This window comes from Malus domestica, chromosome 15 (assembly GCF_042453785.1).
Source record: "Malus domestica chromosome 15, GDT2T_hap1".
Classification (NCBI taxonomy): domain Eukaryota; kingdom Viridiplantae; phylum Streptophyta; class Magnoliopsida; order Rosales; family Rosaceae; genus Malus; species Malus domestica.
The window spans coordinates 54559943-54630020 of record NC_091675.1 but is presented as its reverse complement, the minus strand read 5'-3'; the positions used below and the strand labels follow the sequence as shown (position 1 = coordinate 54630020).

Below are 70078 nucleotides of genomic sequence, written 5' to 3'. Positions count from 1 at the left end.
CGTTATATCAGAACCAAAATGGTGGATGAATATGTTTGAAAATTTGAGTCGTTTCAACGAGTTATGGCTGTATTTGGTAATTATGATCTCTTTCATGTCTGCTGGTGTAAAATTGTGGTTTTGGAGCCTCCAATTAAGCTATGAAGTAGGCAGTGAAGTTTTTGTTGTCAAGATGACTCTTTGGGAGACGAGTTCATTGTACCTAGATTCTTATTTCAGTAATTGCATGTATAAAAATAAGTAAAACTTTCAATTGAGATAATATGAATGGAAGTTAATAGAAAAAAAGAATGGATTCACAAAGCACTATGAGTAGTGTTGCAACCTGCTTTTATACATTAGTATATATTTGTGATTCTTTTATATGGTTTTTTTTAATCTCTTATTCTGGTTGTTTGTGACAGTTGTTTTGCGGATGATAAGCTTTGGCTATGATTACCATTGGGCACATCGAGAATCTCGTTTTGACCATAAGGTATTTGTGTTCCTTTGAGCTGTGATGTGTATGCTATCTTCTCTGTTCTGTCCCTCCGCCTTTTTTTTTCTGGTATGTATTTTATTGGATTACTTTGTCACGGAGTCTACATGGAAACGATGTTACTAACCGTCCAACGCTTCTGGTTATGGTGGTGATGCGGGCCACTAGTAAGAGAAAGGAAGAAAAGAGTGATCTGGGATCACTCTCTGGCCTTTGGCAAAAACCATTGGTGTATTGGATTCATTTTTCATAGAAATTAGAAAAAAAATCTAGCCTCACAGCTAATACACTTTGAAATCCTAAAAGAAAATTCACAACACCTAATCATGTGACAATAAGAGACTTAAAGACATTGAATATGAGAGTCCAAAACAATGAACCTAAAATACACCATGTAATTAATACATCAAAACCTTTTCAGGAGATTAATTTTTTCCTCTGAAAGCCTATTAGGCCACTTTGTATAAGCCAAACTGGTTTGACTTAGAGGTTAGTCTCCAGCCCACCTATGATTGTGGCCTGAAATAATAACAAGCTTGTGTTACTTTTTGTTCTAGAACTTTATGGTATTTTTCTTTCCAGCTTGTTCTATGGATGAGAGTCAAGAGTGGTTATTACTTTCACATCAATCAACCCTGCATGGTTTCAATGTTCTTGCTCTGCAGCTTGCTTTTGAAGTTGATATCTAGTTAGTTTTCTGTGGTTGCACTCAATGGTACTTTAACATTGTCCTTCACATGCTTGCCAATTGCTATGTTAACAGAATTTATTATAGTATTAACTACAAATTCTTACACCAATTCATGTGCCAGTATCCATTAACATATTTTCAGCAACCCTCTTTTGTTTAATGTAAAGCTATTACCGTGAATCTTAGTGATTCCTAGTTCATTCTGATGGATTTTCTCTGCTTATTCATGCATGCAGATTATTGTCAAGGATTTAATACTTTGCACTTTAGCTATTTACAAAGTGCTAATGTTTCTTGGTCTTGTATGCAGAAACACATTCAGCGTTGCAATATTTGTAAATCAGGGAAAACTTGTTACCATGTTTTACAGGTTAGCTTATGCTTTCTACTTAAGTGCAAGCCTAGTATTATTGCAGTTGGTGGATCCTTAAATCAACTTTCATCCAAATGGATTTTCCATGTGTTCATAATTGTGTTTGTTATACTCAGGAGACAGGTGTCCAGAATGACATGTATGCCTTTACGACTTACCTTGCGTATTTGGTGTATGCACCTCTTTATCTTACTGGGCCAATTGTAAGCTTCAATGCATTTGCCTCACAGGTCTGTCACTTTCAATATTGGTACTGTTTTTTTTAAATAATTTGAAATATTTGGTCATTTATGGATTGCCAAGTGCACTGGATGTGCTTTCCATATTGTTGGAGATGATAGTCCATGCTTGTATGTTCTGCAGAGTCTCAGTATTTACCTTTATTGCAATATTCTTTCAGTTGGATGTTCCTCAAAATAACTTTTCAGCTAAGGACATTGCTTGGTATGGTTTGCGCTGGGTGTTCAGTCTTCTTCTGATGGAACTAATGACACATCTTTTCTATTACAATGCGTTTGCAATCAGGTGAGTGTCTAGTTAAAGATACACCCTGTATTGTGTATGTGTGTCTGTGCGCACACCCACGCATGTGTGTATTCTATCTTTTGGATATTAACTAGGTTCTCTTTTTCTGTACCTATTAGTGGCATGTGGAAAGAGTTATACCCTATGGATGTGTTTATTATTGGATATGGGGTAAGAGATGATCCTTACAGTATCAAGGTCTTTGATGATTAGAATTTTAGTATCTCAAGCTTTTTATATGATTGAAATACATTGTGAAGCCGCATAATGTTCTTTTAATTTGAGGTGGTAATGTAGTAATTAATTCCAGAAAATACAAAACACACCTACCTTAGACTCTTTGTGCATGGACTAAATGTTTAATAATGTGATAGTTCCTACTTATGAGAATATAAAAAATAATGAACAAGTATATCTTAAAATACGTGGTATCCATAACCTTCTTTGAGCAAAGAAAAATGCATGAGAGAGTTAGCTATTAAAAGTTAAATCAATCCCCAAAGTGTTATTTGTAATAAGTTCATTTGTAATAGTATCAATCATTAAATTGTAATCTTTACATTCCTCATAGATATGATGTAAGAATTCTTATGCAAGTATTTTCAAGTTCCTCACCATATTCATACACTCTGCTGTCTGCTGCAAAGTAAAGTTACTTGGTTACTTTACCTGGATATAATAATTTATTTGGTGAACTTTTATCAGACCCTTTTTTTAATTGGGTCTTTTAGTATTTTCCTTTCACCTTGTCTGGATTTCCATTCTAGTTGTTAGGTGACTTCATCTATTTGTTTTAGCTTAGGTAAAGGTGATTTACTTTCTTATGATGGTGCAGGTTTTAATCTTCATGTGGCTAAAGTTTTTTCTGATATGGCGCTATTTCCGGTTCTGGTCACTGGTGTGTATATGTCAATAAATTTTTATTTCCATTTCTTCCGAACTTTGGCGTTTACTGCTGGGTTGTCCGTCTACTATAAATTAGTTGTATCTTTTAGTATTGATATTGCTTTGCAGTGGGACAATGATTTTTTTTCTAATTACTGCAGATATGTGGCATTGAGGTCCCTGAGAATATGCCGAGGTGTATAAATAATTGCTACAACTTGGAAACTTTTTGGAAGAACTGGCATGCTTCCTACAACAAATGGCTTGTGAGGTGAAACTTTCAACCTGTTGTGCTTCAAATTTCTCTTGTAATCCTGTTTCTAACTCTGACATGTTTGTTTGGGAAATGAAAACAATAGGTATTTGTACATTCCTCTTGGGGGCACTCGGAGGAAGCTTCTCAATGTATGGGTTGTATTCACATTTGTTGCCATTTGGCATGATCTAGAATGGTACTTGTTGCTGTTGAATTTTTCTTATTGAATACATCTTAGCTTTCTGTCAAATGGGAGTAGAGCCTTATTGAAATTTGTTCCTTATTCTAACTTAATTTCTATCTTTGGCATTAGGAAGCTTCTTTCGTGGGCATGGCTGACATGCTTATTCTTTATTCCGGAAATGATATTGAAATCAGCAACCAATGCATTTCAGGTGACCTCTTTGTTCCTATTACCATTGCTGTTTTTCTATTGTTTGGTTTAACTTATGGGAGGATGATCATCCCAATTCTCGTCCCTCCCATAAAGCCAATCAGTTAGCTGTTGTTGGCTTGCGGATTAGGGGTTTCTGATTTGTTGGATGGTAATCAATTTGAAGCCTGGACCCTGACTTTCAACCTTTAGGCGAAAAAAAATCGTGGACTTAATCTTGTACTTTGAGGGTGCGTTTGTTTCACCTCCTTAAGAGGGACTAGCTTAAGTAGGACTATAATACTGTGTTTGGTATGTCCTCGAACTAAAATAAGTGGGACTCGCCTCGACTATGAGGCCCTCCGGGGTTCGCTAAGTCTAATCCCAAGCTTTCGCTTGGTATTAAGGGGGACTAGAAAGGAAGGCCGACATCCAATCCCCAAGTTTTGCTCACTAACATCCAGTCCCCGCTTCTTTTGCGGCATCGTCACCAGGGCATCGCAGTGCTTGCTCTTTCGTTGCCTAAGTCAGGGGGGGAGCTCACAGCTGAAGAGGCGCCGCTGTCGGTGGATGTTACAGCCAAAATTGGGGTGTTGATGGAGAAACTGCCAACTCTGCGAGCCAAGAAGCAGATCGAGAGTTTGGCCATGGCAGACGCCCACTTCCAAGTTGAATTTTGAGTCCCGAGTTGAAAAATCACATTGAATTTGAAGAACTCAAATGACCGACAAGTCTTGGAGCTCTGTGGAAATTTCAGTGCTTTCTCTCTTTTATAGAAAGTGGATGTTTGGCTTCCTGAAAAGGGGTTAAGTTTTTGTCGCATATTTGATAGTTTGAGGGGGGATGGGGAGAGAAAGGAGTGGAGGGGTAATTTGGAAAATGAGGAAAGATTGAAAATCAATGGAAATATGACTTTGAAAGTTCGAAAAATCAATGTGATTTTTATCTGGGTTCTTCTAATTCATATGAGTAAGTTGAGTTCCCAATTGAAAAATTCGAAGGGTTTTCAGCTGGGCTTTTGGGTTCCATTGATTTATTGGAAAGTTTTGTTTTTGGGTTGAGAGAATGTAAAATTTGGTTGCTAGGTGTAGTTGGATTCTACAAAAATTTTTGATGTTGGGTTCAATTTCTTTGCATTAGAAAATTCTGGAGAAAGTTTTGTTAACAAAGACTTTTTTCCTTTTTGTCCTTAATTATGCTTCTTAGTCCGACTCTGCACCAAGCACTTCACTAAGTCAATCCAACTTAGTCTAGTCTAAGTCAGTCCAGCTTAGTCTATAAAGCTAGTCCAGTCCGAGATAGTCTGATGCAACAAACGCACCTGAAGGTTTTGTAAGAAAAATCACAAACTTGCTCTAGAACTCAACCATGTTGGCAACCCTTTTGCTTTGTGATTTCTCTCGTTGTAGTTCATTATTTTATACTTACACACATACGAAGCTTAGGGAGGGAGAGGAAGAGAAGAGGAGTATGTTAACCTTTATTTTTATCTGTCGAGCTTAACAATTTTGATTTTGTCATGTATTTGTTGTCAGGTTAAGAGTACTCATGGGGAATTTGTTGTTCGTGAACTTAGTGCGGTTGCTGGTGCAATTACTATCACTTGTCTCATGGTCTGTATCCTGCATTTGATTAAAGCATATATCAATCATAACTATTTTTATATTCTTGTTGATGCTGGTATTGACTTTTGATATTTGCACTTTTGCTTGAGTGAAAAGGAAGTAATAATAAGGTCATTTTGCTCTTTATTTTTTAGACTAATTTGATGATGCTTATATATCTGAAATTCTCTGCTTGTCAAATATAAACATTTAGTAGTCTTTTCCTTCCCTTTGCGAAATTCGTTTGCCTTTTTCTCTTTTGAAAGGCTAAATGATTCAAACCACTTAAGGCCTTTTTACAGTGACAGTTTATTGAAACATATGTGTTTAAAGAGTGAAGGGTAGCCTAAGAGTTTCATTTTTGCAATGGTTCTCTAGCACATCCCACTGGTTTCAGTGTACTTAGCACTTAAAAATGTATCGTGTTATACGCATTTGCCAAACTAGTGGGTATTGCAAACTGGGAATCACCTTATGTGTTTACAAGAATTCGTAAATGCTAACAATACAAGCATTCAATGTTTCTGCAGGTAGCAAACCTTGTTGGTTTTGTTATTGGACCATCTGGGATTAGTTGGTTGATTTCTCAATTCCTTAAACGAGAAGGTAACTTGAATTTTCATGTCCTGAGGTTTCTTGTTATCCTTACACAATTCTGCTTCTGGGAGGACTGATGATATTCTTTGTACAGGACTTCCGGTTTTGGCAGGCATGCTTTTGACATTTTATGTAGGGACAAAGGTAATGTCACAATTATCTGCTTATTTCTTTAACGGTGAAGTTTAAATATGTCGCCTTTTAGAATTAGTTTCGCAATGTGGATATGTTTTGAGATGGAAAATGCGTAAAAAATTTATTTTATAGTAATTTCACTATTTCTTCTCATGCCTAAATATAATGGAACCCAGTCATTAGGAGTTCAGATATTTTCTTATGTATTTTGGGCTTATATTTATCTTGTATCAAAATGACGTTTCAGGATTTCGTTCAATTTTCTTTCTGATATAAACCCTAAACCCGAACATTTCCATAAGCAGACAATTGTATACATATCATAGTGCGTGTGTCTGCTCTATTTCTATGATTGGTCTGAAGTTGCATATCTTGCAGCTTATGTTCCACATCCGCGATGCAAAGCAAAGTAGCAGCTAAATCGGCTCGCTGTAAGGTTTGATTAATTGGCTCCAGTAGCTAATTGCTGGTGTGGAAACCGAGGTCCAGAAGTTTCAAACAGGAGACAGGTTTGCCAACATTGTAACCTAATGTATGCTGGCTCATGCCAAGGACCTCGATGGCGGATAAAAGTAATCATTCATCACTCTACGTTCTTTTCTGGTATACACTTAGGACAAGGAAGGTACTATATAAATGTAGAGAAAGCTAATTCCAAATTCAAATGTGATTTAACTTTTGGAAATACTTGCATTGTAACACGATTGTTGCTTATTAAGAAACAATCGGTTATACTTCTGTTTAAATTTTCTTCCCCTCATCCCGAGCTTAGGCATATCGAATTCAGTAGGGTTTATTTCCCAGAAAGCATTGCCAGGATCTTTACCCTCTTTCATGTCCTTCCTAGTTTTCTGTACTTTGCCAAGCACTCCCTTAACTGCTATTTCGAATGCATCTTCAACTGTCTCCAATCAGGATGCCCTTGGATCTGCATATATCACTCTCGGAATCAATCTTATGACTTCCTCTCTCATTTCTGCCACTTGATGCTTCGGAATTTGAAGCAATGTCTCGTTAACGATCGCCTACATCAACTTTGGTTTCTTGGTGTAAGCCACATCCAAATCCAGTTTGTTGAGAATTAGTAGTATTGATTACCAATTAGTTTGTTTTAATTAGCCAACAACCAATCTGATCGAGGATCCGGATTGGTGATGTCCTCATGAGTCGGGGTGGGGTCGATAAAACTACGAGGATGAGGACGACGCGCACAAATCGAACCTGTTACAAATAGAAAGAAAAAGCTTGTAGGAGCAGAGATGATGAGGTTGCTGTATACACAAATGCAATTTGATGAACATTAATAATTTACCTGAAGAAATGTACAACCATACGTCCTCTACTGAACAATCTTTTTAAACGGGATCGCATTACGTTGAAACTTGACATGAACATAATACATCGTAAATTGATTGCTCGTCAGACTTGAAATATTTGTCATCTGCTGTCTGAAATCATCACGAAAATTCTATACATTGTTTGAGATATATCATGTCAGCAGGTGAGGCTGTACGATCGAGTAAATACCAGCCACTTCCCTCCAAGCTCCCCCAGCTCAGCCGGTTCTGCGCCCGATAATCTGCACGCACAATCACAGCCATACAGTACTGATTTCTGTTTTCTGATGAGTATATGAATGGCGACCACCGACCTTGCATTCTTGCATTTGGTTTGCTAATATAGTTGGCATATGCATGGGGCAACCAAACACTGTTAACCCCTTTTACCGCACGAGATCTTCATTGCAATACCGGACCAGCATCCTAGCAACCCGATAAGTCACACTAACTAGATAAGTGGTTCCACTGGAAGAAAATGAAAGGCGACGTGTTTCCATTGTCAATGCAAGAAAACAAATTAACAAAGAATTCAAACACACATGTTTTTGAATCTTTTTCTGAGGAGGAAGGGCATTACTAATTTACTCACTTGTGCAAATGAATAGATGGAATGAAGAGTGAACAACATCGAACATCAGCGCCAAAGCTGAGCTCATCCTGCCAGCACAAAATAAGCAATCAATTACCTCCCAAAACAAATCCTTGCCAAGCATAGTGAAGTCAAAACAGAAGCAGCAAAGGATTTGTACTTGCACCACCACTTTTATACATCAAACACCTTTCAATATCCCCTTATTAATTTTGGCCTAACAGGGAGTAGGATGATCAAATGTGAGATAATTTTGGAGAAACTAAGATGGCGCTGTTAAGAGGAATGCGAAGCAAAAACTTTAACCTTAATTTAGGGTTTGGGGTTTGAGACTCTCCCCAGTACAATGACACCATAAGGCTAGTGATAACAAAACTTTCGACTTGAACAAAGTGAAGGCAGACATGCTTATGGTTTAAAAGACAAAAAAAAGGTACAAATCCACTTGTCCAGAAAAAAGAAATACACTAACCTCTGCACTTCTGATTTCTTCATACATCTATTGATTGAATGATACAGCTCTGACTTGGCGTCATCAATAGCTAGCTCTGATATTTCAAGTCCATCTTCCCGTGGTACTTTTAGATATCTACACAAAATTTAACGTGTTCATGATGCAATAGCACAAAAAGGATAAACAAAGAAATCATTTACGTGAAATTGTGTCTAGTATGTACAAAATACAAAAATTGGTTTTGGCCTCATCGCCTGTACTAGTTTTTCTTTCCAAAGTTCTTTTTCTTCAGTAGAAGATCCGAAAATCACCTAGTGATATGATATTTAAATGCATTTTTTGGGGGAAAAAATAATGCCTTCATTTCCAAGAATGTGAGATTTTTTATTTTTACTTTTTATGGGAAGGGCAAACAATATGAGATATTACTACATGGTATGCATTTGAGTGGAGTTTTTTTTTTTTTTTTTTTTTTTGTGGGAAATTTATCATGCCTTAATGTACATTCACATTTGTCTATGTGTCAAATATAAAGCCAGTGCCCAATTTTCTTTTATATAAAGCGTTGACTGAATGGCTTTGAAACGGTAATTTGACATTCCACCATTTTAGGTCTTAACTTCTTGTGCACCCACATCAAACAAAAGCATAAAATTCTAATATTTCCAATTCCCAATTTGCAGTTAGTACCTAGTGGCTACTGGCCGGTGAGCAGGAAATAAGCATGCATAAATCTGTGGGTATTTCATGCATCAGTTATCTAAAACATCAAATCAGCCAAAACAGTGAAATATAACAGCACTTACCACATGGATGCTAAGAACGTTTTACCGGATTGTACTGGTTATACTGACCATTTTGAGTCAAAATCCTCAATGCCAAGGTCCTCGTCCCAGAGAAACATATATGCACTCACTGAAGAGACGGTACATTCACAGCGCAAATAAAGACTGCAAATCCAGTATCATATTCTCCTGAGACATAAATAATGATCTTTGTAGCATCTTATAGTGTGAACACTCTGTATTCACAATTCATAGTGCTTACCAGATATCTGGGAATATAAGTTTTAAAATCACTTTGCTTGTAGTAGTGCTCACAGATAAAGAATTAAATCCCAGAAGAAAAAAAACCCAGCAGTTTTACGGACTATCGATTCCCTCAATCAACATTGAATATGTCTGAGGATGAAGCCGGCAACCCAACTTCTCCATGATGCTTATGAGCTCAGAGCATATATTGCCAAGACCCCTCTTAAGTAAACCATCAAAGAGAACTTTCCAAGCTACTTCATCGTAATTATATTCGCAATGAAGCAAAGTACGAAAAACTGCTTTTGCCTTCTCACTCTTCTCTTCATCAAGAAGCCCACATACAAGCAACGTGGAGGACTCCAATGTCGGTAAATAACCATCCTCAATCATCGCATCCACCAAGATTGCTGCCTCTCCATACTTTTGCAATGTACAGCAACAGTTAAGAAGATAATTATAAATATCCTCACTGGGAGAAACTTCCCTCTCTTTCATATGACTGTATAACCTCTGGGCTTCTTCCAAGCGCCTCTCTTTGCAAAGACCTACTATAAGTTTGTCATAAGTGTTGGTACTGGGTGCACAACCATGTCCAGTCATTTTTTCAAAAAGGTCTAAAGCAATGTCAAAATCCATTATCTTCCACACATCAGCAATATCAATCAAGGAGACATTTGAGATCAAATCCATTCCCAGTATATTATTCCTTGTCTCTGTCAACTTTTCATTTGAAAGATGTTTGATCAGAAAGGAATAGGTATAATGCGAAGGATCACAAGAAGCATCAAACATGCGCTTAAGAACATCAAATGCACAATCAATTAATCCCATGCGTCCATATCCATCAATTAGCAATGTGTAAGTCAACGAATCTGCTACAATTCCTTCTTCATTCATCTTAATCATCAATTTCTCTGCCTCTTCTACATTTCCTATGCCGCAATATGCATGAATAAAGGTGGTGTAAGTAAATAGGTCAGGCTGATTACCAGAACTAACCATCTGGTTTAAAAGCCTATGAGCATGGTCAAAGTCCCCTTCCTTCAACATTTGTTTAATTAGAATTGTATAAGTATGTACTGTAGCTTTCACACCAATACTTACCATCTTTTCTACCAGTGATAATGCTTCCTTCAGTCTTCCTTCTTTGCACAACACATCTATCAAGGTATTGTAAGTGTATGAGTTCGGCAAACAGTCTTCTACAAGCATTCTATCAAACAAAGAATGGGCATCGTCAATTTTCCCAACCGTGCAATAACCATCAATCAAAGCAGTAAAGATCACGTCATTCAACTTTATGCCTTTCTCTTTGAGAGAATCAAACAGGGCATGAGCTTCTTCCAGTCTCCCCTTCTTACAGAGTGTGTCTATGAGAGAACTGTAAGACCATTGGTCAGGAACCAAACCGCCTTCTTTCATCAAATTAAGCAGCCTATAAGCACTCTCCAAATGACCTATTTTACATTGCCCATGGATTAATGAGTTATATGTATATAGGCTTGGTGAGAGTTTCCGATCAAGCATCTTACCAAGCAGTGCCATTGCCTGGTGTATATTTTTCCTTTTACAAAATCCACAAATCAATTCATTGTACGTCCGAGCATTTGGAAAACAATTACTCGATTCCATCAAAGCCAAAATACCAAGTGCAGCCTCAACTGCTCCCTCCTTGCAGTACCCATCAATCATTGCGTTGTACGTGACAACATTAGGAACCAACCTTTTCTCCAACATCTTGTTTAGCAAGTTTCTTGCCTTATCAAGCTTATTTTCCTTACACATGCTATCAATGAGCACAGTATAAGTATGAACATTTGGTTCACAACCCATTTCCGTCATCTCTTTAAACAGATTCATAGCTTCTATTTTCCTTCCCAATTTACACAAGGCGCAAATAAGAACTGTAAATGTACGCACAGTCGGAAAACAATTATCCTCCCCCATTTGAGAAAACAACTTGAGAGCCTCATCGATCCGATCAGCCTCACAAAACCCATGAATCAAATTAGTATAGGAAACCTCATTTCTTTGACAACCCTTTTGCGGCATTAGCTTGAAAACACTACAACCACTATCCACATCCTTATTCCTACAATGCCCCAGGATCAATGAAGTGTAGGTAAACGTATCGGGGTGCAAACCCGCCTGCCCTATCTTACTGAAATACAAGTCCGCCTCGGCCACGTTACCCAATTTACAGTAAGCATGGATCATGGTATTAAAAGTATGCAGATTTGGCGAAACCATATCGTCTAACATCTCCAAGTACAGAGCTTTCAAATCTTGAAACAGGGAAAACTTAGACAATGACATTAGAAGAAAATTGTAGCACCTGAGGGTGAGCTTGAACTCGAACTCTTCGGCGCCATTCAATGCCCGCAAATATTCGAGCACAAAAACGGCATCTTGTGGGGAACTGGACGCCTTAATCATGGAAATTCGGATCTTTTCCGCGACCTGGAGAAACCCATTGGGAAGGAGAATGTTGAGGAGGGAAGAATGGCACTGGACAGTGTGCTTGTATCCGGGTTTAAGGGCAATCCAGTTGAAGAATCCGAGGGCCGTTTGGGGGTCGAGTTTGAGAGCGAAGACGGAGGAGACATGAGAAGGGGATATGGAGGGGGCAAGTTTTTTTAGGGAAGGGTGGCGCTGCCAATTGGGGCGGGAGAGAATGGAGAAGAGCTGGGCGGAGAGATCGTGCGGTTCGGGGGAGAGGGGAAGGGGAGCGGTGGCGGGGGAGGAAATGGAATAAAAGGGTTTGAGGAGGAGGAAGAGGAAGGGCTCAGGTGGGTGGCAGATGACGGCCATGGGTTTTCTCATCATCTTCTTCTTCGGACATTGGTGGAAGACCCGACCCAATTCACTTCATCGTGTGCAGACCAAGAAATGGTGTATGAGTTGGAGAGTGGGAAGAAGGAGGAGGAGGAAGAGGGAAGAGAAAATCGTAGGTTTGTTTGGAGTTCGTTTTGGCATTTAGAGAAATCTCTGCAGCTGGTGATGTGCTGACTGACAGCTGCTGAGGATGGGGAATTCACACCTCGCGGTCTGGGCTCAACTCATGGGCCCTTCCGGCCCTCCCAAGCTTCTATAATGAGTGGGCTTTTTCAAATCTACCCGCTAAAAACTCTAACGACGATATTGCATTACCTGTGTCATTTTAACAACTTAACATTGACAGTGAGTTCAAATCCCGTTGACTTCTTAATTTAATATCTAATTTAACAAAAGAAAAAATGTGTCAAATATTTATTATTTTTTCAAAAAAAAAAATTGCCATACTAGTACTAAAAATTTAGGATAAATTACATTTTGCACCCTCGAGTATAAGTGAGATTACAACCTCATACATCATCCGTAAAACATTACAATTTCATACCTCAAATATGATTTAGTTGCAATTTCATATAATCCGTTACATAATCTATTAGAATGGCTGTCAAGTGATGATGTGGCAGATATAGGACCCACTTTTTAATGAGGTGGATGTCAACTTTGCGCCATGTGGATAAAAAAAAGTATTATTATTTGAAATATTTAATAAATAATTAAAATGTCAACAAAAAAAAATTCAACCCCACCCGACCCCTCTTCTCTCTGGTCAACTTCTCATTCGCTTCTCTACCATGCCCACACCTCTTCTCCCTCTGATCAACCCCATCTTCATAACCACCAAGAACACGCCTTTCCATCACCATTAACCCTCGACACGACACCCTTACCCACAACCAAATCGCAGCAATTGAAACCTAACAATTCAAATCTAGCATGGTTTGAAATTAGGAATTTCATGAATCAGTAGAAATCGAGAGCCTCCGTGGTTGAAATAGGGAACTTAAGTGGTCACATGGGAGAGAGAATGGTGGGTGTGGTGGCGTATCGACGAAGGAGATGGCGGCTCTGCCATGGCATAACAACAGAAGAGGTGGCGACTTCACCCAAACGCCACCCGCTGCGACTCCTCCAAGCCGTTCTGCCACCTCTTTTCCCTCCGCCTTGCCAATTGCTCCGATGACGTTGCCATCTCCTTCACCGCCCTCAAATCCTTCTCCACCCTCTAATCCCTTAAGTCCCTCAACTGCCCCATTGCTCCAATCGGCTTCCCCTCCGACCTCGTCGTCTCCCTCCACTCATTCACCTGCATCAACTTCCTTCGCCGCCTCACTTGCGTCTGGCTCGCTCGCTTCCAAAACCTCACCGAGCTCATCGTCTCCAACATCCAAGTCAAGGCTTCCAAACCCTTCATCATCATCATCGGAAGCTTGAAGAAGCTCAGGTCAATCACCATTTCCGACGTCAATTTAACCGGCAACATTCTGAAACACTTGAATTTAAACCTTACCCATATCGATTTTTCCGGCAATAAGCTTCGGGGGAAGATACCAGTTCCCTCACACTCCTTGAAAATCTTGAAACCTTAAACCTTTCCTCCAATTCCATCAATGGTGAAATACCCACTTCGTTCAGGGACCTGATTTCACTAAATAACGTGTAGTTGTCCTCAAATTCTTTATCCGGCGCCATCCCGGACTTAGTTCATCTCGAGGCAGGGATTTGCAGTGTGTTGGTGCGTGGCGATGGAGGGAGGAAGTTCAGGGAGTCTTGTGCAATGCGTGAGATTTGCAGGGATGAAGAAGGTTGGACGAAGAAGAAAAGGTTGAAGTTCTATAGGGCGACATAAGAAGCTTCCCAAACCCAGATGGGATTATTGGTTGCAGACAAGCACAGAGGAGATGGGATGAAATCGAGGAAGAGATGGGGTTATTGGGCTAAACTTTGCCCATATACCCCTTTCAATTTTCTTTTAGTTTTTAATTATAATATAAATTGATTTTTTATTAAATAATTATTTTTTATTCACATGATGCAAATTTAACAGCTATGTCAGCGTAAATATAGACCCTACATTTGCTACTTCATCACTTAACAGTTAATTTAACAGATTTTTTAACAGAGGTATGAAACTGAAAAGAAAATATAACTAAATGTATGAAATTGAAATGTTTTAAAGATGTTGTATGAGGTTGTAATTAACCCCATATTTGAGGGTGTAAAATGTAATTTATCCAAAAATTTATTAATTTTAAAAATCAACGACATATTAACAATATCTTATCTGTTGTGAAATCGACTGTGGGTGCAGTGGAATAAATGAAATAAGACACAAAATTTACGAGGTTCCTCTACAGTCAGTGTGACTGGAGTACGTCCTCGGGGCAGCAGTGGTGCTTTCGTTATAATTTGAAATAATAGGAGTACAAAGATAACTCTCTCTATTATCTCCTCTCATCTTCCTCTATTTTCTCTCTTCCTCTTCCTTCTCTCTCTTCCTCTTCCTTCCTTCTTTTCTTTTCATTCCCATCTTTCCCGTGAACCCTCTATCTTCCTCTTCCTCTCATTCATTTTATAATCAAATGACACTATTCACCTTACAAATTTTCCACAAATGAATAATGAAAATAATGTGAATAAATAGTAACAAACCATTCATGTGGGCCATCCACATAATATTTACAATACTCCCCATTGGATGGCCACAAGTCTTCAATTGACTCGTTAAAATCTTGATCTGTCTTGGATGCTCCCCATGATGAGTATCTCCCCCTGATTTCAAATCATTTAGGTTGATCGTTGATCGTTCTGCTTTAGTCTCTTAGTAAGAAGAGTTGCTGAAAGAGTTGCTTTACTTGTTGTTAACTTTCCACAGGCTTTCTCTTGAACTGGGTTGTAGGACTTTCTGCTAGACTAGCATCGAAGATCTGAATTTACACCTTTTATCTGGAGCGGAATTTGATTCAAAAATGGTGGACACTTGATCTTGAATCGGACTTATGATTTTTTCAAAGACTTCGAGGCTTGATCTTGAATGAAATTGTACCGTTAAGAGCTTCATATGGCAAGTGATCTTCGGTTTTGTCAGGGATGAATCAGCACGTGTTTGTTGCGCTTGTCTCCACATGCTTCAATGTATCATTTTCACTTGTCTTACTTGCTCCCCTTGCTTAAGTGGTATTTTCCCTGGTTTTCCCCTACATGTATGGCATCTTCTCTTGTAGGATTTGTCCCCTGATGTAGGAAAGGAATGCAAACCCTTGCATTTGAATGGTTCATCACTTCTTGGTGACTGGAGACCCAGCTCCAACCGTTGAAGATGACTACTCGAGAGCAATACTAGGTAAGCAATCAGGAAATGTTCCAGGCAGTCGGTTCCTTACCGGGAGTTTGAGTGGAGGTTCCGACATATTGGTTTCTTTATCTTTATCTTTGCAGGCAAGAATAAGGACAAAGGAAAGGACAGGGAAATTGCATGATATGAGATAATCTTGCTCTGGTCCCTGAAGATATGTGATAATCTTGCTCTGGTGTGACATGTTTGAAGAGGTATTCTCGGAGAGGAAGAAAACTGAGTATTTCGAGATGCTATGTTGAAGATGCATTCTCGGAGATGAAGAAGAGTTAGGTATTCTTGCAGTGTTGCAGGTCTGCCTTGTTATGGAGAACAGAGGTCGACATATATAGATATTTCTCAATAGCAAGTGGTGGTGCTGTGCTTTTACTCTTGTCAGCAACTGTGGTGTAAATAGAACAGTAAGATTTACGCGTTTTCAACTTTGTCAGAGATCTTTGACAAAGTTGCACGCGATATCTGAGAAAACTGAGATTACGTCTGAAAAATGCCAACGAATTTTATTCAGGAAAATCTGGCTTTTGAAATTCGGAGAGTGGTGCATCTTCGATCTCTGAATGAGTGGCTCTGTTGCCTCTTCTTTTATAAAGACATCAATTGTGTTCAAGAGTATGCTCAGAAAGTTGCTGCCTGTAGAAATTTCCCTTATCTTGCACTTTTGAAATTTTATTTGACCTCTGTTTTTCCTTCATCATTTCTGAAAAATGACTTGCCCATCTAACATTTGCTTAGATTTGAGTCTTATGAGTGATACAGACGAGCAGCGTCAGGATAATATATGGCGCCCGTCCTTCTTATCTTCTAATGGTCCTCTTACGGTTGGGGACTATGTGATGAAGAATAACATAACCGCTACTGTGGTAGCTAGAAATCTTCTCACTCCAAGGGATAACAAGATCCTTTCAGAACAGTCTGAAGAGTCGGCCGTTCAAGACTCCTTGGCTCTCAGTGTTCAATGTGCTGGCTCTGTTTCCAATATGGGCCAACGCCTACTTGCTCAAACTCGCCAAGTTGAATCATTAATGGCGAATGTGGCAAGTCTTAAACAAGAGATCAGAGGGCTCAAGCACGAGAATAGGGTGTTACACGTGCTTGCAAATAATTACTCTACGAGCATGAAAAGAAAGCTCGTCCAACTGCAGGAATCCGAAAGTCGGATTCAAAGTGATCACCAGAGGTTCGTTGCTAGATTCCGAAAGCAACTGATGCCTTCCCCTTCTGGTGTTTTGCTAAGTATTGGGGTGCCACATGATCAATCTCCAGTGCCTCCCCCTTCTGGGGTACTTCCAAGTACTGAGGCTTCACATGAGCAACCTTTGTGAAGGCTCCATCCTGTTTGTTTGTTTTAACTCATGTATATGTACATATCTGTAATTTCTTGGAGATATTAATAAATAAGCTTTATTTCATTCAATGTATTGTGCCAAATACAATAAAGCATATACTTCACTAAGATGTGGTACTTCTGGACCAAATATTAATTTATCTTTACCCTCACGAAGATAAATGATTATTCTTAGTGTCTTCATCATATGAGTATTCAACTCATAATCTTCAATCCATATGGTTCTTTTAATATCATAAATATCATGGATAAGATTCGTGTTGGTAGATTGTTCGATCTGCAGCTCGAGACAATAATTCCTTCAACACTTTATAATTTTTCTAGACTCTGCAGGAGTCCCAATTTAATATCATCAACTCTTCAAGAGTTATAATTTAATGTCATTGACTCTTGCAAGAGATTTTAGTATGTTGCAACAATATCATAATGATAGTACTCACTAAGGCAATTTATATCATCCATTGGTATTGAGTACATATTTTATGTTTTACCCTTCAGAGGCTTACTTCAAGCAATTTGAATCCTTCAAGGGTTTTCTACACTTCATGACACATTTTCCTTTGGAATTTATACAGAGCAATTTGCTCCCATGTATACTTGAGGGATTTACTTATGGAGATATAATGTGGGCGACTCACAACCCTTCGTATATAATTCTCCATTTATGTGAACTTGTTTACAAGAGTATAATTTCAGGTTTCAATTAGTAACCTTGTGTCATATCATGTGAGTGTATTACACTGTATTACAAATACCCATATGTAACCTCCTTGGTTCAACATCTTTTGGCTATTTGTATTGTATTCAAATATATATAGGTTCATTTGCCCACGTTCTTACAAAATTGTAATGGAATTGCCTTTCTCCATTTTGGCCAATAATTTTTCTTTTGTCGACGAACAAAAGAACGTGACTCAATATTAACACAGCTCATTGATGAATTTAGTAGCTACTTGTAAAAACCAAAATTACCATTGGTTATCATCAATCCGTGATCCCATATTCTCATGTGCATGCGCATGCATAAAAGCTTTTCATTTTTTTGGATATCCATTGCCTCTTCAAGGGCATGACGCTATCTCTTCCAGAATAGTCATAATTTAGAGAATGTGGATCATAACCTCCTCTTGAGCGTTATAGAGCTTGGATTTTAATCTCCACTTCCGGGAGTTGAGTCATTGGAACCTATATGTCTATTATGCTCCATGTATGAGACATCAACATTCCCATGTCTGTGGATTGTCCTATCTGGGACGTGTATCCATGCGGCGACTGTCATGCTTCTGGCATGCAACAATTATGATTCGGGAATGCAATAGTTCAGTAGTGCCATATTATTCTTCTTTCGAATAACTGAACCTTTTAAGTCTAAAAATCTGCCACGCTTCAGGCGTGCAACAGATAAATCATTTACTGTCTCATTATTTTATCCAACAGAGACATCAATTCTTGTAGGCACATTTGCAGTAAGTATATATGATTTCATCACTTTCGTTGCATCATTCAATTATTCATATTTCATTTTCTCATTGATTGCTTCGTGAATCAAAATAAGACAAATTCTCTTCGTTCTTCTGGAACGGTCTTTTCTCATCATTCTTTTGGAATGATATTTTCTCATCGTTCTTCTGGAACAATATTATTTTCTCCCCCTAATGGCAGGAAAATTGTCTTATCAAAATAACAGTCCGCAAACCATGCGGTAAACATATCCCCAATCAAGAATTCCAAATATTGAATGATAGATGGTGTTCAGCATCAATGCCCAATCAGCGATGATGCCTCATTTCAGTACGTAGTGGCAGTGTAATAGGCACATAGATAACACAACCAAAAACTCGTAAATGTATAATGTTTGGTTGGTTCCCAAACCCGAGTTGTACTGAGAAGTATTGATGGTTGATAACATATCTCAACCGAATTAATAATGCATCATGTAAAGTTTACATGTCCCCATGTAGAAAACTGGCAATTTCGTTTTCATGAGCAGAGCGTTGGTAATCAATTTCACCCACTTAATAAATGCTTCTGCTAAACCATTTTGAGTATAGACATGTGGAACTTCTGGTCCTTATTTAATAGTATGTGAACTGAGACTCTTACGTCTTTTATTACAATTAAGTTGAGGCACTGTTGCACTTCAAACTTACGATACTCATCAAGGAATTTCATGTCCTGATCTTCAAGATCAAGGGACTTCATGCCTGATCCTTTTTGTATGATGAAACTTCAGGTCCAATCATTTTTATATGATGATGATCAAGAAACTGCAGGTTCTGATCTGATCAATGAACTTTAGGTCTTATATATACTCATTGTAACAAAAGATAAGTGCAATAAATAAATTAAAGCTTGTGACAAGGGCTTTAATTCAGCACCATTCACATAAATCAAAACTTAAAGCAGTAGGCGGTAAAACCGTCCATGATAAATAAATTGTTTTAAAGTAAATAGAACTTGTGACATGGGCTTTAAACCAACACCATGCACATAAATAAATATATACATATTTTCTTCTTTCTTTTCAGATGGTGTAACACCATCCAAAAACCTTTACCTTTATTATTATTTTTCTTATTCATTCACATGCTACAACATTCCAAAAACTTTTGGTTTTATTTCTTTTATTTTACATGGTGCAACGCACCTTTCTAAATCATTGGCCTCATTTCCCCTTTTCTTTGTCTATCTCTACCAGTCTCGAAACCCAGTACCAGCTGGGTTGTTATGGGGGTTACACAAAACCAATTCAATCCAAAAAAAGGCTACCAGAGACTGACATTGTTCTTGCATGGCCCAAAGAACATGGCATCGCAAAGCAAGAACCTCTCCATAGAGACATAGATGACAGTGAGGTTGACGAAGGCACAAGAGAGGGAGGCCTGTGTGGAGTCAGTCATGCCATCACCATCTCAGACAACTGAGGATTTATGGAGGTCCTCGAGATCCATTGAGAACGACATGATCTGGGTTTCCAAGTCTAATGAGATTCTTCTAGATCTCTGGAAACCAGTTGTCAGGTACGAGTTTTCTTATCTCGTGACGACTTCAGGTCGTTATAAATTTCAATTCGCACCGAAATTCGGTGGAACGCTTCTGGCGTGGTAGGAGAACCGAAAAATGGACATACCTTTGCTTGTTTTGCTGCACCTTTGTTTGTCTGTAAGATCTCTCCATCTTTCTTGTCCACGAGAGAAAAAATAGATTGCAGGTCTAGCAGAGATAAGGATTAGCATATCAATAGTTAGAGTGATAAAAGAAAAAGTGATAAAAGAAAGGTTGATGGATTTTTGTGACAAGATGATCTTCCCTGTTTGACATGTCTGGCTTGCCGTCTCTACTCTATGAGATTTTAGTTGACCAAGGTGAGAGGTAGATAATGCTTCACCAGATTTATGGTGTTGTACTTTCCACTGACATGAGAGCTTTTCGTGCTGATAACGTGTTGTGAAATCAACTGTGGGTGCAGTGGAATAAATGAAACAAGACACAAAATTTACGAGGTTCCTCTACAGTCAGTGTGACTGGAGTACATCCTCGGGGCAGCAGTGGTGCTTTCCTTATAATTTGAAATAATAGGAGTACAAAGATAACTCTCTCTATTATCTCTTCTCATCTTCCTCTATTTTCTCTCTTCCTCTTCCTTCTCTCTCTTCCTCTTCATTCCTTCCTCTTTTTCTTTCTTTCTTTTCATTCCCATCTTTCCCGTGAACCCTCAGTCTTCCTCTTCTTCTCATTCATTTTATAATCAAAGGACACTATTCACCTTACAAATTTTCCACAAATGAATAATGAAAATAATGTGAATAAATAGTAACAAACTATTCATGTGGGCCATCCACATAATATTTACAATATTATCTATCTAATGAATACGAATGACATTAGCTACTACGTTATTACATACCTCGTTGACATTTATGGTGCCTTCTTCAGTGTCTCTCATAATTGACATTTGGATCGATCTAATAGCCATATAACTCAAAAGATTGACCTCATAAATAAAGGGAACTTTAACGAAAAGCTCATGGTACTGTTCACTTTAATGAAGAACCACATTTTTACACTAAAAGGTCAATCATGGTACTATTCACTTTACCTTTTATTTTGTCCTTATCGTTAAAACTCAAAATTTTCAAGCTCTTTACATTAGTTTTCCTTCATAATAATCCGTTTCATTGAGTCTATATGCTCACAGCTATATAAGATAAAACTATTTGCTGCCCACGCAATAGTGATCAAAACGTGCACCTACCATTTTTTTCGTCAGTTTCGTTAGTAAAGGGCAAATATGAAAAACCAAATGAGAAAATTGTATCAATGGTCCCTTAACTTTAACACAATTGGAGAAATGATTTCTCAATTTTAACTCAATTGGAGCAATAGTCCATCAACTTTAATCCAATTATAGCCATGATATTTTCTACATGACTCATTTTGACGGAACTCTGACAGAGTTGACAAAAAGAACTGTAGATGCACGTTTTGATGAATTAAGAGACCAATGGTCATTTCAACATAAAAAAAAAAAAGGAAAACTAATGAAAAATGCTTGAAAACTTTGAGTTTTAATGATAAAGACAAAATAAAAGGTAAAGTGAATAGTACTATGTTTGACTTTTTAGTGTAAAAATGTGGTTTTTCGTTAAAATGAACAGTACCATGGGTTTTTCGTTAAAACTTCAAAAAAAAAAATCAATGATCATGAATTTTTAATTGATAAACTATTACTTCATTTAAGTTAAAATTAAGAAACAATTTATACCATTTACTGTTCATCTGTCTTAAAAAATGGGCCATGTCAGATGGAGTATATTATTCTCAAATTTTTGTTAAGTAAGATGCTTTATTAAAAAATTTAAGATAGAACATAGGATAGTATACAAATCCATCCAAACTCAAAGGTGAATATTTAGAAAACTTTTTTTTTATTTAAAAATACGTTGCTTGATATCATCAAGAGACATCAATAACAAAAAAAATACACACTAGCGTCACATCTAACTACAACATACAAAGTCTTTGAAGCAACAAAGAGACATTAAACTAGAGGCGTCACATCTAACTACAACATACAAAGTCCTTGAAGCAACAAAGAGACATTAAACTAGAGGTTATATATAGTCACTTTGTAATACGGTATAATGATATTATTTTTTACTTGTAACCGAGAAGTTTTAGGTTCAATTCTCACAAAAAACGAATTTGAACTATATTATTGATAGACCATTGTGAGGCTTAGCCCACTCTCATACCTCTTTAGATCATCTTCAACCCATGAGATAAAACTTAAAATATAAGCCTTAAAATCCCCCCAAACCATCTCCAACTATTGGGCTAAACTAAAGTCATGGGAAGAAAATATATCTTTGGGCTAATTTCCCACAGGATTTAAGCATGACTTAAAACTATTTTGGACCCACTAAACTGTCATATTTCAAACATTTTTGTGTTTTTACTTATAATCTAACGGCTGTGATTAAATGAGATCAAATCTAATGGTAATAAAAAAGATTTGACGGTTCAAAAGTAAATCTAACTTCTTAAATTATTTAAAATCAAATTTCACTTAAAATTTTATGAATGTATGTGTATTTGTATGAATTTTAATTACTTATTGGAATGTGAATAGTTTTTAGATTAAAATGTTCATAAAAATAAATTAGGATAGTCTATATAAATTTTATTTTCAGAAAAGTTACTGAAAAAAAATTAGGCTAAAATCATTAGTTAATAATCTCGAGATAAAATTTTAAGCCATAAGAATTGGAGGAGAAAACGATTTCTAGGTTATGGCTTAAAATTTTTTGGCTTAAATTTTTAAGCTTTATCTCCAAAAGTTGGAGATGGTCTTAGTGTAGATAATAATGTTTATACAAAAAAAAAAAAAAAAAAAAAAAAAAAAAAAAAAAACTAGAGTTTGTACACTAATGATGTGTACCTCAATTAAAAAAAAAACATTTCTAAAGAAAGCTACATAATTTTCTAAATAGTTATTCTATATCCTAGTGAATGTTGTAAACTATTCTATCCAAATTTAATAATACGACTCGGGATATCAAATTTGATAGCCACGTGACACTCTCATAAATTCTAAAGTTTGGCTGTTATTTCACGTTATGCTACATATAAATTGACATTTCGATTAGAAATCATTAGCATTGTCTTTTTATTTTACTGTTATTACTGAATAGATTTTTTGACATTTCTCTGAGACCATCTCCAACCCTGGGCTAAAAGCCAAATTACCCCCCAAATTACCACCCCAAACACTCTCCAACCCATGCTAAAATTTTAGGCTAAATGCCAAATGCTATTTCTGGGCCAAATACCCTCCAGTTTTCCCCCCGGGCTAAATGCGAAATGTTTATCGGAATTTAAATTTTTTTATATTAAAATGTTCATAAAATTAATTTACAATAATCTACATATTTATTTAAAAAAAAAATTGATTTAAGAAAAAAATTTAGGCTAATTTCATTCTTTAATAATTCCGGGCTAAAATTTTAGGGTAGAAGGGTTGGAGCAGAAAAGATGTTTCTTGGCTAAAAGCTAAATTTTCCAGGCTAAAAAATTTGGCTTTTAGCCCAAGGGTTGGAGATGGTCTGAAGATGCAACCCAAACAAACAAAAATGAAATCAATTACCCCTTCATTTATTCCACATCCAAAAACCAAGAGATTACCCCACGCATCGACCGCGGTTAAAACGTAACCTAACCCTAGTTAAATAGGTCACTGTTGCTTGCTTCTCTTGATATCCTTGTCCCTACAGCCAGCTAGTGGTCACCACTCTATCTTCTCTCTCCTCTGACCAGTAAAAGAAAAGAAAAAAAATCTCTCTTTTCTCTCTGTCTGAGCAATCAGAGAGTGCTTCAGGAGCTCCAATGCCTCCTACAACCACATGATATCAATCAGTCAGGTACCTTCATTTTCTGCTTTTTTATTTATTTATTTATTTATTAAGTACTAGTTTTTTTTTTCATATCTGATTGTTCTGTTTATTGTTTAGGTTAATCTGTTCTTATCTGCTTAATTAATAAATAAATATATTTGTCCTCAATTTTGTGACTTTTCAAGGTATTTTATGGTTGATCTGTTTGGTTCCACTGCATCATACACTCTAGGGTTCTTCTCTTAGTCATTTCCAGTTATATGTAATAGATTCTATCTGGGTTTTGTTTGGTGTTCCTTGTTGTTTACTATAGTTTTTAATTTTCTGTGTGATTTATATTTCCAGGGTTTTTTTTTTTTTCGTTGTGTTTTAATATTTTGTTTTGCAAAATTTGGAAATGATATGTTTGGATCTGGATCGATAGATCCGTTGAATTTCCGGATTTATATTAAATGATGAAAACGGATTAGTGGTTTGATAGGTGGTATATTTGCTGTAAACCGGCGTTATCAGCTATATCAGTTTGTGTAAACAGTAATTAAAAACCCGAAACTTGGTGCTGTCAATACTCGTTAGTAATGCGTTATTGTAAAGAAAATGAATCTGGATGATGGTAGATCTGGAGGTGCTTGGCTCTGTTCTTTCAGCTTTAGCCCGTTCACAGTTGAAGGGTATTACGCGTTACTTATATTTGGTTTTTATTGCTACTACCTTGCGATTTTCGTGACCCTGGTGGATATCATATGTTTTTCTTCATTTTGTTGTTTTCTCGTTTTTTATTGGTTGTTCAAGAACCGCATCTTTTGTTGCTTGTAGTGATGATGGCCATGTGTTGGGATTATCTTTTGGTTGTTTTATTTTCTTTTTCATTTTGAATGTGAAAACAAGGAGATCCGTTACGTTCCCTTGTTTGCATTAGTTGCTGGATTGATACCCATATAATATATGGTAGCGGTTCTGATTTCTTTACGGTATTATATTTGTGATTAGCCGTATTTGTGATTAGCCGTAAACTTAAAACTTTCATTGAATTAAAGTCATTACTGCTAGTTCGTTGTACCTGATCTATGATTTGCTACAATTTTGGGTTGAACTGAGTTTTTTTGTAATTTATTTCATTTGCAGAAGATTTGATTTTCTTTACATTTCCGGGTTGAGTGGCAAACCTTGGCTCTTAGGAGTTTTAAAGCTAAGTACTGTGCGCAAGATTGGAAATCTTTTTACAAGTGAGAGAAGGGCGGAGAAGTTGACGTGGTTTGTGTCGGTGCTAAATGGTGATCTTTGAGGAGTTAGGTTTCTCTGGTAATCTTGACTATCTTTTGGCTCCATCTGGGGAAGGGGATGCAGCTCCAGAACATGAACAAGAGGCAACTGTGGAGGAGGATTATAGTGATGAAGAAATGGATGTTGATGAGCTCGAGAAGAGGATGTGGAGAGATCGAATGCTACTGAAGGGGCTGAAAGAACAAACTAAGGGAAAGGAAGCAGTTGACAATGCAAGACAGCGTCAATCACAGGAACAAGCGCGGAGGAAGAAGATGTCACGGGCACAAGATGGAATCCTGAAATATATGCTGAAAATGATGGAAGTTTGCAAAGCTCAGGGTTTTGTTTATGGAATTATCCCTGAAAAAGGAAAACCAGTGAGTGGCGCCTCTGACAATCTGAAGAGGCTGAAAGAACAAATGAAGGGAAAGGAAGGAGTTGACAATGCAAGACAGCGTCAATCACAGGAACAAGCGCGGAGGAACAATCGCAGGAACAAACTAAGGGAGGGAAGAAGTTCAGGGAGGAAGAAGGTTGCACGTGGAAGAAGAGGTTGAAGATCTATAGGGCGGCAGAAGAAGCTTCCCGAACCCAGATGGGATTATTGGTTGCAGACAAGCACAGAGGAGATGGGATGAAGTCGAGGAAGAGATGGGGTTATTGGGCTAAGCTTTGCCCAAATCCCCCTTTTAATTTTCTTTTAGTTTTTAATTATAATATAACTCAAAGATTGACCTCATAATAATCTGTTTCATTGAGTTCTATGCTCGCAGCTATATAAGATAAGACTATTTGCGGCCCACGCAATAGTGATCAAATCGTGCACCTACCATTTTTTTCGTCAGTTTCGTTAGGTTTTTTTTGTTAAAATGAGTCTGTGCCAAGCACCTAAGGCTGGACTAAAAGGCAAATATGAAAAATCAAATGAGAAAATTGTACCAATAATCCCTTAACTTTAACACAATTGGAGAAATGATTTCTCAATTTTAACTCAATTGGAGCAATAGTCCATCAACTTTAATCAAATTATAGCAATGATCTTTTCTACATGACTCATTTTGACCGAACTCTGACGGAGTTGACAAAAAAAACTGTAGATGCACGTTTTGATGAATTAAGAGACCAATGGTCATTTCAACAGGAAAAAAAAAAAGATCCATGATTATGAATTTTTAATTGATAAATCATTACTCTATTTAAGTTAAAATTAAGGAACAATTTATACCATTTTCTGTTCATTTGTCTTAAAAAATGGGACATGTCATGCATAGATGGAGTATATGATTCTCAAATTTTTGTTAAGTAAGATGCTTTATTAAAAAAATTTAAGATAGAACATAGGATAGTATACAAATCCATCCAAACTCAAAGGTGAATATTTAGAAAAACTTTTTTTTATTTAAAAATACGTTGCTTGATGTCATCAAGAGACATCAATAACAAAAAAGTACACACTGGCGTCACATCTAACTTTTTTCAAGACGAAAACGTCACTTCTAACTACAACATACAAAGTCTTTAAGCAACAAAGAGACATTAAACTAGAGGTTATATATAGTCATTTTGTACTACAGTATAGTGATATTATTTTTCACTTATAACTGAGAAGTTTTAGGTTCAAATCTCATCAAAAGCGAATTTGAACAACATTATTGATAGGCTATTGTGAGGCTTAGTCCACTCTCATACTTCTTTAGACCATCTCCAACTATTTGGCTAAAATAAAGTTATGGGAATAAAATATATTTCTGGGCTAAATTCCCACATGATTTAAGCCTGACTTAAAACTATTTTGGACCCATCAAACTGTCATATTTCAATTTTACTTATAATCTAACGACTGTGATTAAATGAGATCAAATATAATGGTAATCAAAAGGGAACTTTAACGAAAAGTTTCTGGTACTGTTCATTTTAACGAAAAATCATATTTTTACACTAAAAAGTCAATCATGATACTATTCACTTTACCCTTTATTTTGTCTTTATCGTTAAAACTCAAAGTTTTCAAACCATTTTTATTAGTTTTATTTAATAAAAAAATTTTGATGGCTCAAAAGTAAATCTAATGTAACATCCCACATCGTCAAGGAGAGTGATCCTTAAATCCCACATCGCTTGGGGGAGTGATCCTTAAATGTATATTCTCATCCCTACCTAGCACGAGGCCTTTTGTGAGCTCACTGGTTTTGGGTTCTGTAGGAACTCCGAAGTTAAGCGAGAAGGAGGCCAGAGCACTCCCAGGATGGGTGACCCACTGGAAAGTTGCTCGTGAGTTTCCAAAAACAAAACCGTGATGGAATGGTAAGCCCAAAGCGGACAATATTGTGCTACGGTGGTGGAACATGCCCGGGATGTGGTGGGCCCAGACCAGGATGTGACAATTTGGTATCAAAGCCAATTCCTGGCCGGAAGTGTGCTGACGAGGACGTCGGGCCCCTAAGGGGGTGGATTGTAACATCCCACATTGCTCAGAAGAGTGATCCTTAAATATATATTCTCATCCATACCTAGCACGAGGGCTTTTAGGAGCTCACTGGCTTCGAGTTTTGTAAGAACTCTGAAGTTAAGCGAGAATTAGGTCAGAGCATTCCCAGGATGGGTGACCCACTGAGAAGTTGCTCATGAGTTCCCAAAAACAAAACCGTGAGGGAATGGTAAGCCCGAAGAGACAATATTGTGCTACGGTGGTGGAAAGGACCCGGGCCAGGATGTGACATCTAAGGTCTTAAATTATTTAAAATCAAATTTCACTTAAAACTTTATAAATATCTGTGTATTTGTATGATTTTTAATTACTTATTGGAATGTGAATATTTTTAGATTAAAATGTTCATCAAAATAAATTAAGATAGTCTATATAAATTTTATTTTCAGAAAAGTTACTAAAAAAAAAGGCTAAAATCATTAGTTAATAATCTCGAGCTAAAATTTTAAGCCATAAGGATTGGAAGATAAAAGTAATTTCTAGGTTATGGCGTAAAATTTTTTGGCTTAAATTTTTAAGTTTTATCTCCAAAAGTTGGAGATGGTCTTAGTATAGATAATAGTGTTTTTACAAAAAAAAAAAAAAAAACTAGAGTTTGTACATAATGATGTGTACCTCAATTAAAAAAACATTTCTAAAGAAAACTACATAATTTTCTAAATAGTTATTCTATATCCTAGTGAATGTTGTAAACTATTCTATCCAAATTTAATAATACGACTCGGGATATCAAATTTGATAGCCACATGACACTCTCATAAATTCTAAAGTTTAGCTGTTATTTCACGTTATGCTACATATAAATTGACATTTCGATTAGAAATCATTAGCATTGTCTTTTTATTTTACTGTTATTACTGAATGGAATTTTTGACATTTCTCTGAAGATGCAACCCAAACAAACAAAAATGAAATCAATTACCCCTTCATTTATTCCACATCCAAAAACCAAGAGATTACCCCACGCATCAACCGCGGTTAAAACGTAACCTAACCCTAGTTAAATAGGTCACTGTTGCTTGCTTCTCTTGATATCCTTGTCCCTACAGCCAGCTAGTGGCCACCACTCTATCTTCTTCTCTCTCCTCTGACCCGTAAAAGAAAAGAAAAAAAATCTCTCTTTTCTCTCTGTCTGAGCAATCAGAGAGTGCTTCAGGAGCTCCAATGCCTCCTACAACCACATGATATCAATCAATCAGGTACCTTCATTTTCTGCTTTTTAATTTTTAATTTTTAATTTTTATTAAGTATTAGGCTTTTTTTTTTACATATCTGATTGTTCTGTTTATTGTTTAGGTTAATCTGTTCTTATCTGCTTAATTAATTAATAAATAAATATATTTGTTCTCAATTCTGTGACTTTTCAAGGTATTTTATGGTTGATCTGTTTGGTTCTATTGCATCTTACACTCTAGGGTTCTTCTCTTAGTCATTTCCAGTTATATGTAATAGATTCTATCTGGGTTTTGTTTGGTGTTCCTTGTTGTTTACTATAGTTTTTTATTTTCTGTGTGATTTTTATTTCCAGGGTTTTTTTTTTCGTTGTGTTTTAATATTTTGTTTTGCAAAATTTGGAAATGATATGATTGGATCTGGATTGATAGATCCGTTGAATTTCCGGATTTATATTAAATGATGAAAACGGATTAGTGGTTTGATAGGTGGTATATTTGCTGTAAACCGGCGTTATCAGCTATATCAGTTTGTGTAAACAGTAATTAAAAACCCGAAACTTGGTGCTGTCAATACTCGTTAATAATGCGTTATTGTAAAGAAAATGAATCTTGATGATGGTAGATCTGGAGGTGCTTGGCTCTGTTCTTTCAGCTTTGGTCCGTTCGCGGTTGAAGGGTATTACGCGTTGCTTATATTTGGTTTTTATTGCTACTACCTTGCGATTTTCGTGACCCTGGTGGATATCATATGTTTTTCTTCATTTTTTTGTTTTCTCGTTTTTTATTGGTTATTCAAGAACCGCACATCTTTTGTTGCTTGTAGTGATGAGGGCCATGTGTTGGGATTATCTTTTGGTTGTTTTATTTTCTTTTTCATTTTGAATGTGAAAACAAGGAGATCCGTTACGTTCCCTTGTTTGCATTAGTTGCTGGATTGATACCCATCTAATATATGGTAGCGGTTCTGATTTCTTTACGGTATTATATTTGTGATTAGCCGTATATATGAAGTTATGACTTTCCCTTGTAAACTTAAAACTTTCATTGAATTAAAGTCATTACTGCTAGTTCATTGTACCTGATCTATGATTTGATACAATTATGGGTTGAACTGAGTTTTTTGTAATTTATTTCATTTGCAGAAGATTTGATTTTCTTTACATTTCCGGGCCTTGGCTCTTAGAAGTTTTAAAGCTAAGTACTGTGCGCAAGATTGGAAATCTTTTTACGAGTGAGAGAAGGGCGGAGAAGTTGACGTGGTTTGTGTCGGTGCTAAATGGTGATCTTTGAGGAGTTAGGTTTCTCTGGTAATCTTGACTATCTTTTGGCTCCATCTGGGGAAGGGGATGCAGCTCCAGAACATGAACAAGAGGCAACTGTGGAGGAGGATTATAGTGATGAAGAAATGGATGTTGATGAGCTTGAGAAGAGGATGTGGAGAGATCGAATGCTACTGAAGAGGCTGAAAGAACAAACTAAGGGAAAGGAAGGAGTTGACAATGCAAGACAGCGTCAATCACAGGAACAAGCGCGGAGGAAGAAGATGTCACGGGCACAAGATGGAATCCTGAAATATATGCTGAAAATGATGGAAGTTTGCAAAGCTCAGGGTTTTGTTTATGGAATTATCCCTGAAAAAGGAAAACCAGTGAGTGGCGCCTCTGACAATCTGCGAGCATGGTGGAAGGAAAAAGTAAGATTTGATCGTAATGGCCCGGCTGCGATTTCTAAGTATCAGGCAGATCATTCAATCCCTGGGAAGAATGAAGACTTCAGTGCAGTGGCATCCACTCCTCACACCTTACAGGAGCTCCAAGACACCACTCTTGGTTCACTTTTGTCAGCTTTGATGCAGCACTGCAATCCACCCCAAAGACGTTTCCCGTTGGAGAAGGGTGTTGCTCCTCCTTGGTGGCCTACTGGTAACGAGGAATGGTGGCCGCAACTAAATCTCCCCCAGGATCAGTGTCCTCCCCCATACAAGAAGCCTCATGATCTGAAGAAGGCTTGGAAGGTTGGTGTTCTCACGGCTGTGATTAAGCACATGTCGCCAGATATTGCAAAGATCCGCAAGCTTGTTCGTCAGTCCAAATGTTTGCAGGACAAAATGACTGCTAAGGAGAGCGCCACTTGGCTAGCCATTATAAACCAGGAGGAAGCTCTGGCCCGGAGGCTATATCCTGATAGATGTCCACCTCCATTTGCTGGTGGGAGTGAGTCTCTCGCAATCAGTGGTACTAGTGATTATGATGTTGAAGGGGTTGATGATGACGAAAATGTTGAAATAGAGGATTGCAAACCTCTTGTTAATCACTTCATCATTGGAGCGACTGGACAAAGAGAGAGGCAGGTGGTACCTCAGGTTAAGGGAGAGCACATCGAGATCAACTCGGATTTTGGTCCGAAGAGGAAGCAGCTGGCTGAAGAGCCACAAATGATGTTAGATCAGAAGTATTACGCCTGCGAATATCTGCAGTGCCCGTATCATGATTATCGCCTAGGCTTTCTCGACATAACTGCAAGAAACAATCATCAGTTGAATTGTCCATACCGGAATAATTCTTCACAAGTTCTGGGAATGTCAAGCTTTCAGCTTCACAATGAGAAACCTGTGGACTTCTCTCTACCCATTGCTCAACCACCAACACCAGCAATTCAACGACCAGTGAACCAGTCAAGTGGGTTTGATGCTTTGGGACTTGGAAATCAACAGCAGGTGAACCAATCAAGTAGGTTCGATGCTTCGGGACTTGGAAATCAACAGCAGGTGAACCAGTCAAATAGGTTCGATGCTTCGAGAATTGGAATTCAACAACCAGTGAACCAGTCAGGTAGGTTTGATTCTTCGGGGCTTGGAATTGCTGAGGATGGGCAGAAAATGATATCCGAGCTTATGTCATTCTATGATAGTAATATACAGCAAAACAAGAACTGCAATCCTGGAAACCTAAATGATGTAGATGATTGCAATCAGCAGCAGGCTAACTTTCAATTTCCAATGAATGATAACTTATATGGTCAAGGGCTGGACATAGGACGCAACATGAACATGTCGGAACAGTCCCCAATGCCTATGCTTCATCCAGATTTTTCATCCCCGGAAGTTCAGTTTGATCAGTTGATGGCATTTGATTCTCCATTTGGTAACAATTCCAACGAAGATGTCGACATAAGATTTGGCTCCCCCTTGCACTTGTCACCTGTTGGTTATAATGTTATGGACCCGCCTCTGAACCAAGACCCCTGGTTCCCATGAAGTGGGTTTTTTCTTATATTGACTGCTCCAATATATACGCGTTGGAGTCCCACAGTTTAGGTGAAGCTTCTTTTCAACTTTACTTGCTTCTCTTATCTTTTGGCCTTGTTAGATGTCTATATGCCTAATATGTCATAACCCAAATCTGTGTTTGCGGGTGGTTTACACGGTTGAGCAAATAAAGAAGCTTTGTTGTGTTTAGTTGCTTATTTATCTGCTGGACTTTTTAGACGTTTATAACCCTCGAGAACTCAGGGTTTCCCGTACCGCAACTCTCATCTAAGCATAGGTATATCTAGTTGCAGTATTGAGTAAATCCAATAAAGGACCGGAAAACCCAGTCTGGTGTTCCGTGCTTTTTGTTGAAATGTTGGAAACATTTTTCCGTCTGCTAAGTCGATGTTGGAATGTAGTTATGTAATGTATATACAGAAGACATCTATATATGTGGTGGTTTTTATATATTTAACTGCACCTGTATCTTGTTTCTTTGGAAGAGATTGATTTTAACTTTCCTTGCTATCGGCTACATTTATTTTGATCCGTTGCACGAAAATTCTACAATGCATGAGTCACCGGTGTATGGGATGCACCGCTAAAATGGACGGTTAGATTTGCATGCTGTAATTCAAACATTCAATCTAGCCATTCTTAAAGTCGGTGCAACACATAAACCGGTGTGCCATACAACAAATCATGTATGGTGTCCAATTCGAAGACGTAAAGAAAGCAATGAAAACGTCGTCTCTAATCCCTCTACCACCCCGAATCTTTGACCTATTCGACCACAATGGTGATGGCACTGTTGACATGTGGGAGATACAGTGGGTTCTCTGCTCACCGTTGACATGCGAGAGATACAGTAGTGTGGGTTCTCTGCTCCTCAAGAAAACGCGCTTTCGTACAAGTAGATAGATGAAAACTCGGTCTAAAAAGAAAACAGCATTCCTAGCAGACGACGGGATATAGTTTTTCTAAATCCATAAATAGTGCTCATCAATAGAATGGCGCACATTTGTAATGGCATCCGCTACGAAATTTGCTTTCTTTAAAACATGCCGCCGAGGTAGAGTCAAACTGAGGAGTGCCACATGATGTCAACATAATGGTTTAGAGCGCCATGAAGTAGAGCACATCGGCATCGCCCCTACCGCACTGAGACAATCTTAGTGCCGATTACCTTGCTTCTAATCCAGTTCATCATGCTCGCATACGTCATATTGAACTTGATTATCATTTTGTTCCTGGAAAATGTAGCTCTTGGCAGTCATTGAGTTTGCGATATTTCTTCTACGATCAGCCTGCTGACCTCCTTAACAAGGCGCTTCATGAACCTCACCATGGTTTTCTTTGTTCCAAACTTGTCCGATCAGGCTTTCCCAGTTTGTGGTGTGTGTATTCATCCGTAATTATCACATGTATTACGGAAATATAATTTTCAATTGTAATTAGGGTAGGATTCTACTTGCCTCCCACGCATGCAAGAGCCTACGTATTATCACAGACGCTACGCAACCCTAAAGATCGTTTTTGTATATCGAAACCTCATGTCATTCAGTATTGAGATATAATCTTATATCTGTGTTGTAATTGAGAGAAACCAACAAAGATAAACAGGTGGCTTTACTCACAATTGCATCTCAACAGACAGCAAATTCGCAGAACAAAACAGAAGCTGAAAACCTCCCTCACCCTAAACATTATTCTGAACCGCTTTACACACGTTATCAAAAACCAATGAATCAATAGGTTTACACACATCGACAGGAAGATCCTTTTATATGCTGAAATTTACAATGATCACAACACGAAAGCTGGTCCGATCATTCTTGCCTGGAATACAACAATGCATTGTGTCACCAGGCACCAACACCAGCTATACAACATTGGTGAGTTAAATTCACATCACAACTTCCATGTCAGTCGGCATTTCAAATGAATTTGGCTCACCACAAAATTCTATACACCAATTGCGATATATTCTCACGCGATAAATGTATGCACAGTTACGCTATTCTGGTTTCTGTTGTCTGTATAAGAATGGCCACCAACCTTGCATTTTGCATGATGGATGTCCTATAAATAGGATTTACACTCGCTTCAGTTTGTTGTTAGTTGATACGGGTCAACCCAACATTTTTCCTCCTTTACTGCATTACTCCATCTTTCCTTAAAGATCTGCATATCAATAAAGGACTGCATCCTAACCTGCCAACAAATAACATTCACCGGATAAGTAGTTGCAAACAATGTATATGAATTTACAAAATATTTACATTGTCTGCCAATGTGTGGGTGTGCACGGAGAGGGAGATAATACAAGATTGTAACAGGACAGAGCAGTTTGCGAAATTAGACAAATTAAGAATGCTTACTTTAGATCTATCATTGACTTTATCGGAGGCAGATGGGGCCTGAAATTACAAATGATGAACTCACATTATAGGTCAATAAAGAATCTAATACACTGACTGAATAAACAAAACAATCTAGTACAGGAAAAATTCAAAACACACCAATGCTTTCGAGTCCCCTTTCTGAGAAGGATCTGGGGAATTAGTCACCTATGCAAAGGAACAGATGGAAAAGAGGTCAGAAAATAATATGGAACGTCAAGACCATAGGCGAGCTTATCCTGCTAGAACAAAATAAATAGTATGTTTGAAATGTTTATAGACTGCATATTGCATCAATCCAAGTATTTCACACTAATGATGCTGCATCTGTAGATGTATGGAATAACAATCAAGACAAGTCTTCCACGTTACTATTTTAAATAGTTAAACGACCCAAGATGCCATGATGCTTGCCTTATTTCCATCTGAGACACCAAGCGTAGGAAGACCAAGATGAACTATATACTCTGAGTCAACCACACCAACGTTTTGTGTTCGATCTCCCTGAAAGATAAAAGGTTCTGTTATCACAAAGTACTTGTGAACAACAACTAAGAGAATTATAAATGGAAGCTATAAGGCAGGAAAATTACTTGTGCACAATAACCAAGCTGCACATCCAGGCCCCATGCATGGACCAAATCATTCTGTAGGGATAATAAATAATCAGAGAATAATCACGAGAAAGTTTCTTCTAGGAAAATTACTATAAAGAACAAATAGAAATATAGTACAGATTTATCATATCCAATTTGACTTCCGAAACTTCAGAAGAAATACAGTGCATAGTAACTGTATACTTGATAGCAAGGCTACTGACCTGACCAACCAGATTCTCTTCTTGGAAAATAGTACAAATTCTCCAAAATATTTCTTTTCCGTTTAATGGTTGTTTCTACTACAAGCCATCCTTTTGTGTTTAACTTACACGGATTATTCAGCATCACCATTATTTAAAAAAATGGCGGGGCTTAAATAATGAAATCTATTTGCACATACTCATCAATATTTCTGTCGTATACTGTTGTTTACTACCAAAAAATAAGTAATGATGCTGTGAAGGTGGTTGGTATTGGTTTTGTAGGGGTTGTATACCTGGATCATGTACCATACACATTGCCAAGCAGTTCTTGAAAATACAGGTGCCATCATTTCCACCCAACTGTTATAACAGACCATACCAAACACCCGAAGGAAACTTTTCAGCAAAGTAATGCTTGATAAAGTTACAACGCAGAGAATAGCGCATAGGCAGTTGCTTACCCTGCACAAGGAGGAGCAGAGCTATGGTCGTCACACCTTCCACTGCCCTTATACTTATAAAACCGTCTGTTGAAAAAGTAGGCAAAGACAGATCAAAGTCGATTCTATGTATACTTTGATATCCCACAGTGTGAAATAAAATCTTAAACTGAGAGAAGTACAAGTTAATACAAAATCCCAAAAAGCGGTCGCTATGCCAGAAAGCAATTGATGAAAAGAACCACTGCAAGAGTGAGAGAGTATAAAGTAACAGTACAAGAGCACAAAGCAAGTACATATGGTTTGGCCATTCTTCTCAAAGTCAACTGTAGCTCTAACTCTACAAAACTGTTATTCCAACAGAACAAAGAAAACTCCACAAAACTAAAACCTCCAAATGAACTTATGTATACTAGGTTTTGAATAAGATAACCAAAGAAGAGAGAATTTGGAATAAAAAGAGATGATACGATTTGGAATTTCTAGGTTTTCTCATTTTGGAAGTTCAAGACTATAGTATGTATAGAGATCGGTTTAAAGCAAGGATGCAGTCCAAGTACTAAGAGTCCTAAGCTACATTGGTCTCTTCAATATTAGACACTACAGGTACCAAGGAAATCCACTTTCCAGAAAACATCCTACACTAACCTGTGCACTTTTGAATTCTTCACACGTGCAGTGATTGGATGATACACCTCTGACTTGTCAGGATCAAGTGCCGGCTGTGATATTTCCAGTCCCTCTTCTTGAATTATGGATAGATATCTGAAGGACATGTTCAAAACACAATGCATTACATATCTGTGTGATATCAAATCAGTTTCCTATTTTCTTGTCTGTCAAACATTGATTGAATGACTTTGTGATTACACCATTTCATATTCCAGTTAACTACATTTTAATTACCATATTCCAGTCAACATGAACATTATCAAATGGGAAATTTTTAAAGTTATATGTACAGATGTCCAGTCAGAAGTCTTGTAAGCCGAAAATAAACGCATGTGTATGTCATATTGTCTATTTTATATTAGGATCATAGCAGACAAGATATGCAATATTCATCAGTAATCACTATACAGATGCCAAGATCATTCTAAAAAGTTAGGCGACAATGCTTACCGCATCGGGTCAAAATTCTCAACTCCAAGGTCCTCATCCCAAAGAAAAATATATTTGTACTCCGAAACTATATCTGGATGCAGGAAACGTTTGGCGAACCACCTATGTCATCATACAGTACTGTTTCATTAAGATGTAATCTGCACACGTATAGAGTATTCCCACCCAAGGGTAACTAGCTATAGTTTAAGTAACCATGTGAGAGAATAACCGTTTACCATTTTGTTTGATTCATCACAGACACGTGTATGGCATGATCACTCCAAGGTAAATCCCTCCATTTATCCACCGCACCATCATAATGAAAAAGCATTACAACAAAATCACTTGATAGAAACTGCATTACAACGGCAAATATTTAGAATAATATGGAGAAAATATTCTAATGTGAAGGGTATGAGCCAATTATATCACTACCTTTTTGACAATTTTGTCCACTATCTCTTTCTGCTTTATTCCAACTGCAATTGCCAGCAAGCTCTTAGAAGGTTTTGAGTTTTCCTGAAATAAGAATTTTGCAAATTTTAGGCAGTATAAACACCTGAAAAGAATACAACAACAACAAAGCCTTTTCCCACTAAGTGGGGTCGGCTAAAACACCTGAAAAGAATAAAAGAAAAATATATATAGATATATATATGCAAACAAACACATTTTAATGTATTACCGAGGCAGATAATGAGTACTAATAGGAATGAACCAGGTGGAAGCAAGAATTTGTGTCCCTAAACTAGAAATTTCAAGCTTTCTTATTTGCACAAAAAGTCCAAAAAAATATTCTCCAACATTTTGCAGTCTATTGCAAAGAAACATATATGTAAAAAAATTCCATACTGATTTGAGATAATGATTTACATCAAAGCAAACAGGTGCAAGGGCTTGTTTAATTTAAAAGGACAGTAGATGCCACAATCAATTTTGTTCCGGAAGGAAATAGAAAGCACAACAAATCCAGTCAAGCAACCATTTTAAGTTGGGAGAGATTGGAAGAGATGTAGAAGATTGGAGAGATGAGGGATATAGAAGATTGGAGAAATGATGGTAAAAGAGATGTAGAACAAATGCAAAAGGCACACAAAATGAATGCTAAGTTGTTTTAAGATTTGTTTACATTCATGCTTCTTTATTTATTTTCCTCTCATCCCATCATTCTTCTTCGTCCCTCATTTTCCCCATATCTGTTCCTCTGAGATCACAAAAAGTGAAACTAAAACTAAGAAAATGAAATATTATCAAACGGGACCATATTATCTAAGGTTACTAAGCAAGGTAAGATGAAAATTTGCATCTAAAAATATCGCAAAGAAAAAAGGGACTTGAACAGTTCATTACATTTTAGAGCTTTGTCTTTATATTTGAAATTACTGTAACATGTTTCCAGCATACTAATATGCCCTTCACTTATTAAATGATACATAAAAGGCACACGGAAGATGGGATAACACACTTCTTAGCAACATGAAAGTCATGCTTCTCATACAAAGGATGAGTATGCGTTATCATTTATCAATCAACAAGAAAGAACTATATAGTTTCATAAACGGAATGAATCTAGCATTCAAGTAGAACTCGCCATAGCTTAGCATACATTTTTCACAGATGAACCCCATAAAGGCAGCGCTTCCAAGTCCGATGTTTTGACAACAATTCCTTTCGGTAATGCCTCACTCCCTGAAGGTTGGCATCGATTCTGGGGATGAAGAGGGGAAAAATTTCAGCAATAGAAGTAACTTAAAGTGCCATAAAAAGAACACTTAATCTTCCCGGTAAGACGCAAACCTTGCATGTATGCAAAGTTGTATTCTGCGTATTGTAGATCACTTTCCATCTTGTTAATTTCTGCAAGAAAGATTTCTGGGACAATTTAATTGATAACAGATAATACAGAAAAGGCATCAGAACTTTGTTTTTTTGTTAATATAGAAGTAAAAGGTGCACGCTGTACACAACTAGCAGAACAAAAAGACATACTTCCTTATACTCCTGAGCAATGGATGCACCACCGATGAAGTAAGCCCCGCAGATCAATGAAGATACAATGACGAGACAGCAGTAGAATGACCTATTCTTTGGGTCTGACAGCGTAGAGGCCTGAGAAGAAACAATGAGTAAAGCAATCTTAAAAGTTAGTCACGCTGTATTGCACTTGATCCCATCAAGGGCGCTGATCGGTAATATCAGGACAGGAGAGGATAAATAGGAAAGAACACGATGAAGGAAGAACGAAAATAGGAGTCATTTCAATGCACAAGTAGTCATAAACATTCGTCCAGAATCCAAACTAAAATCAATGCAAAAGAATTCATTTCTTAGCCGAAGAAATTCTTGTCAATACTTAACATGCAAATTTTCCATCAATTATGCGGGATTCAACTCTTGGCAGTTAAAAGACAACAAACAGTAAGTTTCCTCCAAACCTTCTCAATAAGCAAACAGAGAAAAACAATTCAACCGATTCACCATTCCAATTTCTACATAGCAACACAACTTTCGCTGTCCCGAATAAATTCTCAAGTTAATGTGCTGCAAGCCTACTACTTTAATCGCAGAGAATCATAATTCCGTCTCAAATTTGAAGACTTTTCTTTGTTCTCTTAACTATTAACAAAGTCTCATCCAGATAATTTGTTTTCAGGAAACAAAATAACAAACCAAAAGTCGCAGCTAACATTCAAGTTCTTATCTCCATAGCTTGTACAAAATTGAACTCATGGGTAACCCACACTTCCATTTTCCTTCCATTTCAACTCCTTTTTTTTTTCTTTCTCAGCAACCAAACAGCACAAACCGCTACGTTTTCCCAGCAACCAAACAGCAAAAAACGACTACTTTTTTCGCAGCAACCAAACAGCACACAAGAAAAATGGATTGGGTGCATTCAAACTCCAAAACAAAACCAAATTCTTTAAACCCGAAAACAATAAATATCAAGTCGGTTGGTGGAAAACAGATAAAGATAATCAGAGAAGAGAGAGAGAGAGAGAGAGAGAGAGGAGAGAGAAAGGGAGGCTTACAGGATTAATCATTGGCGCTGCAACTTTCGGGGAACTTTGAAAAGAAGAAAGAAGTTGAAAAGACAAGTTCTGTTTTGTTTCCTTTGTTTGATTGGGTTCGAAGTTTCGTAAATACAAAAATGTGAAAGGAAAGAAAGGAATTGGACAGAAAAAAGTCGGTCTTTCGACACCCAAAAGTAATATGCCAAAAGGCACGCATGCAAAGAGGGTGCCAAGCCCTTATCACACGATGTCGTTTTCCGAAAGCAAACAGCCACCCAACCCAGCACTTCCAAGTTTCAATTCTAAACCCAGGTGAAGAAGCAGACCAGACAGAGACAGTTAGCCAACTATTAAATAATTAATAAATAAATAAATAATCATAATTAATTAGTGTATTTGGAAGGGGGACAGACTGAGAGAGGTGAAGAAGAGGCATGGAAGTGGGTTTAAATTAAGGAGTGCGTTGTATGGTGGTAACGACGCTGCTTATTATTTTTGTATAAATTTACATTTTTAAGTTTAGATTTATTTCTTACACGGATTTCAAAATAAAAAATCATGATGAATACGGTGGTGAGCATAACTATTATTTGAGGCTGATGAGCAAAATTATGTCCTTAATTAAAGGGTGATGCTAATGAATAACATAGCAAGTTTTTTTGCCACTTAGTATTACGTTCTAGTGATATTTCTTTTTATTTGTAAGTAAGAGATTTTAGGTTAGATTCTCGCCAAAGACGAATTTGAACCACATTATTGCTAGCTCATTGTGAGGTTAAACTCACTCTTTCCCTTATCCAATATGATCAAATAATAAAATTAAGATAAAAATGTGTGTATAAATAACACTATTTTAAATTAAATTAGAGTTAAAATCAAAACGTTAGTTTATTTTTAAAGGAAAACTAATGAAAATGATTTGAAAACTTTGAGTTTTAATGATAAAGACAAAAAAAGGGTAAAGTGAATAGTACCAAGTTTGATTTTTTAGTGTAAAAATATGATTTTTAGTTAAAGTAAACAGTACCGTAAGCTTTTTAAAATGAGTTTTTTTATTAAAACTTCTTATTTTTAATAAGTAAATAATATTGTTTGTTAAAAAAATAAAAAAATAAATAACGATGACGACTTGAAAGAGACGTGGAAACCGAAGCGTGCGCCGCGGGAGAGTGTTATATACGCTGGAATGTTTGGATAGTGGAGGGGAAATGCGCCGCCACCACTTGCTTATTCTAATCGCTCGTCTAACTTTCCTCTATACTCGCTATAACTTGCTTCTAACAGGTATCATTCTTTCTTCTTTTTACCTTCTCTTTTTATTTTGATTTCGGTCTTTGTTTTTTTCTTTTCAATCATTGCATAAGAAATTAACCCGAATATCCTTTAGAAAGAGAGACTCCAACTTAGAAAGTGAACTATTATTATTAAAAGAAAGTCAAAAGTAAATTTGGAATTTTAGTTTAGGAAATTAAGTTAGTTGCACAAAACTATACATTTTAGGATTTGACTATAATATTTTTATGTATTAATACAATGTACCATTTTGACGGTTAGATGGTGATAAATGCATATAGGATTAAGTACTTATCTTTTAGTGTCATTTCAAATTGGTCTCAACATTTTTAAAGATTTCAAACAAGTACCCAACCTATTGAAAATGTCACATCCATTGACCTACAGTTAAAAGTTTGTTAGATAACTAGACTTACTTTGTCTCTAAAATTAATAGAAAGTCATGGAAGCATAGTCTCCACCAACAAACGGTTACACCTCCACCAACAAACCATCACCTCCTAACCCAAAGCAAAATCACTGACTCTACCCTACAAATCAAGCCGCCAACATCGAGAAAAAGGTCATGGAGGTTGCTGAAATAATATGGATTGCCATGATGCGGCCGCCACCATCTTCACTGCCACAAAGAAGAACTAAAAGCTTTACGAGCCAAGAATAGGTGAATAAGGAAATCACATGAGCAAAAACAAGCTCTTTGAATCTAAAGTCTTAACCCTCTTCTTTATTAAGAGATTGTCCTCCTGGTGTAATTTTAATTTGGGTCCATTTTCAACTCAATTCAACTCGATTCAATTCCTGTTTGATCATTAGGTTCCATATTATATAATCTATTTGTGAAATTTAGATTTTGCAGCAGCTAATATTAATGTTGTTGTTGATGTACCCAATTGGTGCATTTGATCTATGCTTGAAAAGTTAATTAGAGCTTAACGGATGTGACATTTTTAATAGATTTGGTACTTATTTGGAATGCTTACAATGGTTGAGACCAAATAAGAATAAAATTAAAAGGTTTGGGGGTTAGGTACTTAATCCATACATATATTCACGTGAATTATATCTATGAGAATAAACCTTACTACTTTTGGTCCTGGAGTTCCTGCACTTGAAAAAAAAAAAACTTGGGGCGTATCGCTTAAATCATTGGTCTGGTACTGGATGTAGCTTTTCCACCGGGTAAGATGCCTAATATTTACAACGCTCTTGTAGTTAGGGGTCAACAGTCAGGTGACGATTGTATTAGTTGATAAAATATTAATTTGGTAATGATGCGTTACAAATTTATATTTTGATATTAACGATATTTGGGGTTGAGTCATACAATATGTCAACCACAACTAAATACTAAACTCACAATTCATAAAAGTCAAATCTATCGCATGATAAATCATTTTATATATGATAAAAAACCGAATGATAAAAAAAGAATAAGATATTACATGAATTCCAATCAAGCATGAATCATCCTACATATATTTTTTGTTGTTTTAATCGAAAATATTAAGGTAAGTAGAACAACAATGATTTTAATTTTTTTTTTTTTACAAACTATAAAATATCTACATTAAACTACTAAAAAGAAATTCTAACATAGAATCTCGAGTGCAAACAAAATTGAATACCCTTAACAAAATGTCAAACCATTGTTTATATTATTCATGGCCAACAAAACGGAGTGAGGATCCTCGCCGGATCCTTTTTGTGAGGATCTCCGAGATCCTCAAATCACATTCGTTCATCGTACATCGTGTGGTCATAAATTATTGTAAATTTTTTTATTTGAAATTGAATATAAACAACACCTGATGAAAACTGGGCGCACGGTGTATGATGAACGAATGTGATTTGAGGATCCTCTCTCAAAAAAACGTGCCATCATTTTAGCGTCGTTGTTGTTAGTCAATATTTATTTTCTGAAAATTCTAAATAGAACACATGTCTTTTGGGTCAACACTATTAAGAAGAGTTGTGTGTCTTCAACTAAAATGAAATGGCTCGATGAACGGGTACTTTGATGTCTATAAATACATGTTGTGGTATAATGTTTCATACACAATTCATTCAGAAATTTGTTGTCTACATAATTTCTTTGCTCTCTTTTCTCTACGCATCACATTCATACAATTTCTTTCTAGTTATTTCTAAGGGAATATAATTCGGTTTTGCTAATCGAATATTCCATACTTTGTTGTATCCTGGAAGTGATTTGCCAAGAACCCTTTAGCAAACTCATTCGAGTGGGGGCAAATAACACTTTAAGGAAACGATTCAAATCGTACCTCAAAGTCATTATTCGGATTATTCTCCATAAATCTACATTTAATCTAACAATCTTAAAGTGTTATTTGCCATATTAATAATAATAATTATTATTATTATTGAAATCTCTAACAGTTGTAGTGCCACTACTTATTTGCTTAGCGATAGTGCAACTTTCTAGTATTAAAACAAACAAAATTTGAAAAATATAAAGGCTTAATTGAATTATTAGTCCGTATTGCTAGAATAGTTGGAAGATAGTCCTTATGGTAAAAAGTTAGAATTTAAGCCTATACGGTGAAGTATGTTAGGATTTAGGTCCAAAATTGAAAATTTCGTCAAATCTCCATTAATTGTTAGCACCTAAGGCTCACATGTGAGACTAAAAAGATAAAATTAGCCTCACATGTAGCTCCATGTGCTAACAATTAACGGAGAGTTCCGTTTTAGCCTACTAATATGTGTGGCTCACATACTAAGAATTAATGGAAAGTAACGGAATTTTCAATTTTAGTCATAAAACCTAACAAACTTCACCATATGAGCTTAAATCTTAATTTATTTATATAACCATCTTCCAACTATCCTATCGTTACAAAAACTAATAATCCAATTTGGACAAATATAAACTACAAGGAGAGACTAATGCCACCACATGGGAATCCAGTGGACATTTCAGTTGTCACCTTAATTGCCCACTAATTATGGAGATCTTTTTATATAAAATAATTAAAAAATTCTAACCTGGCGGCCCCCTTGTTCCACGTCAGCTTGTGTAATATGATTGCAGTAATTCTTGGAAAAGGATTCTCGCTAGATCATTTTCCTAGGCGAGAATCATTTTCCTAGGGATCCTAGGAATCTTGTGATCTCATCTGTTCATCGTATATCGTACGGTTAATTTTTGTTAGGTACTATTTATATTTAACCCAAAAATCAATTATTGTGCTTGCTCGGAATCAATTTGGATTATCCAAAGGCGAATTATTATTATCTTGTTTAATAATTGCGATATTTTTCTACATTAATCAACATTGAGGGGTGGAAGAAGAATTTGAACCCGATATATAGTGAGTTGAAAATAAATACTTTATCCATCAGAAAAAACCACCACTTGAGGCAAATTATTCAAATACAACCACCGTAATACTATTAACAACACATATTTGACCACTTCGTACTACATTCTGAGATGATATTTCTCTTCATTATAAGAGAAGGTCTTAAGCTCGATTATCACCAAAGATAAATTTAAATCACATTATTACTAACTCATTATGAAGTTAAGCACACTGCCCCTCTGACTGGATTAAAACCCACATTACATTCGTGAAGAAGCAAATTTGGGATGTAATTTTGGTTTCACATTCCAAACTTTAGGATTTGGATCCTATCCGGATCTAAATAGTCATTCATCGTGCATCGTGCGGTCATAAATCATTTGACTGTTTTTTTTTAATTTAAAATTAAACACAAATAGTACCTGACGAAAATTGGTGGCACAATGTATGATGAAAGGCTAGGATGAGATCCCCACAAAGTGGATCCGGAGAGGATCCTCTTCCCAAACTTTAAGCGTATGTTTGAACAAGGGACTTTCAAAATACCAAAAAACTTTGGACTCACTTGTTAAAAATAAACTACAAGGATAGGATACTACTAACCAACTACTCAAGCACGGAAACACTACAGATGCACTACAGACCAAACAAGAGACTTTCAAATGAGCCTAAGTTCCATGCAACTTTAACTGATGTACGGATATTAGTAACTTTTCTTTTAGAACCAAAACAAGCTGCAAGGTTAATTGTCACTTGATCGCCTTCTTCCTAATTTTACTCCTTTCATTTCATAATATACCCAACTTTTGCTTTTGGTACTTACATTGCCCCCCTATCATGTCTGCTTAATCATCCCTAAAGGCTGAAAGTTTAATTCACAAGAAAGTTTTCTTCTATTTCTTAAAAAAACTCGTACCTATTAGCCTCTGGAAAATCACTTGGCACCCCATCGCCTTTCAACTGTACATCTACGTATTGGGAAGACTTTGACGAACGGCATCATCAAGAAACACTGCCTCTTCCTCGCTTTGACCCTCCTTCCAAACCTTGAATTTCAATGGACGGCAACTTGAATTGTTCCACTGCCTTAACAATGACATTTTATAGGGGCCTCTTGTTTCACCAAGAGGACTCATACAATGCCATAGTGCAGAATCTGGGTCTTCAGATGCAGGTGCTTTAACTTCATCATGTACATCTTCATCATCATCGCTTAGCTCAATTAACTCAGCTTTGGATGTGCTTTCATTTTTCAATTTTTGCTCAACACATTCTTCACTTTGCCTTTTAATATCGACACCGGAACTAAAATGGTGCGGCTCTTGCAGGTCGATATCAGGTTTACCTTGGGAAGCAAAATCAAGAGGTTTTTTTATAAACTCTTCAGAGAACAAGACTTTATGAGACTTGTTCTTCACTTGAACGAATTGGTGCTCCTTTTGACGAATGCCACCTCGAACTTCTGGACTCAAAATATGAAATTGTCTAATCAACTTTACAGCAGTCAGTCCGGCAGAATTGTTACTACCATGTTCTGTAGTAGATGCATCAAAATGGTGTCCACACTTACATACCAACAATAAAACTCTTACACATCAACACTAAAGTATTATGCAGTTTTTACCAATGCACAGTATCTTACGTTGATGTTAACACTTGAGAGCACTTTCTTTTTAGAAAAGATGTTGCCCTCACAAAGAGCCAGTTACTCAAATCACATTACCAAGTGAAACTGACCAGAAAGCAACAAGGGAGAAAACACTATATATCGAAAACAGAATGGGTTAACAAAAATAGTATTTATGCAGAGTGACAGTTGATTTGACATAAATTTCAATTTCATATTCATCAACCTCACACCGAAGCAAGAGTAGAATTTTAGGCCGTCTAAAATTGTCAAGATACTAAAAATTCTGTGAGAGGTACATCCAATACTTGTCACTCTCAGAACTAAGAATCAAATGGTAAAGTTAGTCATGATCTAGGAACGTTGTTTCTGCATGCAAGCATGTCCTTATTCCCGTTGATTAGTGGAAATAATAATGAACCCGAGTGAACAATATAGAACTCATCATTCTGAGACAGAAGCTTAGAACAAACCTGCCGGATCAGTTCCTCCATTTGGAAGACACAAAGTTCCACTGGCTAAATTAGTGTTTGGAGTTGGACAGGACCCTTTGAAGGCTGAATCAGGAAAGCCATCACATTCTTGTTTGTCCTTCCTTGGAGAGCTCTCAGGAGTAGGTTTAAATTTTTCTGTACCTGCGACTCATTTAATGATCTTGATTGTTCTAACGGTGTTCCAAGAGAAGCTTCTTAACAATATTTAAAATTACAAGCTTAACAAACCTGATGGATCTGTTCCGCCCTTTTCGTAGTAGACAGTTCTGTTGGCTAGACCAGTTCTGGGAGTTTGAGAAGACCATCTGGCTCTGGGGGCTGATTCAGGTGATCCATCATGTTCTGTTTGATCCTGGCTTAGAGAGTTCTCAGGAGTAGGTTCAAGTTTTTCTACATCTGCAATTACTTCTGGAACCTCATTTATTAATCGGAATTGTTCTGATGGTTTCTCAAGAAGCAGCTTCTTATCCAAGTATTGCTCAAGCGTATTCAGAAAATTTAGGTCAAGAGTCACAATTTTCTTATCTAGATAAAGTAGTACATAGGGATAAATTATATGAGTCTACTGTCAACCACCCATGGCCAGCGTAAAACGGAAAAGAAAAAACTAAACTAATGAACAAGGGGGTCAAAAACAGAGCCAAAGAACAAGGGAATGTCATTTTTTGTTTCATGTTGCAAACATTCTAATTTAACAATGTAAACAATTTCAATTTGATGAAAGCCTGACCTGGAAATGTGCTAGACACTGCAGTAGGATTAGTCAAAGGGCTGAACCAATACCCTTTTCTGAAAATATATAATTGAGAGAAACTAAGACTAGAAACATTTGGTTCCATCTCAACTTAATATAGATTTTATAACAACTAGCACACTTGATACTTCCTAGTCACTGAAAAACAAAGGGTCACATGCGAAACTTAATAGCTCGAGACAATCTACACAACGAAATATCTAAAAAGAATGAAATGCAAGAGACCCAAGGAACATATCAGATCTGTCCATATTCAAGAACTATCTAGCACAGTAAATTTTGTCAACGCGTTGCTTCACAATATGAACTTGTCCCTACATCTCCAGGTTTCTACAACTATACATGTATACTATAACAATCATAATATACTAAAACTTCCCAACATATGTCATACACCAACTTTTTTGTTATGTTGTTAATAACATCAATGAAAGGATATTCTCTCCTCCATCCTTTTTCATTTGCCTGGTCAATGCGCTTTTGCAACAGAGACAGCTCTCTAGCAATCCACTGAGATGTTTTTGACCAGATGATTCAGAAGTACATAAAATCAAAAGGCAAGCAAGAACGTTAAAATCCACACACAACAGAAAGATGAGCAAATACTGGAGTATGAAGGTCACATGAAAAAACAGATCATTGCACAATAGACACTTTTCAAATAGTCAAACACTCCATAATGGCATAGTGTAGAAAATATAAACAAGAGATGTGTTGCTGACAGTTACCTAGCACAAAGCCAAAAAAGCGTACATGATTTCATAAAGCCTGTTTGGCTGAATTTTAAATAAATATTAGGCAAAACAGTACACAGAGAGTAGTGAGAAACATAATACTTGTATCAGTTATATGTGATATTTTTTTACGGTTCTTTGCTTTTGCTCATTTTGACGTTGTAATTTTATTTCTCTAAGTAGGTATTTTGAAAAACTTTCCAAAGATGGTGTTTTGTTTTTCACTGTTTCTGTTCTCAAGTGTTCTGAAACAGAAAAAATTATTGCACTGCTAAATAGACTTTTGGTCTAGCAGTTAAAAACATATTTGCATTTTTACAGTTTCAAATCGTAGATTACAGTCTGAAAACAATATGAAGTCAATATCTTTTCAAAGCATGCCCCAGCTTATTTGTGTGAGGCATCCATAGTCACACTTTCAACTATTGGGAATCTCAAAATTAAGATAACATAGAAAACAGATATTCTTGTTAGAGGTTAAAGCAAGAAAACGCACACGCTCCATTATATCCTTGTGCAGACATCTAGCCTTCTGTTCAAGCTCCACCTATCAAACAAGAAAATCCTGATTAACAGGTTGAAATATATCAAATACTCTATGCAAGCAAACCCAAGTATTGCAGAAGTATTTGTTTTATAATTTATATCTAATCTAATTTATCTTAAAGTTATATTAATTGAGTTTAAATACAAATTATATAGGCGATCTAAATATATTTATAAATGAAAGACGAATGCTTTCAGAAATACTACAAAATAATAAAAGATATAGACAGTTTGTAATTGGCTGTCTAAATTATTTATCAAGTTGGATCATCTGATTTTGTACAAGAAATATGTTTTTAAATGTAAATATATAAGGAAAAGTGACATCACAGGCTGGAAAATAAGAATTTACACACGTGCTATTCATGAAAACACTATGAAAACCGGAAAGTCTTTAAAAACGTGAAAATGATGAATAACGGTCTTCCACCGCCCAATATTGCAAAACCAGACATATTTCTCCATTTCCCACCACAAAACAACGAAAGAAGAGGACGAGTTAATGTCATAACCCACGAGAGTAAGAATCTTTGTAATTCTGGAATGAATCAATGGACAAATTGGTTGAGTCATTATCAATATCAATGTGATGTATCACAGATTGAATGTCATTATCAATATAATTCACAAACTGGTGAATTATATTCAATATCTTTCCATGGCAACAAATTGATCCCCTGACCACTTATTTGGACTCCTGTTTTTTTTATTTAAAAAAGAAAGGAAAAAGGGAAGACTACTAATTTGGAATCCCAACGTATTACCATATAAACTATTTTTACTTCTCAGAGCATGCCAAAGGGAACCCCCTCTCCATATTAAGACTCCGGGACCATTTCCAAGAAGGACCCCATCACCAAATTACCTACCCTAAGCCACCGCTTTCTTTCATTCTAGATAGGTTAAAATCTTATTCAATATTTGCATAAATTTGTCAAGTTCAATTAAAACCTTTTGTAAAGGTAAGCTTTCATTTATCTACAAGTTTTCAGAAAACACTAAATTGATTATGCATAACAAAAACTTACAACAGTGGGCCTCTTAAGCTTTCCTTCTTTCACTCTCTGATGCAAATCTTTACACTCTTCCTGCATAACATACAATCCAACTGAGTACTCATTCTGTGAAAAATACTTGCAAAATATAAAAAGCAGTAACTTTAATTGATTCATGCAATTTTGGTTTCTGAGTTTGCACCTTTAATTTGTTTTTCTTACTATTTGGCACAAAGGAGGCGAAAAGGGTAGGGAGAGGGGGAGGTTTAAACTCTAACTCTAGTCTTGGGTATGTAAGTGTTCTCAGCCACAGTAACCATAATTTGTGTTTGAAAAGAAAGAATAATCTCTATGAGTCATAAGGAATGACAATTACGCACAAGAATCAAAGTAAGTGCCCTTAACAAACATGAACAACTAAATGTTATATCTGACAAACCTTGGTCAACGAAAAAACTTGACCTACATAAACGCCATTCGAATGAACCAAGTATTTTAGTTTTGTTCTTTGAAAAGAAAAGCCAAGTCAGTTAACTTTCACCATCTTACAAGAAAATTGACACAACAATATTACCTCACAGAAGTCATCATTTGACAGCTCGCAGACCTGTACATCTTTTGGCATATTGACAAGTTGCATGAAAATTTCTGTATTCATTTCACCATTGCTCGAAGTTTTCCGTGTGCCTAGAAAAGTATGAAATGATAATACAAAGCATAAGTGATCATCCAAGGAGAAAACTGGCAGGATTACAGTTCTAACATATCAGAATCAGGAGCCTCTCCATTTGGAAGCTCATTAGTGAGGTCATCCTACAACTAGTCTTGAGAATATAATAATCTCACATCAGGTAACCTAAGCCTTGCATCTCGTTAATCTCCTAGTGGTCTAACTTTTACATGGTTATGAGATTTTATAGACAACCATCACCCATCATATACAACCCCATCCTGATCCGTGCACTCGTGCGGACATAGGCAAATGCCTACAATACACCTTTGAGATCAAACAAGTGGGAAATGTAGATTGTTGGTTTCCAACCCAAGACCTCATGCAACTAAAACTATGACCCAATGTTGGACAACCATCCCCAAAAGCTTAAACTGTATGGAATGGGCCAATGATGCATATCAAGCTAACACATTGAATTCATTATTTATGATATCTTACTTTGTCATAATATTCGTATAAGAAAAAAAACATTGTAATCTCTGCATGAAAACCAAACAGTTGTATTCCCCAGCTAACGCCAGGATAAAAACCCTGTTAAAATTACTGTATCAGGATTCTTACTTTCACGAACTGCTGAAAATATTTGCAGCAAGCAGAATTGAGTTCTTTAATATCAGACGAAAAGATTAACAATCATTACCATTCAAAATTAGTAGCCATCATTAAGAACTTACCTTTGACTTGCAAGAGCTGGTAAGAATTTTTCTGTGAATAATCATTTGGGTCAGATTTGACTCTCACAAAACTTCCTACTACTTTTTCATCAAAAGTCTCAGGTTGCTTTAACAATTCCTCCACCAAACTCCTCTTCAGGTACACAAGCTTAATGTTTTCAGCAACTATGGAAGCAAAACAGGTTTTCCGCACACCCGGAACTACATTTGTCTTTTGAGGTTGTCTATCTGAGACCAACTTGGGCTGCCTATTACAAGTCACCATAAGATTCTTATCATTGTCTTCAGAACTACTGCCAGTCTCATCCTCCTCGGTTAAGTCAAGATTCTCAGCAAAATGGGCATCCAGAAGGTTATATAACCTATTTATATTGATAGATTTCTTTCCCAAAAGAGACTGCAGCATTGGATCACACATTACCATCTTCTTTTTCTGTGGGTGAAAAAGGTTGTGTTCTTTACAGTAGTTTGAAACTATAGTGGTAACTTCATTCTGCGATAACTCCTTGGTTGTATCTTTCCCGATGGAAATGAGGAATTCTAAGAGAGATTTTGACCCCCATCCTCTAAACTCTATTTTCGTTGCTTTTGCTTTCCTTTTCATTGCACACTGGTTTCCCTTGGATCTCTTCTTTTTGCCAACTGGCACGTATTCTTCTCTACCTTTCCAATTGTCGTCATCACTTTCTTCATCAGATTCAGTAAAACTTTCTTCTTCTTGAGAAATTTCGTTTAAATCGAAGTCAGAGTCATGTGTATGGTTCTCACCATTCTTCAATAAGTCTTTTGCGGAGTAAACCTGCTCTGAAGATAAGCCATGTTTCTCTTTTATTATTTCCCAATATTCCATGAATAGGAACTCAAACGTATTTCTTTCTTTGAAATCAACTCTCCCCTGAAAAACAAAAGAGCACATTCTGAGATGACAAAGAGGAGAAGTCTGGAGTTCTATATCATCAAATCACAGAAGGCCTGCTCCACTTTCCTTAACAAACCAAAATGACAAGCCAGAAAAGTGACCAGGCCACAGGTCACTATATCTGTAATTCCGTATTTACAAATAATTGTACATGAAAGAAATAACAACTTCAAGTACAAAATAATACACTATTTAAAAGAAACAAAAAAAAATCCTGTATTTCAAGGTTTCTCTTTTGGACCTTACGTTATCTATAGATCTCAAATTTTACGAAGCAACTTAATAATATAAAGTTATAAACAAAGTTAATTTTTAAAAATTATGATTCTAATATCCCCAATCTTAATATGATTTTTACAAATTTACCATGGACATGATTATTAACTCTCTACCCTCATTAGATGCTAATATGAAACTTCAAATATGCACAATGACTAGAAACAAGAATGATCAGGGACGGAGCCATAAATTTCTTTTAGTGGGGTCAACTTCGAACAATAAAGAGTAAAATCCTTCGATAATGATTCATGGTATTTTTCATGCAATAGACAATTGTACTCAACAATAGAATACAAGTTGGATGGATGAATTAGATGGAGACCTCAACAATAGAATACAAGCTGGATGGATGAAGTGGAAGAGTGCATCCGGCGTGTTGTGTGACCGTTGTATGCCACTGAAGCTCAAGGGAAAATTTTATAGGATGGCAATAAGGCCGGCGATGCTGTATGGCATGAAATGTTAGGCGGTGAAGCATCAACACGTACATAAAATGGGTGTAACGGAGATGTGGATGCTTTGTTGGACGTGTAGGCACATGCAAAAGGATAAGATTAGGAACGAGGATATCCGAGGCAAAGTTGGAGTAGCCGAAATTGAAAGAAAGATGAGAGAAAATCGGTTACGGTAGTTTGGACATGTGCAACGAAGGCCTATTGACGCTCCAGTTAGAAGATGCGACTACGAGACAGAGGTCCAGGGCTAAAGGGATAGAGGAAGACCTAGGAAGACTTTGGAAAAGACTCTAAGAAAAGACTTAGAGTACTTGGATCTAACGGAAAACATGACACAAAACCGAGCGCAATGGCGTTCTAGGATTCATATAGCTGAGCCCACTTAGTGGGAAAAGGCTTTGTTGTTGTTGTTGTAGCTGTAGACAATTGTACTCAATATATTTCCATGTTACGAGAGCATAACAAGCAGATTTAAATTGAATCTACTTCAGAGAAAAAGTAAACAATTCAACTGCAAATGTGAACACCACATGGACATTCTACTACTTCTTGACTTTTGCTAATGAAATTTATCAGTTAACTACAAGGTTGATGGCCAAAACTGAAACTACAGGACCAAAGTAGAACACGGACCAAACCAAAAGGACTGAAAATTTAATTGGCCCAGAATACATTAGGTTTAGTATCTAATTTTTGGAATTCGTATTTAAATACAATTGCTTAGGAGAGTTTCCTACTTTAGATTTCTCATATGAAACAAAATTTATGTATGCAGAAGAAACAAGAGACGCCTTTTCTTAGCATTAATCAGAAACAACCATACCCCATCAGAATCCACATCCACATTTTCTTCTATCATTATTGCAAGCTTCAAACAATGATTGCAAAATCCTTCACTCCCCTTAACTACAGCAAACTCAGCATCACAGAGGCAACGCCCGCACACAGCTTGCGGGCAGCAAAAGCAATAAAACTTGGGAATTCTTTGGCATATGAAGCAAGAATGGCGGTCTGAAATGCAAGAAATCATATTACTAACTGGCTAATCTATTCTCTACAAATGGATGCTAGCAAAAAGAGACGAGATAATAAATACTAAAACTCAGATAACACCTCAAGTAAATAAATTACTTTTTATTAACTGATAACACTCTACATTTTCGAAAAAGAAGAAATAATAATGAACTGAAGGAAGTATTATCTTCCATGGCCACATTTCATCAAAACTTCTACAAGAGTTAACATATCTGTTAAATTCTTTATGAAATTGATACATTTCACCAAAGTTTATCTCCTCCTTTTTTTAGAACAATTTGAATGCAAGGTATGAGAGCTACAATTGCGGAAGTCAGTTGAAGAAAGATTTGAGAACATCTTTATGGTGAATAACTAAAATACATCGAGTCAAGTTTCATGCATACATACTTTGGGAGTGTCAAACATAACATAGAAAATTGTACGCATCGCACCTTTTTCCATGCATAAAATGCGCATATTTCATTGACAATGACATGTTGTAAGGCTGAGGCATTATCATAGAATAAATTGAGAGCTTACTGCAAGTCCAGCGATCTTTGCTCTTCAAAAACGAGTCATCTTTTTCGACACACTGAGGATGATAAACTTTTAGACAGTCCCTGAAAGATTAGAGGGAGCATTTCAACTAAAAGACCAAAAGCAAAAACTTAGAGAGGAGGAGGGTTCTTCCTTTTGAAATCTCATCCTTGACTAGTTGCATCCTTTTGAAAATCTTAAATCCTTTTAGATGAGAAATATCTAGCCACATAACTTTATGTATTTAAATGAGAAACAAATTATGCTCTAAGTCATAGATAAAATTTGAAAAGTTCACAGAAAGCTTACCGTCTACCTACATTCTGTAATCCATTCTCATTATAACCATTGAGTTTTCATCAAATGACATAGAACATGATATGGTCTTATTAAAATACTTAATGATAAGAATCAGTCCTAAAATGCATTTCTAATAGTTATTCATACTTGTCCCACTTTTAAATTTTAGTTTCTTAATTCTTTCTTTGTTCAGGTTGCCGGAGGTCCTAAATCTTAGCATGCCTGCTACTTCTTAAAAATACACCGCAATTAAGTTAAAATTACAATGTAACGGAATGTAACGAATGAGAAATTGAGAATTGCATTCTTAATTAAATTAATTTTTGGGCTCTCCAATTGCGGACTCCTGAATTTAGAGTTAAATGCTCAAAATCCTAAGAACCCTAAATTCTGAATCCCAAAAAACCATTATACTAAACATAGTTAAAAGTCAACAAAAAATCTGATGGGTGCATGGCTAATTTTGTGGGGAAAGAAATCATGCTATTCAACAGAACATCTCGAAACACTACCAAATGAATACATCATTCATATAGCATGTCCTGTTTTAAATTTAAATAAAGCCATCTATAAGCACCAACAAAAAAACATGTGCTGCAGGATTTTGATTCCAGGGTCCACTGAATTAACCTACTGTAAAGCATTGTGGAAAGACGAAGTTGCCTTCCTCAATGCAATATATGAAGTACTAGTATTTCAATTTTCGGTAAAATTTCAGAACTCACTTATAATCACATATCCTCACAGCTCCTCCATCTTTGCATCGAAAGCAATAATCTTCACAAATTTCTTCCTTTCTTCTTTTACTCTTTCTCGGCATTTTGATCAACCCTCTATTCTTCAACCCCAAAATGCCAATTCAACAACCCAAGTTTTTGTATCACAACAGCTTCCCCTAAACCTGTCAAATCAACAGCTTCCCCTAACACCACAGTACCAAAAACAAAACAAGGAAAAACCTCATCATCTATTGAAAAAAAACCCAAATGCTAGTACCAAAAAGGAAAAGAAAAAGAACCCAGTTACCGAAATGAAAGCATGAAAGCAAGAACTATTTCAAACAATTACATGCAGTAGCTCCAAATTCTAATCAATAAGCTTCTTCTTCAATTTATTTTTTCTGGGAATGTTTATCTTTCTATGCGGCATTTCATGTATTCAAGTTCTACCAAATTAGTAAATTACAGAATCCATAAACAAAGAAAATGTAAGAGACCCAGTTGAGAGAAACAACAAAAGAGAGTACCTTTACCCTTAGGCCTTCAAAGAAGAAGTTCATTGCGTTTGCAGCAATGGCGCTTTCTGTAAACGCAAGACCCAGTGAGGAGGGAACGAGGAGCTTACAAAGACGAGAGTGCTTAGCGCTGTGAGAGTTGAAACAAAAAATATTGGTGAGAAACAGACGTTTTGCGTTGAATGGGGGCCAGTTCATAATAAAGCCATGCTGTTTGGGTCAAATGCCAAAAGAATAATCTGGAATTTTGCCTCGAACATTTTGGTTTGGGTGGAAAGAAAGCGGAATTCCATCCGTCGCTCTGCTCCTCCACTTTACACTGTCTTTATATTCGGGTGAGAGAATATTTTTGGTCACCGCCACCTTCTAGTGGAGAAATGTCCGGAAATTTAAAAAAAAAAAAACAAATCATCGATAATGACAGGTGGTATATGTGTCGGTATTCTATATACTTTGAAAAATCTCTCGTCGGTTATACTGTCAGGTAGACCAAGTGTAATACAATTGGTTAAAATTTTGAAAAATATCCAGTACTTCTTAGTCGTGAATATCTTAATAGGACGAACTGCCACGTGGATATCTTTGCTTCAGAACCCCAAGATAAGTGTTGTCCTATTCCGCCTTCCCCAGAGCCTCCGGTAGCACATCCAAGACAACGATGAGTTTTCTACCCCTGTGGGAGTGGAGCGATAGAAGTTTTGAGAATTCAAGAGAAGGTCATGGCTAGACAAGCCGTTTATCATTACAATAGGTGTCAAGTGGAAGTGCAGTCATTTATGCAGCTAAGGCATTTTAACAGACCGGTAAAATTGAACCTTGTTCCTACATGACCCGATCAATTCGATCAGGCACTCACCATCTATTTTCATTGTTCAACTCTTTGACAACACCAAAAACCATTGTTCAACTCTTTGACAACATGACAAACCAAAAGCTCTACCCTCCCCTCTATCTATCCAAGGGATGGAAGGAATTCAAGCTAATTATATTATTATAATTATTTTAAATTTTGAGATCTGTATTGATGCATAAATCTCAAAATTAAACTCATCTAACGGTAATAAATATAGTGATGAGAATTACTACTTGAGGGTGGTGAGCAAAAATGCACTCATATTTGGGTACAATTTTCTTTTTAACTTAAATGTTTGGTATTCCTGCCACGTAATATTACGGTCTAACATATTCATTTCTAACTATAAGTAAGAGATTTTAAGTTTGAATATCGAGAATGTTGTGTGTTGGGCTGGAAATGATAAACTTTATACGACAAGCTATTTGACTTCCATGCTATCGTATGGATTTTGATTGAATTCTACATGGAAGTAGAGTTTGCGACTTATTTTGGATTTTAATTAAAATGATGACTATGATCAAGACAAAGTGGTCATTCGAGGTTGCGGCGGCGGTCCCGGCATCGATAGTAGCTGTCGTGGTGTTGGTGGTAGTCATGTTGGGGTTGGTGGAAGTCATGTTGGGGGAGGAGGTGGTAAGGTGGCCATAGGAGGTTGTGGTGGTAATAGTTGTGACAAGGTGGTCGTAGCAAAGTAAGAGTGAAGGTGGTGGTGGCAGTAGCGGCGGTGGTGAGGATGGGAGTGGTAGGCAAGGTAAGACAATGCTAACAGAGGTAGTTGTCGTGGTGGGTGACGGGAGTGACATAAAAGTGGTGGTAGAGATTGTGGAACGGTGATCATGTCCGGGCACATTGAAAAAGCCAAAGATTGTAGTTCTCGAGCGATTGGTAACGGCATAACAAGAAGAGGATAGGGAGACCAAAATGGGTACTAAATACTTTTCCGGAGATCAGTGAACAAGGCAGGGTAATAGCTCCAGAAAGCAAAGCCTACTCTACCAATAATCAAGGCAGGAACATTTTCCGTCCTTGAAATGGTGAAATCTGCTTCCATCCCTCACTATAATTTCTCTCTCAAACACCTTCGAAATTATCTTGCTTACCTCATGACAATCCTCACAAACTCTCAGATTCTTCATGATTCGAATGCACTCCCCAGCCTCTGTCACTAACAGGCCAAAAGCCATCGCAAGTCGCTCGCTGTGCTCCATTATAACGTTCTCTTTTTCTTCCTCCCCTATATCATGCAAAACTGATGTAACATTCGGTGAGTAGCCAGCTTCTGCTATTCGTGTTCCAATTGTCTCCAGCATTTTGTGAATCTCTAGAGAGCGTTCGTGCTCTCTATCCCCTGCAACAAATTTATGAACTCTACCCTGTGCTTCAATCAAGCTCCAACCTGCAGCTTTATTAGTATTTTGCTCAACCATTAATCTCCGAACTCTCACAACGTCTTCCCATTTCCTTGCCTTTGCATATATATTGGCTAGTTGTACATAATGCCCGTCATGGGTTGGATCCAGTTCTAGTAATTTGTTCCCAATCTTTTCACCCAATTCTATTGATCCATGTATCTTACAGGCACCAAGGAGTGTTGCCCATAATACAGGATCTGGGGAAACCGTCATCTTCTCAATCAACTCAACAGCTTCATCTACAAACCCTGCACGGCCCAAGATATCAACCATGCACCCATAATGCTCCATCTCAGGTAATATGCCATACTTTTCCGTCATCAACTTAAAATGATGTCTTCCTTCGCGTACCAAACCTGCTCTACTACAGGCACCCAAGACACCAATGAAAGTCACATTTGCGGGACGGAAACCCTCATCAACGAACCTGTCAAAAAGTGCAAGTGCTTCTTTCCCAAGGCCATGCGATGCCAATCCGCAGATCATGACATTCCATGTCCAAATATCTCTCTGGGTCATGTTTTTAAACAAGAGTTTAGACTGTTCGATGCATCCACATTTTGCGTACATGTCAATCAGAGCTGTGCCGAGGCAAGCTGTCAAAGGAAAATTCAAAGACTCAGCAAGCGAGTGAACTAATCTACCATGTTCGAGCAACCCCAATTGCGCGGACGCTGAAAGAACAGAGACTAATGTGGCCTCATTCATCCTAATCCCTTCCTCCCTCATCCGTTTAAAGCACTCCAACCCTTGTTCTAACCCTCCATTTTGGACGTAACCCGAGATCATCGTGCTCCACGATATCACGTCTCTCGCGGGCATTTCCTCAAACAGCTTCTCTGCAACACCAATCTGCTCGTCTCTTACAAAAGCAGTCAGCATTGAGTTCCAAGTAACCACATCTCGGGAACTAACATTCTCCTCAAACACCCGTTTCGAGCATTCAATTCTAGAGCAAGAACAGTACAAATGAATCAAAGCATTCCTCACGAAAACATACCCGCCAAAACCAAGTTTTACAACAACGGCATGAACCTGATCTCCTTCAGTGAGCGCCATAGCCCTGCTGCAAGCTTGAAGCAGAAAAGTAAAAGTATGGTTGTTGGGCTTGACGCAGGATCGCAGGATGGAGCAGGAAAAGAGAAGCAGGGAAAGGAGAGGCGAATCGCTCTTTGCGAAGCAGCGGATCATGTTATTGGTGGCGAAAACAGATGGGTATTTGATGGAGTGGTAGAGAGAGAGGGAGTAGTGAAATGGAGTAGTTGGGGAGAGAGAAAGGAGGCAGAGGAGGTGGGAAAGGAGGGGAGAGTAGGCGGCGTGGCCGGAGACGATGATGTGAGCATGGGCTTGCTTGGTTTGGCGGAGGGAAGGGCGCGGTGGGAGTGCAGAGACAAGTGAGGAGGAGGAGGAGGAGTGAGAAAGTAGGGAATTTGAAATGTGTTTTGGAAGAGATGGGAAGAGGGATTTGGGTTTGTAGGCAAACATAAAGAAGCTTTCTCTCTGCAACTCCAACTCCAACTCCAAGTTTCTTCCTTCACATAATTCTGAATCGGAGAAAAAAGCAGGAGATATTCTACAAAATATGGGGACGATCCCCCCCCCCCCCTCAATTTTATTTATTCATTTATTATTTAAGGGAATTATTATTACAAAATCTCATTCTACGCTCATCACAAGTGTATTTTTCTTTCTAATTATAGAAAGTTTGGAGTGCAAAATGAGATTTTTGAAATGCTAATAACAATTCCATTATTTAAATATATTTTATATTGTAAATAGGCAAAAATGAGAGAGGTAACATTTTTTAGAGATGATAAATTGTAGTAATGATCACTTGACTTTAACTCAATTGGAGCAATGCTCCCTCAAATCCATTTTCATTGGTCTCTCAACTCATCAGAATGGGCAACTATGATCCCTCAACTAAAAATCAATTACCATTGGTCCCTCAACATTAATCCAATTAGAGAAATGGTTACTCAACTTTAACCCAATTGAAGCAATGATCCCTCAACTTTAACCCAATTGTAGCAATGGTCATTTCAACATAACTCATTTTGACAAAATTTTGACGAAACTGACGAAAATGACCATCTTTACACATTTGGATGAGTTGAGGGACCCCAATTGTAGGAATGGTCCTTCTAACATAACTTATTTTGATAAAATTCTAACGAAGTTGACAAAAAAGACCATAGCTACACGTTTTGATAAGTTGAGACTCCAATTGTAGGAATGGTCATTCCAACATAACTTATTTTGACAAAATTCTAACGAAGTTGACGAAAAAGACCATAGCTACACATTTTGATGTGTTGAGGGACCAATGATAATAGATTTTTAATTGAGGACCATTGCTCCAATTTGATTAAAGTTGAGAGATCATTGCTACAATTTCCTTGCTATAAATAGAATTGGAACGGGTGTCATGTATCACACTGATTGTTTTGTAACTGTATCACACAAAGGATGCACGTAAAAAGAAGGAAGAGATATATGTATTATTACTTTTTACTCTTGATCTAGTGTGTTGTATTAAGGAGAGATTTTTCAATGTAACCGTTACACGAGGTGGTCGCTATATAAATGGTGGGATATGTGTGTTAAAAAAGTTAATAACTTAAAAAAAATAAAATTTCTCACCACTTGCATAAAAACATGTGATGTATCACCCGTGTTCTCATCACAGCTAAAAATTTCTTTGTATTAAGGTTACAAACACACCTCTATTTATAGAGATTTTCATCTGACACATCCTTACATGCATGGGGAAAAACTTACCATACTAGGACTTTTATCTAAGACTTTTAAAGGTTGCCATCGAAAGTCTAACTTGATTTGCTACCTTACATAATTACATATGTGGCATTCACATTAAGTTTCATAACATTTATTTTAATTTTTTTTATTTTGTTTTGTTTTTCTTTCCCTTGCCATAACACCAAATTATCGTCTTTATATTCTACAAAATGTATTTTTGGTGCAAAATCTCTCACAATTCATGTTTAAACACTCAAAATCAACTATATAAAATACTCAATTTAAAGATATTTGAATCTATCCATCTCCGGCTCTAGGTTACCATGCACATGCAATTCGCCAAGCTCATCGTTCTCCATCTCTAGCTCCAGCTCCAACTGGTAATGGTGGATTTATGTTTTTGTTCATTCAGAGCACGTACATACGTAGATAGGTAAGTTTCTTTTTGTTCGTTTGGTTGCTTATATAATCAGTGGTTTAAAAGACTCGCCTTGGGGCGCACCTAGACGGCCTTGGAGGTGGGGCTGCACCATTTTTGCCTATGTTTTAAGGGAGTTGGCAAAATGCATGCCTAAGCTTCTTGGGGGGCGCCTAGGCACCTGAGGCGTCGATTGTGCATCCCTTTTTCTTTTATAAGTTTCAAAAATCAGGAATTTTTTTAGAGTTGCAGAGCTGTTTTGAGTTACAGGCCATGAACACCAACAAAGGAGATTAAGAAGATGAAGAAGACGACTAGGTTTTTTAGGCTGAGTTTGTGTTTTTAATTTTTATTCTTTTTTTAATACTTAAACTGACCTCACTTTGCCACATTTATTACCCCATTATCTTTACTTTTTAAAACTAATCTCACTTTAAAGACATTTATTACCCCACTATCTCTTTTCTCTTCACTTTTTATTTCTAATATTTATTTTCTCATATACTAGATATATATTAGATAAGCATTGCTTTGTTTTTGTTTTTATTATTTTCCTGAATATTCTCATGATTGGCCGTAGAAAAGAAAACATCTTTTTATTTGGATTATTATTTTCTTAAAGTTATATTATTCTTTTTTTTAATTTGTTATATTTTTTCCTTATTTCTCGTTTTTTTAAGATTACCTATCCCACCCAAATATTATCCAAGACTCTCATATAAATATGCACTTGCTTAAGTATAGATGTTTGAAATTGATTAATTTGATTGCTTGATTAAAACTTGGTTATGTGAAGTTAAACTTGTTTGTGACTATTATATTTTTATATGTATAAAATATGTATTAAAAAATTAGGTCTCATGAGGTGAAGGCTTTCGCCTAGACGAGACTATCCATCAAACGCCTCACCCACGCTTTCGCCTTTTAAAACATCGCTTATAATAACCGTGCATAATTACAATACAATCATTCGAATTGGTCTTGTTGCATGCAGGTACGGCTTTTGCGATTGGATATGCCGTGGCCAACAGGGCTGTGGATGCTTTGATGGGTCCTCGTTGTTAGTGTTTGTGTGTGTGTTTTCAGTATGTGTTTCAATGGAGGTTGTCTTCAAAGATGGAGAGAGTTTCAGAGAGAAGAAGCTGCAAAATGTCTCTTCGAATTTCATTAAGATTTCACATAATACAATCTAACCGTTATATGAAGAAAGGAAGGGAGATCCTTCACTCTTCAACATATAATACAATCTTAGCCATTCATTGCTATCACCCTATGAGATGATGCCACTTGGCTTATTCTATTACTTAGACTAGATACAAGATTAAAATGCCATGTGGACTATGATCCAATGGCTCACATTCAAACTGAAACAAAACATAGAAACCTGATTCTTGCTGCCAAGCTTCAGCTAAAGGATTATACACCAACACTCCCTTCTAATCCTTGGCTGATTTAACTCCAAGTAGCTCCCTTAGATACACAAATCGATCTTTAGGTAAAGCCTTAGTAAGTATATCTGCAATCTGCTCCTCTGTCCTGCAGTACACTAACTCAATCTCTTTGGCTTGAATTGCTTCTCGGATGAAATGGAACTTCCTGTTGATGTGTCTTGTCTTTTGATGAAAGACTGGATTCTTTGCCATAGCAATGGCTGATGTATTATCACACAAGATCTGAGTTCCTTCCACTTGTTCTTCTCCAAAGTCTTCTAGAACAAATCTCAGCCACTTTGCTTGTGATGTAGCCTCTGCTGCACTAACATATTATGCTTCTGCAGTAGACAGTGCCACAGTGTTTTGTTTGATTGAAGCCCATGAGAACATACCAGATCCTAGTGTGAATGCATACCCTGAAGTACTTCTCATATCATCCTCACTTCCAGCCCAATCACTATCACAGTAGTCGATTAGGGTAATAGCTTTTCCCCTTTCAAAGACAATACCAAAATCGATTGTTCCCTGGATGTATCTCAGTACCCTCTTAGCTGTTCCCATATGTTTCTTAGTGGGATTATGCATGAACCTTGCCAACATACTTGCTGCAAACATCACATCAGGTCTAGTTGCAATTAAATAGAGCAGAATTCCAACAAGCTGCCTATATTCTCCTTCATCCGCAGGTTCACTTCCATCAACTTTGCTCAACCTTTCATTCATTGCAAGTGGAGTAGCAACTGACTTGCATTCTTTCAGACCAAACTTCTCAATTAGTTTCTGTGCATATTTCTTTTGGTGTATAAAAATGCTGTTCTCAGTTTGTAGCACACCCATTCCAAGGAAATGATGTAATAAGCCCAAGTCAGTCATCTCATAGTGTTTCATCATGTCATTTCTAAATTCCTCAAGCATTTGTGGACTACTACCAGTATATACAATGTCATCTACGTATAGAGAGACAATAATGATACCTGAGTCCTTACTTGTCTTGACATACAAAGTTGCCTCACTTGAACTTTTCTCAAACCCTGCGCTATTGAAGTATGCATTAATCTCTTCATACCAGGCTCTTGGTGCTTGTTTCAAGCCGTATAGAGCCTTGTTCAACTTGTACACCTTTGTTTCTTCATTTTCCTTCACAAAGCCTTGAGGTTGCTCAACATACACTTCTTCTTTCAGTACCCCATTGAGAAATGCAGACTTTACATCTAATTGATACAAGTTCCATTTCTTCTGTGCAGCAAGGGCAATTAAAGTTCTAATCGTATCCAACCTTGCCACAGGGGCAAAAGTTTCATTATAGTCGATTCCGGGCTTTTGTGAATAGCCTTTAGCCACCAGCCGAGCTTTATTCTTCTGCACCGTGCCATCCAGATTAAGTTTGGTCTTATAGACCCATTTAACACCAATAACAGGCTTGTCATATGGTCTCTCAACAAGCTGCCATGTGTTGTTCTTCTCAATCATGTCCAATTCAGTTTTCATTGCACTCCTCCATGAATCATCTTTAGCTGCATCCTCATAACTTTCTGGTTCAATAACACACATGTTGCATTGAGCCATGATGTCATTGATACTTCTCCATTTCTTCTGTGTATCATCATAAGTTGGAGATCTCTCAAGCACATTCTCACTTTGAGAAACATTGTATTCTTCAAACTGAGAATTTTCATCAACCTTACAGATTTCATTAGCATTCTTATGTTCAGTGATAACTGGAAATGTCACTCCAGTATCTATATTGCAGTTCCAATCCCAAGATTTATTCTCATCAAATGTGACATCCCTTGAGAGAACAATCTTCCTTGAAATGGGATCAAACAATCTGTAACCCTTCTCACTTGAACCATAGCCTACAAAGATACACTTGTGACTGTTTTCTTCCAATTTATGTCTGAGATTGGAAGGGATATGCACATAACACAGTGAGCCAAATATCTTCAAATGAGCTATTCCAGGTTTTCTGCCACTGTAAGCTTCAAATGGGGTTGACTTCTTCAAAGCTTTGGTAGGACACCTATTGATCAAATAGACTGCAGTATTCACTGCTTCTGCCCAAAATGCATATGGAAGGTTTTTTTCATGTAGCATTGACTTTGCCATCTCCACCACAGTCATATTCTTTCTTTCGGACACTCCATTTTGTTGAGGAGTGTAGGCCATAGTCAATTGTCTCTGAATTCCTTGTCCATTACAGTATTTGTCAAACTCTGCAGAAAGGAATTCTCCTCCTCGATCACTCCTGAGACATTTAACCTTATATCCACATTGTAACTCAGTCATTGCCTTGAACTTTTTGAAACATTCAAACGCTTCAGACTTGTTTCTCAAAAAATACACCCATGACATCCTTGTGCAGTCATCTGTAAACAACAGAAAATACTTGTTTCCAGAATGAGACTCTACTTGCATTGGACCACAGATATCAGTATGGATCAACTCCAGTGGATCTTTAGCTCTCCAAGTCGATTGAGAAGGGAATGAGTCTCTGTGTTGTTTACCCAACATGCAACCTTCACACACACTTTGGGACATTTCTAGTTTAGGTAATCCATGCACCAACCCCTGTTCCTCAAGTACCTTGAGACTTCTCTCATTCAAATGACCCAACCTCTTATGCCATATCTGAGAACAATGTGTGATACCTGCCCTTAATGCATACTGTGTTGCAGGCAACATTGTCAAAGGAAAACATCGATTGTTGGTCATATGTACCCTCACTACTAAATTGTCCAGTGACCATCCATAAAAAATATTCACTACATCACCTCCAAACAACAAATAATAACCGTTTTCCATCATTTGTCCTACACTTAGAAGGTTTTCCTCAAGTCCAAGAACAAGCATTACTTCTTGTATATGTTTTCTTCCCAATTTAGTTTCAATCACCAAGGTTCCCTTTCCTGCCACTTGACAAATTTCTCCAGTTCCCATCTTTACTTTGGAGGTCAAATCTCTCTGAACATTGACCAATAATCTCTCATCTCCTGTCATGTGGTTACTACAACCACTATCAATGTACCATGAGTTATTGACTTGCACATCGGTCACTGCATTGCAGGCATAAAACAGTGATCCTATTTCTCCCATTTGCTTCACATAATTAACCTTCTGCACTCATTTATTCTCATGACAGTCTCTCATAGAATGACCTGGCTTACCACAGCCTGTGCACTTTGGTTTACCTTCATACCAACACTTCCCATAGTGCAACCTGTCACACCACTTACAATCACCCTGAGCATTGTTTTGCTTCTGGACATAATTAGGCCTATGATCCCAATTCCTTTGAGTATTGTTCTGTCTCTGAGGATAATTGGGTTTGTGATCCCAATTCCTTTTAGTATTACTCTGCTTCTGAACATGGTTTGGTTTATAATCCCAATTTTTCCCCCTTGATTTCCAACTCTCTTGAGACCTTTGATTCCCAGAAAATCCACCACTTTTGACACCCTTAGATGCTACATTAAGACTTGCAAATGCCCTCTCAGTCGAAGACTCAGTATGTAAATCAAGCCTATGTTCGAATCCTTTTAGAGAAGCTACAACCTCCTGCACCTCAATAATTTCAAGATCTCTAGAATGCTCAATTACAGAACAAATTGCATCATATGTTTTCGGAAGACTAATAAGTAATTTCTGCACAATTCTCTCCCTAGATAGCTCTTCTCCATAACTTTTCATTTGATTAATGATATCAAACAATCTAGAGAGATACACAGATAATGATTCACTATCCTTCATACGAGTATATTCAAAATCTCTACGTAAACCTTGCAGTTTTACATTTCTTACTTGTTTATCTCCTCGGAATTCACCCTTTAGAACATCCCAAGCTCCTTTGGATGTCTCTTCATTCACGATTCTGGGAAAAATCTGATCCGATACTGCACCTTGTATCATTCCAAGCGCACGAGCATCCTTCATCAGGATCTCACTGAACGACACTCCATCCGTCGTCTCCTTCTTCGTCTCATCGACCACAGCTTTCTCAGACTTCGGATCTGGTGGTTCAAACCCATTTTCTACCAACTCCCACAAACCATACGATTTCAGTATAGTTGTCATACGAATCCTCCAAAATTCATAGTTCTCTCCATTGAAGACGGGAGCTCTAAGCTCGACATTGCCGGACCCAGCCATATGAGACTTGGATACACGAAATCACAATTTCCAGATTCGATTGAAGCTCAAAGATGTAGCTCAATCGCACAGATTTCACGCCCAGATTAGACGATGAAACCAGGCTCTGAGGCCATGTTAGTGTTTGTGTGTGTGTTTTCAATATGTGTTTCAATGGAGGTTGTCTTCAAAGATGGAGAGAGTTTCAGAGAGAAGAAGCTGCAAAATGTCTCTTCGAATTTCATTAAGATTTCACATAATACAATCTAACCGTTATATGAAGAAAGGAAGGGAGATCCTTCACTCTTCAACATATAATACAATCTTAGCCATTCATTGCTATCACCCTATGAGATGATGCCACTTGGCTTATTCTATTACTTAGACTAGATACAAGATTAAAATGCCATGTGGACTATGATCCAATGGCTCACATTCAAACTGAAACAAAACATAGAAACCTGATTCTTGCTGCCAAGCTTCAGCTAAAGGATTATACACCAACACTCGTCGCGTCACTATCCAACATGAAGCTGCGCTGCTGCTTCTGCTGCTCCTGCTGTTCTTTCTATTTCTGCTCCTTCAGCTCCTGCTGCTACACACTACAAACCATGGCTAACACAAGCAGTATCAGTGGTTCAGATGCCTGCAGTATCACTCCAAGGCATTCCAAGATGTATGCAATGCTCGCTACGTCCTTTTCCCTTCATTATTTTCCTCGAGATTTATTGTGTCAAGGACCGTTTGCAGTTTTCACTTTTTTCGAAAACTACAAACTAATTATATGATGACCTTTGGGTTTTTTGGGCAAATAACTATATGACTACCTTTGTGCAGTGCATCAACGAATTTTTAAGTGATATCAGCAAGTGTCAGTGGTACATGGATAATGATAAGCTGTACGAGTGCAAGAAAAACTCCAGCATGTTGAATGCTTAAGCATTGCTTCCTTGCAAATGAACTCCTGTGCCTATCATTATGGTGAATTGGTCGTCTATTTGTGGGGGAAGGATTTATATAAATCTTTATATTAGTACCTCTTCTTATTTGAACTCGATCGATCTGTGCTTGTTTCTTGTGTTCAAGTTCGTAAACTAATGTTTCGTTTGCAACTATTTGGTGGATATAGTTGCAGAGAATTCAAGTATCAACTGTTAATACCGAGTTCAATAACAGTTAGGGTTTGGCAATAGTTTCTTTATACTTATACCGGTTCTTTTAACTGTTTTCAACTATGTTATGTACAAACGCTTTAGTAATTAAACAACCTTAAACCTTAAACTCTAAACGAGCATTGGATATGCGTTTTTCATGAAAACTTTTAAACGCTGTAGAGGAATGTTAATGTTGGAATGGAACAAAATTCATATACATCGCGTTTGTTTGTGATTCTAGTTTCTACATCTCTCATTTTGTGGAATCAAACTGATTAGAAAATGGCTGAGAGAAAGTTATATGAAGAGTGATTGAAATTAAACTGAATATTTTGCTTGCAAATCTATGAGTGTACGAACAAAGAGAGGATATACCTCCACAAAAATAACTACTTGGAAAAACAGACAAACCTGTTTTTTTTTCTCTCTACTGGCTAGCTGTCTCTACATCTTTTCACAAATTTCTGATCATGTACAAACTGTGTTTTTATTCTTCTGCTGCGGTAATGTGATCTCGTAATCATTTACCTAACAGTAATCCAATTTCCTGACGACTCCAAGTGATTCTCAGATACATGCTGCCTTCTTGAAAAAGGATGTCTACTCGAGCTGCTGAGGAACTCATCGCGATCATGGATCTTCAATCCCTCATCTGAACAGTCAGAAGCCTCTTCATAAAGACTAATGTCTAATGTGCTTGCCAGTGAGTAGGCTGCGCCCTTTCTTGAAACTCGCATTGAGTTTCCGGACACAAATGGATGGTTGAGCAACTCCTTAGCAGACCACCTCCTTTTGGGGTCTCTCTCCAAGCACCTTGATAAGAAATCCAATCCTTCATCCGAGAGCTTTTGCGGGAAATGAGGCTTCTCGTTGCCACATGCAATCTTCAAAACAGCAGCAACTGGATTCCAAATCTCATTCCCCCAAGGAGGCCTCCCGGTAGCCATTTCAATCACCGTGCATCCCAAGGACCAGATATCCGAAGCAAAATCTAGCTCTTCGTTTCTCAAAACTTCAGGAGCCATCCACAATGGAGTTCCGCCAATACATTGCAAAGAATGCTGCACCGAAGCCCCGTCAACCTTTGAGTCCTTTAGCCTTTTCGCAAAACCAAAATCCGCCAACTTGACATTCCCGGAGGATCCCAAGAGCACGTTCTTGCCCTTGAGGTCACAATGGACAATCCCACTTTCATGAAGATACTTGAGGCCGTGAACAATTTCTCTGGTGTACAACCGAACCACCTCTTCCTCCAATGCGCCGCCAAATATCTGTGACACATCTGACAAACTACCCCCTGCCATATACTCCATGAACACATTGATGCATTTCCCTTCACCATTTTCCCTCCCCATACATTTAACAACGTATGGGGAATTCAGACTCTCGAGAATCTTAACCTCTTTCTCGAGAGCATCAACTCCATCCCTTGACTGCGCAGATTTCACAACAAAAAGCGCTCCTGTGGTTTTGTTCATGGCCAAATGAACACTGCCATAAGAACCAGACCCAACCAGTTTGCCCTTCATCCACTCACCTGGTAGAGGAGATGTGCACTGATTGCGATTCGCCGCCATGTCCTTTTTGATATTTTAAACCGGACAAGAAAACTCAACTAAAAAATGATGCTTCTGGTGCCTCTAGAAACATGCAGAGAAAAACACCATGAATGGTAGAATATCGAAAACCGCTGGGTTTATAGGGGATTCGAAGAAGGACAAAAGAAAACAGGATGATGGAAAAAAACATGGCTACAGTTCCAGATTGAATGGAAATCGGAAACGTAAACAAAACAAGGAATTAATTCGTACTTTGATGGTAGTCAGATTTTTCAAAACAATTAAAGAAAGTTCAAGAAAAAAACTGTAATGATGGTAGAGCAATTTCCCTCTCGATGGAAAACCGCTCTAGCAGCAAGAGATTTCTCTTGAAGTTTTTACTAAGCAGACAAGTTTGATATTCTCCTCTTTTTTTGTTTAAGATACAATTTGATGTGGGATTTAGAATTTTTATGAAGTCTGATGGGAAGTAAAAAAAAAAACAGGAAAACTAATGAAAAGGGCTTGAAAACTTTGAGTTTTAATGATAAGGACAAAATAAAGAGTAAAGTGAATAGTACCAAGATTGACTTTTTAGTGTAAAAATGTGACTTTTCGTTAAAGTAAACAGTACCGGATGCTTTTCGTTAAAGTTCCCTAAAAAAAACTGTTGGCCATCCTAGCCTTGTGGAACTCCCTCGAGTCCTATTGGCCAGACGTAATGGGTACCTGCCACGTGGCGGTAACTACAACTTAATTCATTTTCTT

At 37.2% G+C, this 70078-nt stretch overlaps 8 protein-coding genes across 20 annotated transcripts in view; 3 read left to right on the top strand and 5 right to left on the bottom strand.

The window, feature by feature from the left end:
* The window catches only part of LOC103425395 (membrane-bound O-acyltransferase gup1-like), a 9301-nt gene extending 2638 nt beyond the window's left edge, over positions 1–6663 (top strand). Inside the window, exons 7-19 of the mRNA XM_029093644.2 lie at positions 405–475; positions 1480–1539; positions 1659–1772; positions 1943–2067; positions 2187–2238; positions 2903–2965; positions 3114–3223; positions 3312–3404; positions 3522–3603; positions 5117–5194; positions 5716–5791; positions 5877–5926; positions 6296–6663. Coding sequence (XP_028949477.1) covers positions 405–475; positions 1480–1539; positions 1659–1772; positions 1943–2067; positions 2187–2238; positions 2903–2965; positions 3114–3223; positions 3312–3404; positions 3522–3603; positions 5117–5194; positions 5716–5791; positions 5877–5926; positions 6296–6337 — 1016 coding nt within the window. The 3' untranslated portion in view covers positions 6338–6663. The remainder of the gene's footprint in view (positions 1–404; positions 476–1479; positions 1540–1658; positions 1773–1942; positions 2068–2186; positions 2239–2902; positions 2966–3113; positions 3224–3311; positions 3405–3521; positions 3604–5116; positions 5195–5715; positions 5792–5876; positions 5927–6295) is intronic.
* On the bottom strand, positions 6478–12340 carry LOC103425378 (pentatricopeptide repeat-containing protein At5g65560-like). 2 transcript variants are annotated; one of them, XM_008363459.4, is made up of 5 exons: positions 9107–12340; positions 8319–8435; positions 7847–7914; positions 7230–7722; positions 6478–7138 (listed from the first exon to the last, which is right to left on the bottom strand). In XM_008363459.4, the coding sequence occupies exon 1, from the start codon at positions 12158–12160 to the stop codon at positions 9443–9445; it is 2718 nt and encodes a 905-aa protein (XP_008361681.2). In that variant the 5' UTR covers positions 12161–12340; the 3' UTR covers positions 6478–7138; positions 7230–7722; positions 7847–7914; positions 8319–8435; positions 9107–9442. The 2 variants fall into 2 exon arrangements, with proteins under 2 accessions (XP_008361681.2, XP_008361682.2); XM_008363460.4 differs by lacking the exon at positions 6478–7138 and having other exon boundaries at positions 7261–7680; positions 9107–12313.
* Positions 12341–23636: 11296 nt separating this feature from the next.
* LOC139187600 (protein ETHYLENE INSENSITIVE 3-like) lies at positions 23637–25843 on the top strand. Of its 2 annotated transcripts, none has more exons than XM_070813462.1 (2): positions 23637–23786; positions 24885–25843. In XM_070813462.1, the coding sequence occupies exon 2, from the start codon at positions 25031–25033 to the stop codon at positions 25580–25582; it is 552 nt and encodes a 183-aa protein (XP_070669563.1). In that variant the 5' UTR covers positions 23637–23786; positions 24885–25030; the 3' UTR covers positions 25583–25843. The 2 variants fall into 2 exon arrangements, with proteins under 2 accessions (XP_070669563.1, XP_070669564.1); XM_070813463.1 differs by lacking the exon at positions 23637–23786 and adding an exon at positions 23848–23944.
* Positions 25844–28546: 2703 nt separating this feature from the next.
* Positions 28547–32440, top strand: LOC103431796 (ETHYLENE INSENSITIVE 3-like 1 protein). Of its 4 annotated transcripts, none has more exons than XM_029093268.2 (2): positions 28547–28712; positions 29831–32440. In XM_029093268.2, exon 2 carries the CDS (start codon positions 29965–29967, stop codon positions 31942–31944), a length of 1980 nt encoding a protein of 659 aa, XP_028949101.1. In that variant the 5' UTR covers positions 28547–28712; positions 29831–29964; the 3' UTR covers positions 31945–32440.
* A 1110-nt stretch (positions 32441–33550) lies between these two features.
* On the bottom strand, positions 33551–40162 carry LOC103431805 (uncharacterized). Of its 4 annotated transcripts, none has more exons than XM_029093279.2 (15): positions 39719–40162; positions 38676–38795; positions 38484–38558; positions 38293–38394; positions 37122–37205; positions 36923–37041; positions 36705–36806; positions 36231–36347; positions 35604–35669; positions 35436–35502; positions 34934–34987; positions 34755–34844; positions 34461–34508; positions 34320–34358; positions 33551–34152 (listed from the first exon to the last, which is right to left on the bottom strand). In XM_029093279.2, exons 1-15 carry the CDS (start codon positions 39728–39730, stop codon positions 34045–34047), a joined length of 1203 nt encoding a protein of 400 aa, XP_028949112.1. In that variant the 5' UTR covers positions 39731–40162; the 3' UTR covers positions 33551–34044. The 4 variants fall into 4 exon arrangements, with proteins under 4 accessions (XP_028949112.1, XP_028949113.1, XP_070669562.1 ...); XM_029093280.2 differs by having other exon boundaries at positions 38484–38543; XM_070813461.1 differs by lacking the exon at positions 39719–40162 and adding an exon at positions 39045–39626 and having other exon boundaries at positions 38484–38543.
* Positions 40163–44972: 4810 nt separating this feature from the next.
* Positions 44973–55769, bottom strand: LOC103425377 (uncharacterized protein At5g08430-like). 5 transcript variants are annotated; one of them, XM_017329583.3, is made up of 12 exons: positions 55633–55769; positions 55106–55302; positions 54084–54163; positions 53350–53537; positions 50874–51768; positions 50041–50153; positions 49500–49559; positions 48422–48472; positions 47631–47701; positions 46666–46922; positions 46417–46578; positions 44973–45778 (listed from the first exon to the last, which is right to left on the bottom strand). In XM_017329583.3, exons 2-12 carry the CDS (start codon positions 55198–55200, stop codon positions 45285–45287), a joined length of 2466 nt encoding a protein of 821 aa, XP_017185072.1. In that variant the 5' UTR covers positions 55201–55302; positions 55633–55769; the 3' UTR covers positions 44973–45284. The 5 variants fall into 5 exon arrangements, with proteins under 5 accessions (XP_017185072.1, XP_008361677.1, XP_008361679.1 ...); XM_008363455.4 differs by having other exon boundaries at positions 55627–55767; XM_008363457.4 differs by having other exon boundaries at positions 46417–46572; positions 55627–55767.
* Positions 55626–59475, bottom strand: LOC103402447 (pentatricopeptide repeat-containing protein At5g48910-like). Its single transcript, XM_008341199.4, has 2 exons — positions 57571–59475; positions 55626–55744 (listed from the first exon to the last, which is right to left on the bottom strand). The coding sequence occupies exons 1-2, from the start codon at positions 59365–59367 to the stop codon at positions 55739–55741; spliced, it is 1803 nt and encodes a 600-aa protein (XP_008339421.3). The 5' UTR covers positions 59368–59475; the 3' UTR covers positions 55626–55738.
* An 8609-nt stretch (positions 59476–68084) lies between these two features.
* LOC103431795 (mitogen-activated protein kinase kinase kinase 18-like) lies at positions 68085–69765 on the bottom strand. The gene has a single exon (XM_008369966.3). The coding sequence runs from the start codon at positions 69347–69349 to the stop codon at positions 68297–68299; it is 1053 nt and encodes a 350-aa protein (XP_008368188.2). The 5' UTR covers positions 69350–69765; the 3' UTR covers positions 68085–68296.
* Positions 69766–70078: the final 313 nt, after the last annotated feature.

Bases quoted from the DNA above. Each gene is read 5' to 3' on its own strand.
- LOC103431796 (XM_029093268.2), top strand. From the start codon at position 29,965: ATGGTGATCTTTGAGGAGTTAGGTTTCTCTGGTAATCTTGACTATCTT.
- LOC103425377 (XM_017329583.3), bottom strand. From the start codon at position 55,200: ATGCCGAGAAAGAGTAAAAGAAGAAAGGAAGAAATTTGTGAAGATTAT. The intron at 51,769-53,349 runs GTATGGTTGTTT...TTTGTTTTTCAG, and splicing joins TGGATGTGGATTCTGATGGG to GGGAGAGTTGATTTCAAAGA. The intron at 50,154-50,873 runs GTAAGTTCTTAA...ATACTTTTCTAG, and splicing joins CCAGCTCTTGCAAGTCAAAG to GCACACGGAAAACTTCGAGC.
- LOC103402447 (XM_008341199.4), bottom strand. From the start codon at position 59,367: ATGTTTGCCTACAAACCCAAATCCCTCTTCCCATCTCTTCCAAAACAC.
- LOC103425378 (XM_008363459.4), bottom strand. From the start codon at position 12,160: ATGATGAGAAAACCCATGGCCGTCATCTGCCACCCACCTGAGCCCTTC.
- LOC103431795 (XM_008369966.3), bottom strand. From the start codon at position 69,349: ATGGCGGCGAATCGCAATCAGTGCACATCTCCTCTACCAGGTGAGTGG.
- LOC103431805 (XM_070813460.1), bottom strand. The intron at 37,206-38,292 runs GTATGCTAAGCT...TTCTTATTTCAG, and splicing joins GGGGTTCATCTGTGAAAAAT to GAAAACTCAAAACCTTCTAA. The intron at 34,988-35,435 runs GTATACAACCCC...TTATCCCTACAG, and splicing joins GTGTATGGTACATGATCCAG to AATGATTTGGTCCATGCATG.
- LOC139187600 (XM_070813462.1), top strand. From the start codon at position 25,031: ATGGTGATCTTTGAGGAGTTAGGTTTCTCTGGTAATCTTGACTATCTT.